Here is a 72,089-nt window from a genome sequence, read left to right as displayed (position 1 = left end):
TGTGGCCAGTGCCAGAATGATGACAGCCTCAAGTGCAAAATCTTTGGCACTTCTCTGTCTGGAGCTACTTTCACATGGCTCTCTAAGCTCCGCCCAGGGTCGGTGGCAAATTGGCTAGCAATGGAAAAGCTCTTCAGAGAGACCGTCGGAGCTATAAAGCCTAAGGTTGATTTGGCTTCCCTTACCCAGATGTCTCAACAGCCTACTGAATCTGAGATTGCTTATCTCCAAAGGTTCTAGATTCAAAAGGCTAAACTGAACATGGTTCTGCCAGAAAGAGAATTGGTTAAGCTGGCAATCAAGGGCTTGGAGCTGCGCCAGCGAAAGAAGCAGCATGGCAGCATGATACAGTCAATGGGCGAGCTCATTACTGAGGTGGGTAGCTTTGAGCATCTCCTTAGAGAAACGGATGCCAGGAAGAATGCGTCCAAAGGAACCTATGTGCCTGGAAAACACCGGACGGTGGCTGCCCTAAATTATCAGCCAGCCTCATATGATCCTTATTACCAGGGTGAAGAGGTTTTCCAGGACGACGATGAAGAAGAGGAGAATGATGTTTCCACTTTTGAGCTGACAGGAAGAAAGAACTCGGCCTTGAAGCAACTGAAAATAACTAAGGAACCAGTCAAGCTCAAGTCCGTAGCCTTCACCAAAACAGAGTTCGCGATGTATACATATGATACCAATAAGGCACATGAGATTCTAGATGAGATGATAGCTGCGAAGATGGTGAAGACAGACTTCGGTCCTTTCCCTAAGTTAGAATAGGTGAAAGGAAAAAAGTACTGTAAATTCCATAATCTGTGGAATCATAACACGACCGACTGTGTTAAACTGAAGGACCAGATTCAGGTATGTCTCAATAATGGTAGTTTGCAAGTGGAGACTCCGGTGATCGCAGCAGCACTGGTTGATTTGAATCATTTCCCTGACACCGGGGTCAATATGGTTGACGTGACTTGGACCAAGAAGGGCTAGAGAAGGCCAGCCCTAGACCTGACTACCAAAGGTCAAGAGGAAAAGAATGATGAGGAACATGTCTCAGCGAAGAAGGCCATGGCTATCAGCGAGGCCTCACCAGTGGTCTTATGCTCGCGATGCAAAGAAGAATGTGGCATCCAAGTATCACATGAAAAGGTCGAGCAGACATTTCGCTTTGGCTCTTTCCCGCCAATTAAGTGGGCCTCACCATCGCGACATTATCAGCCTTCCAGCCCAAGAGCGAAAGATAAGATGGAGTCACCACCATCTCTAAAGGATTCCAACCTATTCAAGAAGTTGAGAGTATCCGTGAATGAACAAAAACAAGACGGGAAAGCTAAAAGCGATGTTTTGACCAAACCTTATATACCGCCTTCTTCAACATCTTCTATCAAGGAGGGTAAGTGGTACACCAGAGAGAAGGGGAAGGCTGTAAAGATTAGTCCTTTGAAGAAAAGGAAGCTGTAGCGTAGGTTCGGAGAAGCCAAGCGAACGCTAGAGGCTCTAGATCAGGGTCTGATCAAGCCTTCGCAATTGTTCAAATCCCTTGAGCATTATCAGAGGGAGATGGAGGTGTTAACGCTAAGCCTTTAGTGGCTCCCCGCAGCCTTCAAAAGCAGGTAAGCTCAGCACCAGGGGCATCCAAGCCAAGTGTTTTCTGCAGGATCACTAAAGAAAAGACACCTTCGCTGGTTAAGAAGGAAAGCTCGTCCACTAGGCGGCCATGTGTATGGTGCAGGTTGTTTCTCGAGGAGCCTAAACCCAAATCCTCAATTTTTGAAAGACTGGGGGGCAAGGGTAACAAGTCAGACACCCTGCAATGGAGGCCCAAGAAAATCCAGAGTGTAGTGGTAGCGGCCCCGGGCGAGGCCCCAGCAACTAAGTAGAAGATAGAGCCGCCGAAACCAGTTTCCAACACATAGGAACACAAGCAAGTGCAGTTGGCGGAGCTTCCTGGGGAATCGTTGGTCGCTTTGGTGGCTAAGAAACTCAATACCGAGATCTCGGTTGATGAACCCAAGCTAGACCTTGAAGATGACATGGACGAGACAAAGATAGTAGATACCTCCTGCAATATGGTTTATGTGCTTCCTGACAAATATGCTTTACCAATCGCTACGCAGGAATGCATAGAAGCTGACTCGACCGGAGAACAACAGTTGCAGATCACTTCGGCCGCGACAACGCCGGTAGAAGAAGCAGTGTTCCTTGAGACTGAAGACGCCAACAGTAAGGGTTTCTTCATGAGCTTGACAAGACCCACACCTGCCATGGTGCAGCACATGCGACCTTTATACATCACAACAGAGATTAATGGGACTAAGGTCAGCAAGATCATGGTGGACACTAGCGCGGCTGTGAACGTGATTACTACAAGGACCATGCAGCTGTTGGGAATCAAGAAGGAAAAGATCCAGTCTACTTCTCTCACGTTGAAGAACTTCGCGGGCACAGTAACCAATACGCTAGGTTTACTGTTCCTAACAATCAAGGTAGGTCCCGTGGAAGGCGTTTATGCGTTCTTCGTTACAGATTGTTATGCAGCCTATAGCGCCATCCTGGGAAGAGATTGGATTAACTGGAGCTATTGTGTTCCGTCAACACTCCACCAGGAACTGATCATGTGGAACAGGGTGACAGATAAGGCTGAAGTGATTAAAGCGGACCCGCGTCCTTTCCTTATTTCCGCAAAATTATGTAGATGTCAGGTATTACTTGGAGCCAATTACTCCATTGCAGGTCAGTGGCATCAACAACAAGGGCTGCCCCACAGGAGTGACGGCCTCTGAGTTGGCACAGTGGGGGCTCAAGCTAGTAAAAGAAGATTTGGCGAGGCCCGGCCACGCGGTGCCCCACCCAATAGATAATTAATGGATTACGACCTTCCAAAGGAAGGGATAGAGGCCTTCCACTCTTTGTATGACAGGATATCCTCATACTTAGTGGAAAAAGTGACCTACGATCGAGTCGTGACATTAGAAGTGGTTGGCGAAGAAATATCTGACAGAGATGAGGAGGAAGAAGAGGAAATCCAGCTCGCGCTAGCGGCGCTGGATGACACTCCTCCAAAGGTTAGTGTGATGCCCCGGAAATTCGTAATTATTTTCTGAGGAATTTCTGGAATCTAATTTATGGTTGTGGGACGGTTTCGTGGCTCGTGGACGGAGAGGAAGTGTTTCGGACGAATTAATTATTTGAAAAGTATGACTTTAGGGGGGTTCAAGGTTGACTTTTTATTCATTGGGATTCTCTAAAAACTTCCTTCATGAAAGTTGTAGAGCGCGTTGATATGAGTTCGTGGACATGTGGAACGCGAGAATCAGAGTTCGTATGAGAAAGTTATGGCCATTGGAAGGAATTTCCATTTTGGTATAAATAGAAGTTTCCCGAAGGAGAAACTTACTATTTTCATTTGTTTCCTTTTCCGGAAACCATTCCTTTCTCTCTCTTCTCTCTCGGCTACACCTTCAGAATCGAAATTATCCGGCTGACCCGACCCGAACCCGGACGATCCGACCCGACTTTTCCGGCGAACTGCGGCGGTCTCCGGCGACGAAACTTTCCAAATCAGTTCGTCTCCTCCGTCTGGTCGTCCCTGTGGTGTCCTCTAGCACCGATTCTCGGTGGTGGCGGCGGTAGAAGACGGTGCAGGTTGGTGTTTTCGAACCCGATCGGAAATCCTTGGTCCGACGTCGGCGAGGCTTCAAGTCTTCTTGGTTGAGCTCAGAGCAGCCTCGTTGATCGATCCTTGGTGGTTGTTGACTTGATACACATTTACGCAAGCGTACGTATCGTGTCAAAATAGGGAAATATTATGCCCAAGTTTATCGTACCACGGGGATTAGTGGCTAACCCACAATCCTTGGGTAATCGGAAATAAAAACACTTAGCAAACAAACGAAAAAGACAGAAAAAGAAAATAAATAAAAATGCTATTCTAAGGCACCAAGTCTTAGCAATGCTCGGCTTTGGTTTTCACCAAAGCCTAATCAAAACTAAGAGTCTAGTGGTGGATATGCACAAATGAGTCGAAATTTGTAGGGGTTTTTGAATTGGGAATCAACTAAATTAAACACAACCGAAAGGAAACTAAACAACTAATTAACGAACTAGAAAATTAAATTTGGGTTTTCAAATTAATGGGAACATGGGAGTGTCGGGTGATTCACACTAACTATCTTGCAAATATCGAAGCCAATTTCACAAATGCATGCATTTCCTTTATGTGTCGAGTCCCGTATCTAGTACCGGTTAAGGCTACTAAACCAATTATCCTTTCGGTGTATTGATTATGCCGGTTAAGGCCATAATCAACTCTCTAATTTGGGCATTACGCCGGTTAAGGCCGCAATATCCAAAATTAGAGGCCTATAGAGCAAGATAAAAGAGACCCAAGCAAGCTTAGCTACAATTAAGCTAGCTAATGGTCACCACACTTAAATCCTAGATGCCACAAGACTAATAAGTTGTCAATTTATCAATCTATTCATCGCAATTGCCCACAACATAATTTCAAAGGTTGACAAAGCCTAGAAACATGCTTCTAAGGACCAATAAATTCGGATTTAAATCATACACAATGAAAATTGCATTTATTAAAATTAAAACATCAATATTTATACAAGATGAGTTAGGGGTTCACAACCCTAACTCCCAAAATTGAACTACTCACTACCCATAATCAAATACATCATCAATAGCAAATAAAATTATGGAATAGATAATAAAGAAGAGAGGGGAGAGTTAACTTGGTCACTTCTAGCTATGAGCTAGTATGAACCAAGCAATTTCTTCACCCAACTACCCAAAATAGAGGTGTGGTACTCTTGATGATGATTCCCTTAAAGCCTTGTGTGAGTCTTTCTAAATTCCCAAAATAAAACTAAAGAAACTAAAGAAAATGAAGAGGGAGTTGGAGAGGATGAGAAAGAGAGCAGCCCAAAGGGGCTGCCTCTGTTTGGTGCGGCTACTGATGGGTTCTAGGGTAGGGAAGAGATGAATATATATATATATATATATAGATGGCTGTGGCTGGTCGTGAGGGAAACCAAGAAGGAAGAAGGGTGATGGGGACATGTGGCACCATGGGATAGGAGAGAGGAGAAAAAAAAAAGGAAAAGAAAAGAAAAAAAAACAAAGAAAGAAGAGGAACAGCACGTGGGAGGGGAGGAAAATATGCTGATGCTGACGTCATGAGCAAAGGCTTATTTATTTATATTTTATTTTTTTTTTCCTTTTTCTTTTCTTTTCTTCTTTTCTTCATTCTTCATTCTTCTTTTTTTTTTCTTTCTTCTCCCTTCTCATTGCATTTCCGCAAATATTATCGGAGGCAATTAGATTTTGTTCCGTTGATGGCATTGACCACAGTTGACCCGTATTGACAATTTCGTCCTTTTGTCGGAAACTCCAATTTCGCACAATTTTCTCACGATTTCCGCAACTCCACTTATTTCCTACACAATAAATAAAATTGGATTCATTACATATTAATTGACATGGAGATTTGCTTATTTATAGTGTTTTAGATATAATTATACACATATAAATGCGTATAATCAGTTGTTTGGATCGATTCACGTGAAACTTCGATCAACTCAGATTGGATTACTGTTCACGGCTTGTGAGGTAGTTTTCGACCCTTTATACTTATTTTCTGACTTCGAGCTAGTTATAAGAATTCACAAGCATGCTTAGATGAAGAACTTTGATGTTGGGAGTTTTGTGAAATATTAAGTTTTGGCCGGCGGCGGTGCGCCACTGATAGGAGCATTTTAATGCGACGTTTTAACTGTTATTTCCCTATATTTTTTGCGTTATTTCCTTAATAAAACTCTGTTTAGGAAAGTTTCCATTCTTCGAATGGGAAAGTTCCTAATTGTAGAAAGTTTCCGTTTTGTAGTTTCTATTTTCCATTTTTAGAAAGTTTCCATTTTAGTTTAAGAAAGTTTCTATTTCTTATTTTAGAAAGCTTCTATTTTCAGGTTTTTGGAATAAATAAGCTGAATTGAGTTCATAAATGGAACGAGAAGCTTCATGAAGATGACATGGCAAGGAGAGAATCAAGGAAGAGTTTTTTAAAAAAAAGGAAAATATATTTTCCTTGGGGATTAAATTTGCCGTGTAATACTTAAGGAAAAACAAGGTGACAACGTGGGAATTAAGGTGATTGATTGAGAATTTCACGTGGAATAAATCAAAGGAGATTTTCTTGGGAGATTTTTATGGAAAGAAATATTGTTGGAGGAGTAAATTGGTGTGATTGCCAACATGAAAATCAGAAATAATCAAGGAGATGACACAAAGAGAGATTCAAGGGAGATATTTATGGAAGGAAAATATGTGTGCACCAAGGAAAAGCTCAAAAGACGTCCAGATTCATCCCTAAATTCCCTAAAGGAATGTTGGCCGAAATTCATGAAGAAAATCAGAATAATTTCAAGGAAATTCGGCAATTAAATATTAGGGAGGTATTTTAGAGAATTATGATTGGTTGGAACACATCACAAGGCTTACTTGGCATTCTATGATTGGTTGGACCACATCACAAAGCTTACTTGGCGAATTCCTATTGGTGGAAGCTATGTGGAAATTTCTGATTGCTTTGTGAACCCTAGCCGTGCTCCTATATATACCCACCTCTTTGACGTTGAGAAGAGTTCCTCTCCATACGTTTTACACTTTAGAAAAAAAATTCAGAAAAGTTCCTTAGCATAGCCGTGAGCATCTCCATCCTCTAGAGCAAGCCACGAAGTTCAAGCAAGGCCAAGGAAGAGAAGAAGAAGCCGTGACCTATTCCTCCACCATCCATCTTTGAAGCTTGCTTTCGAGTTTCAAAGTATTCATCGTTATTCACCCATCATCATCTTCCATCCACGGTGTAATTCAACCTCTACTTTGTAACCTTTGCTTTGAATTTCGTTGGTTATGAACTAGTTGACATATGTGTTTGAACAAATATTAATTTCTGGAATTTTTATGATTAATTGAGAATTTTCAGATTCATATTATTGTTCTTCGAGAGTTGCTTATGTGGGTTTGTTTAATTAAATTTGCGTTATAGATAACTTTTGTATTTTAATCTTATGTGGTTGCAAACACTTAGGGTTTTGATATAATTGGTGCTAGGTTTAAGAACATGAAATCGACTTTTCGTTTTGTGTAAACTTGAATCAAAGTAGTAAAGGTTTTGTACAAAGATCGAATTTAATTAACGAGGATTGCAATTAGGTGGACTTTTCCATACTAAGTTGTACACTTGAGTTGATAGCCTTTCTCTATGTGTAATGCGTTAAACATGACATGATTGACTAGCTTTCTAGGGTTTGATTGCATGTTTGATAGGATTAATCTAGGTGCTTTCGCTTAGGTTAATTAGCATTGAAAAGTAAAAAATGGGAATTCATTTGCTTTCGAATGTTTCACATGATCAACTCCTTTCTCATGACTTAGATGAACAATATTAGGGTTTGAATCGATTTTAATCATATGTTTCGGTTTTTGATCTTTGTTCTCTCATTCCATTTGTATTTTTATGTTTTTGCATTTTAATTGTTTTGTTAACTTAGTTTTATTTTTGAAAAACCCAAAAACAAAATCCCCCTTTTTCGTAAATAATGTTTATACTTGTGAATATCTTTGTGAATATTATACTTTGTTTTAATTTTAATTGTTTAATTGTTTGACAATGACAGGTGTACCCTCAATCCCCGAAATAGAACGATCCCTACTTACTTATACTACTAACGATATTTTCAGGGTTAAATTATGCGCTTGCTTATAGGTGCATCAGCCACCGTCTGTGGCGGCGTTCCGGTGGTGTTCCGGCCATGTATGGGACTGTTTCTGGTATTATATGTTTTCTACTCGTCGATACGAGCTTTTCGATATATAATATGCAAGTTTTGGAGTTCGTTTGGAATTGTTATGATTTTTGCCGTTTCATATCGGTGAATTTATTCAATCCGTGAGGATTCGAGCATCCGATCGACTTGTGGTTTGGTCACATCGATCGTGGACGTATTCCAGAGACTTTGGGAGGTCTCGGATGTGGTTTTTCCTCGATTGGCGCCACTTTGGGGATTTTAGTTCAAAACAGGGGTTTCGGACTTAAATCGTTTGTGAATTATTACTAAGTGGAAGCCGATTTTGATTAGGTACTTGACGAAGTATTTGGACGGCTATTTTGTGGGTTGGCAGCATTGTTCTGTATTGAAGACGCAGCAGGAGTTTCAAGGTGAGTAATCTCACGAAGTTCATTCACGAACGGGTTGACCCTATTGTTTTGAGAGTTATTTAGTTAACTGCAAACTATAGTTGGTATTAGTGGCATTCCTGAGTGAATGATCATGTATATATATATATATATTTATGCGAAATATGTAAATTCTTGTGGGTTGATGAGTGAATTGAAGCAATAGGTATTGATGGGTTTCATTCTATTGTTTTGGGGCTTGACTTTTCGGGAAACATTTTGTGGGAATTGGGAATTTCTATTGTTTTGAAAAGTGTCAAGATTTGGTGTGAGTTGCTTTGATGTGATTTGAATGTTTTGATCTAACGACCGGGGGTCAGAAGATCTGAGAGTCACAGGTTGTGATTTCTCCTTTTGGTTTGAGTTAATGTTTTGATCTGATGACCGAGGAGGTCTGATGATTGGAGGTCACGGGGTGATATCTCATTTTGTGTGAGTTGAGTAACTTTTGGGTCCTGAGTGACCATTTTGAAATGTTTTGATCTGACGACCGGAGAGGTCTGAGGATTTGGGGTTGCTGGGAGTAACCTCAGGCATATATATCGGGACTTCACACCTTTGGCCGGGTTTGTGGATACGATCAGTTAGAGCTCTAGTCTGTTGCCATAGTACATCATGGGGGTAGCGGGGAGCTATCTGATGCTCATGAGTATGTGTTTTTAAAAGGGAGTTTCGGGGATTCTTTCTTTTAAATGTCCTGGGAGGACTTGTTTATCATATTTAATTGTCAGAGTTTCAATTATTATGATTTTGTCACGGGGTGACTTGTGTTGATTTGGGAATGTGTTTTAAAAGGGAGTTTCGGGGAATTCTTTCTTTTAAATGTCCTGGGAGGACTTGTTTATCATATTTAATTGTCAGAGTTTCAATTTATATGGTTTGGTCACGGTGTGACCTTTATTGTGATTTTTGGGAATGCATATTGAATTGTCAGAGTTTTCAATTAATATGACTTTGTCACGGGGTGACTTGTATTGTTTCTTTTGGGAAAAGAATGTGCTGTTTTGGGAAAACAGGGTGTGTGTGTCCCTTTTTTACGAGTTGATGGGTTTCCTTGTTGGGTGAGTTGTGCATGTGTGGTTTTGAGTTACTCATACGGGCTTGCAAAAGCTTACCGGGTTTGTTGTGTGGCAACCCGGTGCACCATTCCAACGGTGTAGGGGTTAATCCTGCAGGTTAGGATAATCGCGCTGAAGCTGAGGTAGCGCCTTTGCAGCTTTACGGTAGGAAGCCAATTTTGTGACTTTACCGTTATTTGGACTTCCGTTGTAGTGAGCTCTGAGGAGCATTTACGTTTTATCTTGTTGTTGACAATTTAATTCCTAAGCTTGTGTAATATATAACTCTTTGGAGAGAGTGTATATTAACTTTGAGGGTTCAGGGCATCAATATGTGTGTAAGTTAAGGGAAAAAGATTTCAGGTATTTTGTATTGATGACTGGACGTTCACGCATATATAATTATGGGGTTATATATATCGATTTTCATGTGTGTAAAATCAGGGGCGTGACAGTTAGAGACCCCATTGAGTAAATCAATCTGGGGACAGCTGATGAGCCTGTGGAGGTGGCTATTAGCACGTACTTAGAGCCTAGCGAGAAACAGAGGCTCATTGACTTATTGCGAGAATAAAAGGATTGCTTTGCGGAAAAATACGAAGACATGCCAGGCCTATCTCCTGACTTGGTCTGCCACCAGCTGCTAACGCTGCCTGACAAGAGGCCCGTGAAGCAAGAGCCGCGAAGGATGAACTCGGAGACCCAAGTTTTGGTCAAAGAGGAAGTAGAAAAGATGCATAAGTCTGGCATTATCAGGGTGGCCAAGTACAATCAGTGGCTATCTAATATAGTGTCTGTCCGCAAGAAGAACGGAAAAATGAGGGTCTACATGGATTACAGAGACCTTAATCTGGCTACTCCTAAAGACGTCTATCCCATGCCGGTGGCGGACATGTTGGTAGACGCGGTGGCGGGACATGAATTGTTGTCCTTCATGGATGGAGCTGCGAGATATCACCAGATTTCGGTGGCGGAAGAGGACAGACACAAAACTGTGTTTCGTTGTCCAAGCTTCGCGGGTGTTTTTGAATATGTGGTCAGGCCCTTTGGTTTGAAAAATGCTGGGACTACCTATCAGCGAGCTATAAACCTGATCTTCCATGACATACTTGGAAAGATCTTAGAGGTTTATATAGATGATGTGGTCGTGAAATCTAAAAAACAAGGGGACCACATTGAGGATCTTAGAAAGGTTTTTTAGCACATGCGGCTGCACAAACTTAAGATGAATCCGGCCAAGTGCGTCTTCGGAGTTCAGGCAGGCGACTTTCTCGGGTTCATTGTTCACCAAAGGGGCATTGAGGTCCCTGAGGATAAGGCAAATCCGGTTATCACGCGTCTCCCCCACGAACGAAAAAAGAGCTCCAGCGGTTGTTGGGCAAGATCAACTTTTTGAGGCGATTCATCTCTAACTCTGTTGGCAAAATCCAGCCTTTTTGCCCACTGTTGAAGTTGCAAGGACAAAACAAGTTTGTGTGGAAACCTAAACATTAAGAGGCCTTTGACAAGATCAAGGCCTACCTAGCAAGCCCGCCAGTACTGGTTTCTCCCAGGCCTGGATTCCTACTCAAATTGTACATTTCAGCAGCTGAGGCTTCTATTGGCAGCCTGTTCACTCAAGATGATGAGGCGGGTGTCGAGCATGATATTTTTTACCTCAGCAGGACACTTACAGATTGCAAAACAAGGTATACTCCAATGGAAAAGCTATGTCTCACCCTATACTTCTCAGCATGCAAGTTGCGGCATTACATGTTATCCTTCACTACTTGCATCATCGCACAGACATATCTGGTTAAATATATACTATCGCGGCCTATCCTGCGAGGCCACATTGGTAAGTGGTTGCTCGCCTTGTCAGAGTTCTAGCTGCGTTATGTCCCACAGAAAGGAGTAAAGGGGCAAGCCATCGCAGACTTTCTGGCCCATCACCCCATGTTGGACGTACCAGGCCGGGGTGCGAGATTTAGAGGTCGCATTCGAAGCGATAGAGCGGCCAGACTTAGCGTGCCTACCAGAGTATGCCGCATTGTACCAGGCCACAATCTCCCTCCAACCATGGGTTCTATATTTTGACGGCTCAAGAACGGATACGCTGACGGGGGCAAGGGTTATTTTGGAGAACCTAGCCGGCGACCGTTTTTCCTAGTCTTTCTAGCTAGAATTCAGGTGCACTAATAACCAAGCGGAGTATGAGGCCCTCATTATAGGCCTAGAGGTTTTGCTAGAACTGGGAGTCAGAGACGCCCAGGTCCGCAGTGATTCTTTACTTGTTATTAATCAGCTTTGCGAGAAGTTCCGGTGTACGAGCGATTTGTTGGCACCATACTTAGATCGCGCACTCGAGCTTTTGGTACAATTTGAGGACGTGGACTTGGAACATATTCCTCGTGAGTGCAACTTTGCTGCTAACGAACTCGTGCAGCTGGATACCGGAATAACTTTAAAATATGGAGTTCGGAAGAGGATTTTAAAGGTGGAACGTCGCTCTCTACCTTCTTGGCTTGCGCGACTTTAACCACCTGACGAGCCAACGGTGGCTGCGTTAGAGCCTATTGATGTGGACTGGCGTGTCCCTTTGATCGCATACCTCAAGCAACCAGATGCCACCACTGATAGAAAGGTTCGCTTCCTCGCTCTCAATTACTTTCTCAGGAATGATGAGTTGCGGCGGCGCGGCGAGGATGGCATCGATTTCCGATGTTTCTATGGCTGTGAAGCGAAGAGACTAATGCGAGAAGCTCATGCTGGTGTATGTGGAGCCCATCAAGCGGGTCCCAAAATGCACTGGCTCATCAGACGACATAGGTATTATTAGCCTAATATTTTGAAGGACTGCATCGCGTTCACGAAAGGTTGCCAAGATTTCCAGGCACATGGGCCAGTCCAGCACATTCCCAATATTCCTATGCAGCCTATCATCAAGCCATGGCCTGCACGAGGTTGGGCTTTGGATCTGATAGGAATGATCCATCCTCACTCGTCTCTCCAGCACAAGTTCATTATTGTCGCTACCGATTTCTTCACCAAATGGGTAGAGGCCGAGCCTTTGAAAGAGGCTTCCGGCGCCATGATATGCCAATTTATTTTCAATAATATTATTTGCAGGTTTGGCATTCCGGAAGTGCTGGTTTCAGACAGGGGGGCAGCATTTATGGGGCGCGATATGGAAGAGCTTGTCTCTGATTTGGGTATCCAGTTTATTCATTCTACAGCTTACTATGCCCAGTCTAATGGCCAAGCGGAGGCCAATAACAAGATTATCATCACTTTGCTGAAGAAGATTGATATAAGAGAAATAATTTCATAAACCCAATCAGGAAGATTGATAAGAGAAAGCATACTTTGGGTTGGTGGAGGTCCAGTTGGAAGGCCGATTCTGCGCCTAGAAGTGTCGTAGTTTCAAGCATCATAGAGGGGGAATGGCACTAACTGGGCCAGGCCGAGTTGGAGAGCGAAATGATTGGGAGCGTAGAGCTCATAACTAATGTCAACTGCCGCGAGCCTAATGTCTGTACAGGAGATCGCGCGGCGGAAAGCCATGCATGCGATCGCTATATTCAGGGTCCCCAGGAAAGAACCCATGTTCGAGTGGAGGCGGGAAAGTTCTACTAAGCACCAAGCCTAGGTCTGGCATCTCATCCAGAAGGTATAAATACGAAAAACATTCAGAGTAGGGTGGTGAAGTGTACCGTTCATCGCGAGAGAGTCATTGACCCAAGAGTGCATCAGTCGGGGGAAGTGGTGGAATGTCATCTCGGCGGAAATGTGGGAAATAGGTTTGAATCCAAAAGTCGAGGATCCAAAAGGGGCCAGAAATGCCAGTCTCAAAAGGGTGCATTGCGGCTTGGTAGAGAGTGCGATACAGCGCGCCCAGTACAGGTTGTCCAAGACCAACGCGGCGGCCATTGTAGAGGGTTGTGCCTAGGGAAGTCTAGGGACCAGTGGGCTTGTTGGAAGAGGTGCAGAAGATGAACTTACAGAGCTAGTACTCCAAGAAAGAGATTCCCCCGGTTGTGTTGTGCGCATTACGATAATAAGTCACCCATCGAGGGTAAGAGCCACTGTGGGCACCGCGACCGGCTTGGACCATCTGTGAAGGGAATTGGACGGAGTCAAATTGACCATGCACGTAGGGCTCGCCGTCAATTGGTAGGCCGGTGATGGTGAGAATATCCAGCAATGTAATGCCCATTTGGCCGAAACGGAAATCGAAGGTATTGCTAGCAATGTTCCAGAAACAAAGAATCGTGGCCATTGGCGAGTGATTACCACCGCGCGGGAGTCGGAAGCATAGATTGATGGAATGGGTAATACACACCGCGTCCTAGCGAGCCATGTCCCTTACTCGGACTTCGCGATACCAGCTGAGCTCCGCCGTGGGGATTGTTGGCCAAAACCCTATCTTGGCTCTGTATCAATGTGCGCCCCAACTGCTGAAATCTCCAGGAGTCCTCCGGAGGACTGGAATGGGGGGCCAATAGGTAGACCGTAGAGAGAGATAGCGTCATCCAAGATAGGATCTCGAGGATGATGACCCAATCCGTCATGAGAATCGAGGAGATTGAGCAGCAAAGGCCTTTGGACAGTGGTTTGGGCAAGGCAACGAGCGCTAATACTGGTTCCCCAGATATGAGCGGCCGCCTCGTTGATTTCTTCCTCTTGATCGATGATGAGTTTCTTGGGTGGAGCCATTTCTGGGTTTCTCTGAGAAAATGGTGTTAAACAAGGAGACTTTTTGGGTTTAAGGGACTGAAGGAGTTTCTGATGTGACAGGTCTGAAGTGGCTGCGAGTTTAAATAAGAGGTTTTTTTAGGGAAACGATGCGACGAAAAGACGTTTCACAATCGAATAGACGCAAGCCTTCATTAATGGTCTCATTTCAGTAATAAGTCACGTCATTTAAGTCCCCTTCGATCAGTTACAATTCTTCGGGCCTGATCTCAGGGCCTGAGGGGCAATATTTGAGCCCAAAAGTAATTTTGGCAAGATCCCTTTAGGGGATTAAGCATAGCGGGCTGATACCTGCGCCCCAAAATTAAGTCTACTTGGGTTTGGGTTCTGGCTTCACCCATTCCGAGATCCACAAGGAAAACGAGCTCTTGTTGGAATCAAGTAGTGGAGATTGAATAGGAAACTTCAATTAATAATCCTTCTATGGCAAGAAACGGTCGAAGCCCTAGGTATAAATACCAGGTTTCAAGGATGGAACAACACACAACTCTCCAATCAATCATACAGATTACCAAAGCCTCTCCGGAGCAAACCTACCTGCAACCTAGTTGCAAACCAGCAAAATAAGGGTAACGCCCTCGCAACCCAGCAAAACTAAAGATACGCTTTAGCAAACCCGTGCTTTCTCCAAACTTCCCGGTGATTGCTCTGCTCAACCTACAACGTTGAGTATCGATTCGGTGACGTGAAGATATCACAACCAAAATCCTTATCCGTAAGGTAAGAAGTCCTTTTCTGAAATGCATAGAAAAGAACCTTGTGACCGGGTTGGTGCTCTCCTCGTCCACATCGTTTGATCACGAAGTCAGGTCAAGGGACTGCCCGACAATTGTACCCCACAGTGTTGGCACGCTTGCGCATGCTTAAAAGAGACTGTTTGCAACCAGACTGGTTTTGAAGCCAAACACCTTCGTCCGTCATCCAATCCCAAATCCAAAATCAATGGTCCTGATCATAATAATGGTGATGATCATGATCACAAGAAGGGTTTGTGGGCAAAGAAACAAGCAAAGGGGAAGAGATGAAACAAGCAAGAAGAAGCATAAAGGGTTTTGCCATCAGTGTCAGGTCAAAATCGAATGCCTTCTTCAACAGCTCAATTCTGCTCGGCAATTGAATCGTCCGCTCCTCGACTCTGGCCACAGCGCACAGTTTCTTTATTGTCGGTGCCTGCTCCGCGCCGGATCTTAGCCTTCTTTCTTCATTTTTGGTTTGGATTCTAGGGCTGGCCTTGGAGTAGAGTGTTCGGGTTTGGATAGCAATTGTGGATTTTCCTTAAGATTTGAGAAGGAAGAAGAGGGCTAGAGGAAGAGAAGGAATTCACTCTCCATTCAGGTAGGCAAAAAAAAAACAAAAAAAAACACACGTTGTTAATGTTCAAGATTCGGCGGTAGCCAAATCTTTACTAACGTGGGTCCGATGGGCGGACCGCTACTTGAAGATATCGTTATCCTCTATCACCTGTCAGATAGCACACAAAGGACGTCAGAGGGGAGACCGCGTCGGGCGGTCTTCTCTTCTCCGATGCCTAAGTTAGTTTATGCATAATGACATAGTAATAGTAGAGGCAGCAATTATTACGTAATTATGAGGAGAGAGGAGAGAGGAGAGAACCTTTTATAGATGGGGAAGGGATGATCTCTTCCATGTTTTCGATGTGGGACTAATGTGCTTCAGTTCCCAGCTTCTGGTGTCATCTTGGCGCGGCGCGTGGCGGCGCGTCCGAGGTGATCTGGGGGTGAGCCAGGGCTCAGGCGGTAGCCCGCCTGGTGGTGTTTCCGTAGGTCACACCGTTGGTGGTTTTTGGCACAGTTGGCGGTTATATGAGCGTGGCCCATTATAGCTAATTATGCTTGGTAAATGCCCATGTAAGTACACACGTGTTGAGCTTTGAGAGAGCCACGATAGCAATGGTTAGGACTAGCTGACTAGCCTTGGTCAGCGAAGTATTATCCTTAAGATAAATAAGCTCCTCTTTAGAGTAAAATACGTTCTCATTTGAGTAACTAAGTCCTAAAATTGGTAATTTAGTATGTTCTCTTAAGTCTTAAAAGTGGTAATTGTATATATGACAGATGTTAACATATTGTATAATTTTCCCTTTGTATCAAACAGTGAGCTGAGATTCGTTCATTCAGTCTTCGACTCAAAATGAGCATGTGGCGATGATTATGGAAGAGATAGGGGTGTTATTTGTAATAAACGTCTCAAATTGTCCCCAATTTTGAATGAGGTCATTTTGTACGGTTCACATGTTATGCTAGCTAGGACATACGGTCATTGGTGAATTCTGTGTTTTAACTTTTTTGGATTGTCGACTTACTATATATATACACTATTATATTCTTGAGAAAATATTTCAAACAGTACCCAAACTTAGGTCAACTCCTAACTTCAGTACCCAACTATGCAAAATTATCACTTTGGTACCCAAACTTTGAAGTCTGACCCAAGAATGGTACACGCCGTCCATCACAGCGTTAAGTCTTTGCTACGTGGCAAACCATGAGGACCCTCAAAATATGCCACGTGGTTAGCTAGTTAACGCCGTGATGGACGGCGTGTACCATTCTTGGGTCGGACTTCAAAGTTGGGGTACCAAAGTGATAGTTTTGCATAGTCGGGTACTGAAGTTAAGAATGAGCCTTAGTTCGGGTACTGTTTGTAACATTTTCTCTTATATAGTGTCTTGTTTCAAAATTGTAACGCTACTAATACTTCTTTCTTTAAAAAAAAAAAAAAAAAGAGTGAAAATTATTCGAAGATAATTAAATAATTTATTGACAAGTATTACAGGATCATGGAGTGCCTTTAACTCCTATCCATCTTCTAACATCGACAATTTCATCCACTAAAGTACCACTAGTACCCCCAAATGCCTCATACGGTCATACCCACAACGTCACATCACCCTCGTGACATCAGTGACCCAATAACCCCAGCAATCAATGTCGTCGGATCACCCAACACCGCCGATATCACAAACTGCACGGCCAACCCAGCCATCTCACAACACTTCTTCACTTTACCTCTGCTCTTATGGTGGTGGCTCTGAAGCATATTCCTGAGGGTAGGAATTCTAGTCATCTCCAGTTTCCTACTAGTTCTACTCTTCCCATGTGAGCCCAAAAACTCATGCCAATTCTCCACAAGCATTTCCTTCACACATGCCACATGCAAATTGTACTTCTTGCATTTCGACCTATAACTCCAGCTCCGCCCTTTGCGCCCACACCTATGGCAGGAGCTGCTCACTTTCCGATACAGGTAGAGCTTGACCTCCCCATCGTCCAGCACCATGGGGAGCTTCGCACAGCATGGGTGGAGGTCGAACCCGCAGGACCTGCAATGGTACACGAACCCAGTTATGTCCTTCTCGCAGGCATTGCAATAGCGCGGGGAGTCCCCAGGTGCTCGGGAGAGGAACTGGAAGGAGCACTTGGTGTAGAAAGGGTGGAAGATAGAAGGAGTGGGTATGGCGCAGTGCATGTGGAGATCGAAGTCGCATGTGGCGCACTTGTAGCACGAGCCTATGCCTACTTCCTTGCAGCCATCGCACTTGAATGGAATTTCTGTGTACTCAAACTTGAGCTTGTGTTGGGGATGGCTGAAGTGGGATATCTCATTGTATTTCATGGCTTTTTGAGTTGGTAGATAGCTCAACTTTTGTGACTTGTAGTAAGGAAATCAAGTCCTTTGGCACAATATATAAAGGGTGAGTTGTGAAGTGCATGATTATGTAAACTATTTTTTATTGTAGCTTGTGGTTGAAGCAATTGAAGGGAATTATGCTTTGGGACGGTGGGTGATGGTAGTGTGTGCTTGAGAATCACCAAGTCATGAAGGGAAAGGGCAGACATAAGGCACAAATTTAGTGTCTTCTCAAATGAGAATATATACGATTTTTTTACTTGATAAATGTAAAATTTTCCTGTCCTCAAATTGTATACCCAAAAAAGTATCGAAATATTAGGATGGACCTTTCTTTATATTATTAATAGGAGCATGTTAACAATTAGTTTTATATTTTCAATACATGTGTTGAAATATGACTACTTTAAATACATACTAATCAACATGCCAGCTTCTTAAATAATTTCTTTCTTTACCAGAAAGAGTGGAATTATCAGCTATATGGGATATGCATGTGAGATTGTGAGGTATAAAATATAGGATTACAGATGATATAGTTTCTAATTATAAGAGCTATGAATCACAGTATCACACACTCATCAGAAACTTTAGAACTCCCTAATAGGATCAATAAGAATTTGGCATCTAAAAAGTTGGTCTTGATTAGATACGACGTGATATTATAGCTAGAATTATATATTTTAAACACGTACATTAAGTCTAAACCTAGTAAACCCTTTTTGCTGAAAGTGCATGCATAAACAAAAATCACCAAATCTAGAACAAATTTTGGATAACTTATTAATGTATATACAAATCCTATATCCATATAAATAAATAAAATTATTCAAATTCTTGTTGTAATGGAAAAAAGAAAATTTCAGATTCTTGTACATATTTTTCCTTTTCATCCAAGAAAGAATGCTTTGTATATGACGTGGGGGAACCAATTCCCATTCTTGGGAAACTTTAGTTAACCTCACAAGTCTCAATTGCTTCTAATTGATAATTGCTTAGCATACATGTCATCCATTAGTACCTTCAACTAGGTGGCCATGACCCAATAATCATAAAGAAGAACTGATTCTCACTCAATCAGTAATCACTATATAATTTTGGCTAGGATCCTATGTTAGAAACAAAGCCAATCATCATCACTCTCATCAATTATTGGTGAAATTGCATCTGAAAACCATGGAAAGAGTAAATGGGGGCTTTTCTTATGGTGTCAAAATGTGATTGCATGGTGGCTGTGGACTATACTCATCCTGCCGTACAGTACTGATATGGACTAACAAGATCAAGAATCAAACGATTCTGGTAACAGATAATTTGAAGCTAGGTAGTTTACTTTGTTTTCTTTCTTGCAGTTTTGTTTTGGTTCTTTTGGTTAGAAAGAAACATCTGGAATATTCCGTGTGTCCGTATCAGTACGTGACTCAAGTATGTGGTAATTATCCAAGAACTTTTTCTTCGTTTTTTTTATGACTAAATCCAAGAAATATATATTACGTAACATATATATCCAGTGGTTTAAGTGCACATGTTGTACTTGCATCGAGAACAATGAATATGAATGTGATTCTGTGTTCTCATTTCATTTTCACGGTATTATCCACCCCATCATGGCTTCATTTTCGAAAGTTAGTTCTCAATGGATTTCACCTTACATTTAAAAAACTGATTTTTCTTTGTCAAAATTTTGCAAGTTTTGAGCATCAGTATGATCGGAGTTAACTACACAAGCAAAAGTTGTATACGGTTCTTTTTTGTTCTGAAACGAGAACTAGCTGGAACCTTGCTAATCGGACATAGAAGGCTCGACCCTCACACAGTGTTTTTTTTTATTTTTTCCGACACCTAAAATAATTAGTGTAGAATTGTTGGAGTATTGAGATTGATCATTTGTACTCAACCGTTAAAATAAAAGGATCTTTGACCCAAAGCACCAAAATAAGCAAAAATTATCTCACTTACCTCAACAACATATTTTTGTTCCCATATACACAATTTCACAGAAAAATACCATTTTGCCCTCAATTCAATTAAAGATTTACAATCAATGCCACTCTGTATCCTCTCTCTCTCTCTCTCTCTCTCTCTCTCTCTCTCTCTCTCTCTCTCTCTCTCTCTCTCTCTCTCTCTCTCTCTCTCTCTCTCTCTCCCTCCCTCTCCCGTCCTTGTCCACGCAGGCGTCGATGCTGCGGTAGAGATCGGCCGGGGGCCTTCGAGATTCAAAATGGAGCCCAGTCGTCGACGAGGAGGATGTGAGCAACGGCGCCGTCGGAGAAGCCGTGGCCCTGGTGTTCGATGGCGCAGATGGCAAAGACGGTTTTGGCGAAGTGGTCTCCGCACCGGATCTCCCCCTCCTCATCGAATGTAGTTTCCCGCTCCCATAAAATCTTCGACGACGTCGTTCAACTTCTCGCCTCACTCTCCGACTGCCCCGTCGAGGCCGAGATCGGCCAGTTTATGAAGCAGATGAGCGCCACCACGAAAGAGGCGAGGAGAAGCATGAGTTGCTGGAGCTGGTGAGTTGCTGGCCTCACTCACCTCACTCTCCGGCCGCAATCGGAACCGGAGTTGTTTTTTTTTTTTTTTTGGCAAATAGTAACTTGGGTGTTTTGAATTTTCATTTCTGATGGCTGCTTTTTTTTTTTTTTTTTTGTCTCCTTTGCTTTTGCTTTTTCTTTTTCTTTAATTATGTATTATATGATTAAGCTGCAACCCGGCCTCTTGCTTTTTTTTTTCTTTTCTTTTTACTTTTTGGTAAAATAGGGGGCAGAAGGTCAAGAAGCAAAGAAAAAAAAAGTTTTATCAGGGACAATAGACGTCTATTAGGAGGCAATAGATGTCTATTGGAGGACAATAAACATCTTGAATTGGTGTAATCTCCTCTCTTTTTTCTTCATTCAAAGGTCTATTTGCCTAATTTTAGGAGAATTAGTTCATATTTCGGTGGCCGAAATGTCTATTGGGGGGCAATACATGTCTATTAGGGGGCAGTACGGGTCTATTGAGAAGGGCAATAAATCTCTCAGGCCCCATATAAGATCTCCGATAACCTCTTTGTGGACTTTCGGTGAGGTTTCATAAGCCTCCATTACCCCCCAATAGAGTTCTGTTGGGGGGCAATATAGTTTTACTACCCTTCTACTAGGGGGCAATACAAGTCTATTTAGGGGCAATAGAGGTTTTTAGAAAAATCCGGTGGGCAGCGGCCGGTGACTGGATTCCGGCAACAGGTGACATGATTCCGGTGAAAGTTAGCCAGAATCCGGCGGCCGGTGATCGGAATCCGGCCACCGGTGACGGGGCTCTGGTGAAGTCCCCCATGGTTTCTCTCTCTTCCACTCTCTCTCTCTCTCTCTCTCTCTCTCTCTCTCTCTCTAAGTAACAAATGTGAGGGTAAAATGGTATTAAAAAAATAAAAATAAAAATAAATAAAAAATTTAATGGGGTATTAGGGAAGACCTCCTTAGAATGTTTTGGGTAAGATGAAATTAAAAAAACTTAATAGGGTAAGTGGCAAAAAAATCTCTAAAAATGGGGTAAATGGACAAAAACCCAAAATAAAAATTTTAATTTTGTTGAGTTACAAAAAATGGCTCTCTCTCTCTCTCTCTCTCTCTCTCTCTCTCTCTCTCTCTCTCTCTCTCTCTCTCTCTCTCTCTCTCTCTCATGTGCTAGCGGCTAATATTCTTAATTGGATAATACTTGGCTGACCATATATGATCAGTCATTCCTAACCAACTATTGGTGACGAAAAATTCGGTAGAGGATTTTGACTCACCAATGAATGCAAACTGCAGCGGGAGCTGACCAGGATTGATCTAGAAGCTTCCTTGGTGCGTTGACTCGAAGTTTGACCGTCGGCTCGAGGAGGAGGGGGGTACTTGTAGAAAGACAAGTCAGTACATTTCTATGTAGTGGAGTAGATAGAGTTGGAATGAGATGAATTACCTTGATGTCGGGCCGCCTTTATATAGGCGATGACTTACTTGGAGGACAAGCCGCCATTATTTCTGCTTTTATGACTGCATTTATTTATGCATTTATGATGACAATTATTACTGCACTAATAACGGTTAATCATTGCGTACTTACGACAGTCATTCATTGCGCACTTATAATTGTAATCATTACGTGTGTATTACCATAATAATCGCCATCTTCATGACCGATATTTACCGCCAAAATAATGACCGAGTTAATTGCCATAATGAGGGATCCAAAAATAGTTTACCACTCCCACACCAACCTCTCTCATTGTGCAACACGTGTACCTTTTCTTTTTACTTAAACATCTGATAAAAGTACTCTTCTTCTCCCTATCAGTTCCACCACTTTCACGATGCAGTTCCACATTCTAATTAAACCAACTTTAGAGAGAGAATTAGAAATAGAAATTGAAGAACCCAGCAATTGAAGCAAAGCAAACCAAAAAAAGCTCTGGGCTCTCGGAAGCAACATTGAAACCAGAACCAATCTCAGACCAAAACTAATCCATTAATTCCTTCGCTTCAGGTTCTATTTCCCGCTTTCAATTCCTTGTTATTTCTTCAATCGAAACTCTCTGATCCACTGTTCTACCAAGGCGATGAGAGCTCTCTGTAGTAAGCAAAGATCAATCCGATAAAAGATTAGGAGACGAGCATGCAGAAAGATGGGTATCAGTCACCGCCGGCGACGAGGAAGAGTTCTCTGCCTTCACCAGCAGTGGGTCATCAGGTAGGTTCTCTAATATTGAAGGATTGAAGGAAAAGAGCCATGGCTTCTGAGAAATTAAAGAATTGGATTTGGAACTGGTCGAGGGGTAAGAACAGGGGAAATTAATCAGATGTTTTAGGGAAAAGAAAAAAACTTAAAGACACGTGCTGAACGGCTGGAATGACACGATAGGGTTGGTTAGGGATGGCTGACCATATATGGTCAACCGTTTTCTTGATTTATGTCTTGCCTATTGTGCGAGCGGTTGGTGAGTTCTTTCTCAATCGTTCAATTTAGGCAAGGATCTCTCCTTGCGACCTGTTTGTGGACATGTTCGGGTGGGATCAACGACCGAGGCTAGCGTTAAAGCTTGGCTAAGGAGGGTTGTGGAGTGTCATAGTGTGTAATGAGGTTTTCCATGCCTAGGTATTGGATTTGTAGGAAGGTCAGTATTTAGCAGCTCAAGTTCCCGGTGGTCATCTATTGTACCTTGATGTATGTCATACTTTTATTTTAATAATTTTTTTTTTTTAAATTTTGGACGACAGTATAACTCCCCAATCCGCAACTTCACCCTGAAGTCAGTAAGATTTGAACCCATAACCTCCACGGTTTTAGTTAGGCTAGCTAACCAACAGACCACGGCTCACCGATTTATTTTAATAAGTTAATATAGTGGAAACTTGTTGAACTGGTTAACAAGTTATCCATTTAAATGTTGACATTTGTCATTTTCAAATATAAAATGTACCATATTAACATACTTTCTTTCTTGGTATGTAACATTTTTCAGAAACATGTAACAAACATTATTATTTTGACAAATTACACCTAGTAGAACTAAAACTACGACTTATAACCACACTTATTGTGGTTGTGGTAATTGAATGGTCAAAGATGTAAATATCATAGTTTGACAACTTTTATCTAATAAATAACCTTGATTATCAAATGGAGAACATCCTTACAATATTGAGTATTTATATATCTTTTGGTCTAATTTTAATTTTACCATATTCACAACACAAATGTTGTCGGAATTATAAAATGGTTGACAATCTTAAAAATGATGTCATATATGAAGTAATTACTACAAGTAGAACAAAAATACATCAATTGTTATGGGTTGTAGTAAAATGCGTAGTCATTGTAGTAATCATTTTATTAATAATAAAACCATAAAGATTTACCATGTTGACAACAAATTTGACGTCTCACTTACTAAATTTTTCATAAACTAGTACATCAGTTTAGGTCGAGTAATTACTATAAATAGAACAAAAATTACCCTTTTTACCTCAATTGTTGTAGATTGTGATAAAATGCATAGTTATTGAAGTAGTCATTTCATTAATGATAAAAACATAAAGATATACTACTCTGACAACAAATTTGTTCTCACACTTGTTAAATTGTCCATAAACTAGTACATTGGTTGTTATTGTAATAATTACTATAAATAGAATAAAAATTATCGTTTTTACATCAATTGTTGTAGGTTCTGGTAAATCATGTCAACTGAAAGTAATTACAACTTCAATTATATAAATTATATAAGAGTGTGTTTGGATAAGGGAAAAAATGATGGAATCTAATTGAAAGTGACATTTCATAATTCCTAAAAGCCAATTCCTTTGTTTTGCATTAGAGTGTTTCTATTTGGACCTCCAAATCTACTCAATTGACCTCACTCTATTATGAATTATTAAATGACATATATAATCTCTTATAAAATGACTATTAAGGACAATAATTATACCCCAAAAAATATTATATTTAATTTCTCTAAACTTTCCAATTCAATAATATTATATTGCATTCTTTATTATTTTCTTTATCTATTTTCATTTTTCCTACATACTCATTAAAGCATTTATATATATTTAATAAGAATTAAAACTATAATCAAGATCATGTGACATAAAAATTCCTATCATCATATATGTTGAATGCATATTGGTGAGGGATAACAAAAGAAATCATTTATGACCTAAATCACAGTCTATTCATTATATTTACAAAAAAAAAAAAAGAGCTAGTAGTAAAAAAAATCTTAAAAAAACTATTAAATAATTAATCATAAGGTACAGAAAATAGAGAAAATAATTAAACATTAAGAAAAATTACTCTTCATTTTTTTTTGCACATATACAAGAGAGAAAAAAGTAAAAAAAAACAATTATTTTTTATTAGAAATTAATTTTTAAAGCCCAATACCTTTTTTGAAATAGAAGGTTCATTGCATTAGATGACCAGCTAAAAAGCCAGAGTCTACATACCCTTACAGACAGAAAAATGGCGGGGTAATAACCAAAATCCTATCTAAGTACTGTAACTCATTACAAGTCAAAAGGAGCCCACTTTTTAAGCGGACTCATATACAAAGAACAACTCCGTGTCTTCTGAGGCAAAATCATCTTCTAGCCAACCATCCGCAAATCACGCAATTGTGGTACGAAATAGAAAGCTACTTCCCAGCAAACAAATAGGAGTCTATTCCTCATCCATAAGCCGCTTTCTCCAGTCCAACTCGAGATAATTACCAATTCCATAGAACCATGATCTGAATTGCGACTGGCATTTTACAGACCGTAAAGGCCCTACATCACCCAAGGAGGTCAACTCTTGGGCCAGGCCAGCCCAAAACACTAAGTAATGAATGAGGGTGGCAAGACACCCTCCAACCTGGCCCAACTCCAAATTGAAGCAGACCCACTCAACTGGGCCCAAGGGAGACTGAGCTCAAATGACCCAAGCCCAGACCAAAAACCCAAGACCCAGGCAACGAGGCTAGCCCGAGACATGTGCCCTCGCTGCCAACCTGCCACCGCCGCCACCACCATCTCCGGTGGCCGACCTCGATCAGTATCAAGCGCAATCATGGTGAAGTGAGTTGAACCCAAAGCTGCCCACCACCAATCGCAATCAACACAATCCAAAACTGCAACCCGAGAGCCGCCGCTCCCCTGTACAAAACCACCCAGGCTCCCAATCTACAGGAAAGTAGAAGGCACGCAGACTGCCGAATCCGATCCGTTAAACCACCGTCCCGCTACCAACACCACTGCACTGAGATCCGCCTTCCCACCTAGACCCCAGCCACGCCGGTATCAACCGCCCAGGAAACGCCTTTGATCCGCCTCGATCCAACAGCGCCAAAACTCGCCACCAAGATCCTAGAACCGGATCTGTCCGACCCTCTGGCACCACCAAACAGACACTGAGGTCTGCAACTCGCGACCTACGACGAAGGACCGCCTGTGAAGCTTGCCGCGCCGCCGCCACACTGCTCAGAAACCCTAGGGCTCTGCTGTTTCTAAACTTTGTGCTTGGCTCACATCAAACACTTGGTATAAATCGGCTGGAATAGCTTGAGTATTGACTCTTCCTATCGTGCCTTTAATTGGATAAGTCGTTCTTTTAATTGGATAAGTCGTTAATGAAAATTTAAAGCCCAATACCTTGTGTTTGAGTTTCTTTTTTATTAGATAAGAGATTTATGTAATCTGGTTAAAGAATGAATATGTAATTAATAGTTTGTCTGCAAATTATATGAGTGAGGTTATTTCAGGAACTTGAGTGAGGTTTAGTGAGTAAATTTAGCATTTGAAAATTTAATATGAGGTGTAAAAAGCAATGAGGTCAAGTGAGTAAATTTGGAGGTTCTAATAGAAAAACTCTTTGCATTATTAGATTGGAAATTTTAAATTTCTCTGTGGAAAAAAATGAAGAAATTCATTATTTAAATTCCCCACTTCAATTTCCACCAAAATAGGTGTTATTTACAAATTCCTCTGCAGTTTGTAATTTTGATTTTTAACCTTTTAACTCTAGGAAAACAACATATCTGTTTTTTTCGACAACATACACCACCAAGCACTCCTTTGTAAAAACCCTAAGGCGCCGCCCTAGCCTTCTCCGTGCGCTGCCATCAAACTGCTGTTCTTTTCCGTCAGCAACCAATCTGCAATATGCTCCAAGGCAACATCTTGCTTTGGAACTGCTGCGGAATAGTAAACAATGAAACACAACGAGCCTTGGTGGATATCGTGCTCGCTAAGAAACCAACTCTAATTTTCCTCTCTGAAACCCTAGCACAGAAGAGTACTATAGAGTCGCTCACTCGTAGATTGGGATTCAAAGACTGTTTTTGTGTCCCACATGAACAGAACTCCCAAGGACTAGCCATCATCTGGACAGAGGATACTCATGTTGAAGTACGAAGTCACTCTCCAATTCATATTGATGCCGCAATTGGGAAACCGGGTACTGACCTGTGGAGATTTACAGGAATCTATGGAGTTGCTACTAGAGGAGGGAGAGACCATACTTGGGATTTAATCAAAACCCTAGCTACTCAAACATATCTCCTGGCATGGTTGATGGCTGGAGATTTTAATGAAGTTATGACACGAAGAGGAAGTCTGGAGGCCCTCCACGAGCCCTAGCAATAATGACAAAATTTAGAAGAACTATGACCTCTTGTGGACTCAGTGACATGGGTTTTGTTGGCAGTAGATTCACTTGGCTAAGTAAACACACCAGGAAAAGGTTGGACAGGGGTTTTCAATGTGTGCAATGGCGCAGTAGGTTCCCATTTAGTCGTGTCATTACTCTCAATCCATCGGAATCCGATCATTGCCCTCTTCTCATTGAAGCTTTTTGTGAACGTCAAGTGAGAAAGCGAATTAACAAGCCTTTTCGCTTTGAGGAATGTTGGTATGGCAGGGAGGAGTGTTTGAATATAATTCAGCAACAATGGTCCACGCCTACTACTGGCAATGCACTACAACAAATAGAAAACAAAACAAAGGCAGTGGGAGACAAATTAAGGCTTTGGCATCGCATGGATTTTAATCAGCAGCAAACGGAGATGCGAATTGTTAAGGAAAAGCTTAATGACCTCATGAGGCAACAGCATTCTGTACAACTGTATGAGGAGCAAAGATTGCTTCATGTGCATTATAGTCAATTATTGTCATTCCAAGAAACATATTGGAGGCAAAGATCTAGAGCCTTGTGGTTGAAGGAGGGTGATAGAAACACAACTTTCTTTCATCGAAAAGCAAGTAACAGAAGGAGTCGCAACCTCATTAAGGGACTGTTGGATGATCATGGTATATGGCAAACTGAACCACAAGAAATACAAGCAATTCTTTTGCAATACTTCCAAACTATCTTCTCAGCTGAACAAGTGGATGAGGAGGCTATTGTTGTTGTCACTGCTGCAACCCCTTGCCGTGTAACACTACAAATGAATGACGCACTACTTGCTCCATATACTAATGAGGAGATAAAGATGGCTCTTTTCCAGATGCACCCATCAAAAAGCCCTGGACCTGATGGTATGTCTCCTTTCTTCTATCAAAAATATTGGACTGTAGTGTGTGAAGATGTTTGCTTAGCAGTTAAAAATTTGCTTGAACTTGTAGATATGTGGCCGAACTCCAACCATACTTATCTATGTTTGATCTCGAAGATCCAAGACCCCAAAGAAGCAATGCATTTTCGACCTATAGCTCTATGTAATGTCATCTGCAGGATTAGTTCCAAAGTTGTACCAAATAGACTCAAGATGTGGCTTCCTGACATCGTCTCTCCCTTGCAAAGTGCTTATGTCCCAAGTAGACTGATCTCTGATAATACTCTAGTGGCAAATGAAGCTGCACACTTCATGCACAAACTCAGGTATCAGGAAGAGGGTTTCTTCTCTTTAAAACTGGATATTAGTAAAGCATATGACAGACTTGAGTGGTCGTTTATTTCTGCTATGTTAACAAAGCTAGGTTTTGATCCTAGTTGGATTTAGATCATTATGAAGTGTGTTAGATTGGTTGCTTATTCTATCCTGCTTTATGGGGAGCCATCTCCCAGGATTGCACCTAGTCGTGGTATCAGACAGAGTGATCCACTTTCACCTTATCTGTTTATTTTATGTAGTGAAGGACTGTCAGCACTTATTTCACATGCAGTGCAGCATCAGGTCATTCAAGGACTTAAAATGTGCCCTCAGGCCCCTACCCTTCACCATCTTTTCTTTGCAGATGACAGTGTACTCTTTGGCTCTGCTACTATGGAAGAGTGTATGCATTACAAAAGAATCCTTGATATCTATGAAAAAGCTTCAGGCCAAAAAGTAAATTTTCAGAAAAGCAGTGTGGTGTTTAGCAACAATGTCAATGAAGTAACGCAACAAGAATTGGTGGCTATTTTAAATATCCAATGTTTAAAGGAGCATGATAAGTATCTGGGACTACCTATGAAAGTAGGAAGGTCCAAGTCTGCTATTTTTGCGTACATCAAGGAGAAGCTCGCAAAGAAACTAGTGAATTGGAAGGCAAAAATCCTAAGTGCAGCTGGAAAGGAAATCCTCATTAAAGCAGTGGCCCAAACCATGCCATTGTATGCTATGAACTGCTACCTGTTACCGAAGAGTCTCTGTGATGACATCCACCAATTATGTGCTTCATTCTTTTGGGGAGACACATATGATAAGAAGAAAATTCATTGGCGTAGTTGGGAGAGATTATGCCTAACAAAAGATGAAGGAGGAATGGGTTTTAAAAATATGTTTGCGTACAACCTGGCCATGCTAGCTAAACAAGGGTGGAGGCTGCTTTCTAACCCAAACTCATTGATTGCACGACTTTATAAAGCCAGGTACTATCCAAATAATTCCTTTTGGGAGGCAGAGTTGGGTGATTCACCATCGTTTTCGTGGAGAAGCATTCTCCAAGGAAGGCCGGTACTAAAAGCAGGAGTTCAATGGTGTATTGGTGATGGGACACAAGTTAACATTTGGAACGATCGTTGGATTCTAGACTGTCAACAATACTTGATTCACAAACCATCTGATTGTGTCTTTGAACTTGTTTCAGACTTGATTGATCATGGCACAAGAACATGGATGTCGGCTGCAGTTTACACTATATTCCCACCTGGCATTGCTCAGAAGGTTGTTTGCATCCCTTTGGGTAGTCGTAATATGGTTGACAAACTCTGTTGGCGTCCAGAAAAGAAAGGTTTTTTCTCCGTCAAAACAGCATATTGGATTGCCAGAACTAATGTGTTAGCAAATAGTCTCGCTTCCACCTCTCATGGGAATACTTATCATGCTTTGTGGAAACGTATGTGGAAAGCCAATGTTCTGGGAAAAGTTAAAATATGCATATGGAGAGCTTGCTCTGATTTACTACCCACAAGAGCCAAGCTTTTTACGAAGGGGTATAGGGGTGACCTTCGTTGTCTTCTATGTTCCCATTTTGTTGAAGATATAGCTCATGTGTTGTGTAAATGTCCGACTACGGTCGAAATCCTCACTGCCACACCTTTCCACTTAGAGAGTAGTTTGCTCCCTAACATTGATTTTAAGGAATTGATGCTCGACCATGCTTTGCATCTAAAGCAGGAGGTTTTTGACAAGCTTCTGATGGTTCTATGGGCTTTATGGTAGAACAGGAATAAGATGCTTTGGGAGGAAAAAAGTAAACCGGCCAAAGACCTGTTACTAGCGTCATTAGCATGGCTAGAAGAGTTTGGTAAAGCTACAAAACCTGAACAAATGTCTACATCAAAACAGAAGCAACGGTGGACGGTGGAAACCAACACATGCGGGTAAGCTTAAACTAAATGTTGATGGTAGTTTTTTGCCTCAAATAACACATGGTGGAACCGGAGGAATACTGAGAGATGATACAGGAAACTTTCGAGCTGCTTTTGCAGTCCCTATACAGTCAGTTGCCTCAGCCTAACATGTAGAGTTATGTGCCATTGAGGAGGGAATTCAGATGTTGAAGCAGCTGCATATCAGCAGCGCTGTCATTGAGACAGACTGCTTTGAAGCTATTCAAGACATTGTTGAATCACACTTTACTCATGTAGCTACCGAAGGACTTCTTGACAATATTAGAAGTGAGTTACTTTCCCGGTCAAACATCACATTGCAGCATGCTCCTCGGAGTTGTAACAAAGTAGCACATTGTTTAGCTAATTATGCCTATGAGGCTCGAGCTAGCTCTATCTGGCTTGATCATCCTCTAGCCCTCATTCTGGACCTGGTCAAGTTTGATTGTAACCGTATGGGATAATTTCCCCTATCAATACATCTTATTTATTGATTAAAAAAAATGTAATTTTGATTTCCAAAACAAGACTTTTTTCAACTTTAAAAAAAAAAAAAAAAACTTTCGTAATTTATTACAGATTTCAAATCCTAAATAGATACAACCAAACAATAGAAATTGCAATTAATGGAATTTTAAATAGATGGAGTTAAAGATTCCATCATTTATAACTGCTTCGTACGGATTTTATAATTTTCTCATCCAAACCACTACTAGAATTATGGCCCCAGACATCAGCCAAAAACCGATGAGAAACAAAAACCCGACCGATGTCTTTGTGGGTGATGAGAAAGATCCGGAAAATGCAGACATCGGTTTTTAGCCGATGTCGAGTATTCGTGTAGACATCGGTTCCTAAATATAAATCGATGTAAATAGGTTTAAATGATAACAAACTTACATGTTTTACTATTGTTAAACCCACATTTTATTGTATTTAATACTTAAAGAAATATAGATTACACAACACAAGTTTGCGTTTTAACATCGTTATTGATTTAAGAACCGATGACTGATACTGTTACAGACATCGATTCCCATTTTGGAACTAATGTCTGGTACTCAGTAACATATCGTTTTCGACAAAAAATCGATGTCTGTATATTTTAGTAACATCGATTTCCATTTTGGAACTGTTGTCTGGTACTCAGTAACATATCGTTTTCGACAAAAAATCGATGTCTGTATATTTCAGTAACATCGATTTTCATTTTGGAACTGATGTATCTGTATTACTAGACATCAGTTTTTATGGTTAAAACTGATTTCAACTTTATATCCAGACATCATACTAGAAAGTACGTCCGAGCGATGCTGCGGGTTTAGGCGATAAGAGTAGTAATCACAATCTTATAATGTTTGCCGAATATGCTATCGTTTTACATATCATAAAAGCTGGTTCACAAACTTTTTCACTAACTCTTACAAACTCTCTCTTATTCTTCCATTATCAAATCTATACATTCCTCCATTTCTGCCTTACAGATCACCAGCCTCTTCCACATTGTAAGTTGAATTAGATGCAAGAGAATACTTCTGTGTGGCTGAAAATTCCAGCATGACCAACCTATATATAATCTCCTCCATTTTGGCTACAAGGGACAAATATGCCACAGCCAACAATTCCATAGTCAAAGCTTTGTTTTCTTTTCTTCTTTCACGTTTGCTCCTCTTCGTGAAAAGTATCTACACAACTGCAAAATTCAAAAATCAATGATCAATGATCAATTCATGACAAAACAAACATAACAAAAATCAATCACTGTATATTACTAAAAATACAATCTTCCAATTACAAAAACACCTCCAATAATCCCTTGTTAAAGTCACCCCTGAGAAGAAGAGGATCTGATTAAAAAATAAGAAGTGTTAAAACACATATCGTATCCAATAATACATAAAACAAACATAAATGCACAGGAAGAAGATAACTTAGCAAGAAGAGTAGATGTAAAATACACTCACATTTCCCATTGCAAGTAATCCCTTGTCAAAGAAAAAAACCATTCCCAAGAATGAGAAAACTACGTCAAATCCTGTCAATCCCAGTCCGATCTCTGTCTCATTTCAAAATTGCATGAATTAGAGGTGACACCAAAAGTTCAAATACATCAAATACAGCTCAACTGGCAATCAATCCAACCTTTCTCAATGAAATTTGACACCCAGTAAGAAGTGGCAGGACAAGCAATGCAGTATAAAACATACTGGAAAAATAAGTTCCTATAATAGCTTCTTTTGTATTAGAAATAATTCCAAGTGGTACACAATTTTCACCACAACAATCACAACACATAACATGTGTTGCAATCCACTGCAGATCAATTCACACCACACTGGTCACCAGAACCAAATTCTAAGCACAGCAGCTTCGGTCACACTACACTCAACTATAGTGCCAGATTTTAATGAATTACCATACTAGTAACCACAACCAAATTCTAAGCATAGCAACTTCAGTCACACTAGACTCAACTATAGTGCTAGATTTACTGAATCAATAAACAATATTACCCATAACAAGTTCACACAATTAAGATGCATATAGCTTAAATCAAGAAAGTAATTAAAGACTCCAAATCTATTGGGAAACTATGAGAATAGCAAAGATTAGTAATAAAACTCGTCTTACTTTTCCGATCATTCATCTCGAAGGAAACCATTTTTGCCGACGACTTACTGCAAACAATAAACACAGAAAATGGGAAGAGAATTCTTGGTGTACTGGTTTAATATAAGAAACCAAACAAGATGTACCTTCTCTGCGTACTCCTTGGTGTACTGTTTGAATTTGTTGTAAATAAGCTTTCTATTCTCAGCATTCTTCTTCTTGGCAGCTTCAAGCCCCCTGCTTCTTTGCCAAGACTCCGGAACCACTACCTTGACTGCTTCACCCATCTCTACAAATGTGGATCGCAGATAAATGAATGAACTTTCAAAACAAGCCTAATTCAATCCGATACAAAGTCCTCATGAAGTTCCCTAAGAACAACAAATGAACAAAGTGACAAACAGAGCACAATATATTAAATAAACAGATACATAATCGGAATGGCAGAGCACAATATTCATACCATCCAAAAGACCAAAACTGGCAGTGCACAACAGAGCCTACCTCTTTTTTCAAATATTCCAAAACTGGCAGTGGCAACCGCAACAATCGCAAAAGAGATACAAAACAGATGCAATTCGAACCCAGATCACATATCCAATTTTCATCTCATATCAGTCATATGTATAGCATATAGCAAAAGAAACAGATGCAATTCGAACCGAGAAATCGAAGCAAGAAAGATGGCAGCAACTTACCAAGCTTGAAGTTTCCGAAATCGAGTCGAAAACTGAAATTGAAGCTGCTTCACCTAGTAGAGTTCGAGCCAAACCCAGACTTGAAGATTGAAAATTGAATACCCAGAAGCAGAAATTAAGAGGAAGCCATAAATCAATTAAAGAGTGAAGACCCAGAAGCAGAAATTAAGAGAAATAGAAACCCAGACTCACCGCGCACCGTCAGTCCATCACGGCGTCATCGTCGAAGAAAGAAAAGGCGTCGTGCGGCCGCGCCGGAGAGAGAGAGAGAGAGAGAGAGAGAGAGGCGAGCTTTAGAACCATGCTGGCATTTGGTGCTCGAAGTCGCACCAATAGAGGAGGATAAACTCCTTGGAGGCAGGTTGGACCAGTTGGGGTCGGATCTCAGAGCAACGACGTGGTGGCGTTGGAAGAGAAGCACCGGCAGAGGCGATGGCGCCGGTGAGGGGACGGAGGCAGTAGTTTAATGAGGGAGAGACAGTAGCCGTGGAAAGAGAGCAGGAGAGGGAGGAGAGCGCTAGGGTTTCAGAGAAGAGCGAGAGAGAAAGAGCTGAACGCAGAGAACGAGCTCAGGTTGGAGAAGGAGCTCAGGTCGGGGACGCGAAGGAGGTAGTCAGAGACTCAGAGTGAGAGTCTATTGATTAGGGTTCGAAAGTTTTTAGATAAAGTGACTAAGTGTTAGGGGGAATTAAAATTTTAGACCCCGCATTTCTCAAACTTTTAAACTTAGTCCCTCCGCGTTTTTGTAAATTTTTCGTACGAAACTTTTCTCATCGGTTTCTTTGGTGACTGATGTCCATAATAACAATAGAAATCGGTTTCTTCACAAACTGATGTTAACATAATTTTTAACATCAGGTGCAATCCTGACCGATTTAATAGTGGTGATGTCTAATGACATTATTCTAGTAGTGAACACACCCTTGTTTAAGTAAATCCAAATTGTGTCTGGGCCAAACTCTATGTTACTTGACCTAGTGGTAATAGGGTTTTAATTAGAGATAATCTTAGAGAATATCTTAGAGATATCCATTCAATGTATGATTATCTTTCCTTGTACAATTCAAATTCTTTGCATTGTAATCCTCTATATAAAGAGGCCCCTATTGTCAATGAGAATACACAGCAATTTTCTCTCAGTTCCCGATCCTCTAAAACACGTTATCAGCACGAGCCCTAACCACAAAAACCAAAAACCAAAAACCTGAAAATCTTCGTCGTTACCGCAAGCACCTAGCCCACGCTAGCCGCCTCCCCACCATTGAGACTCACCGCCACTGCTCTCTTGCAGCCTTGCCACACGTCTGCTGCCCCTGAAGCACCGCCGCACGTCCGCTGCCCCTACAGCACAGCTGCATGCCCATAGCATCCTTCTCCTCCTAGTTTCTCCTCTTGTTCCTGTGCATATCAGTCAGTTTGTGAGCCCCGAAACATCTAGTTAGAAACGTCTAGTTAGAAACTTCAGATCAAAATTCTTCCTTCATCTAAGTTGTTCGCCTCTGTCTCTTCTATTTGACCTCCAAATTTCAACCCTATTGGAGTCGTTTTGAGACCTGTACACCCATCGGAGTGAGAGCTGTTCAGAAGTGAATCTGCTCCAAATTTCAACAAGTTTGATTCGTCTAGGACTGAAGCTTGTCTGCAATCCTACAATGAGGATCGAATACGCTCTGCAATCCTAAGAGGTATGGTTTACTAAAAGTTCCCGCTTTTGAATTTTTTTCATTCTTTTTCGCTTCTTTTTCTCAGGGACTTGCAACCTCCCTTCTTCTACCCCCCTTTCTTCATCATATGGAAGACCAAATTAAGCCGAATTGTGGAGGTTCGTGCTCACTCCAAGCATGGAGCTTGTAGAGTCCTCCAAACTTAGAGTTTGTTGAGAAGTTATGATCGACCACAAACACATCATTGTTTCGATCTAATCCAACCCCTCTTGGAATCGAATTTCTTGGAAGCAACTACGCTCGGAAATTCCTAATTTCATGAAAGCGATTATGCTCAGAAATTCATAATTTCTTGGGAGCGACTACGCTCAGAAATTTTATATGTTTTCGTGGTAGCCTTTTACGCTCCGAAACTAACCCTAATTTATTGTTCTCTTTCAGGATGAGTAACCTAAACAAATTGGACTTTTGCTCCATTGGGAACAACTGGCTTTGGATATCACAGGTGGGTTCATGATGCCCGCCAGCATCTCAAGGCCGATGGAATCCTGGATACGATTCTTGAGCCTAGCCAGGACGTGCTAACTGTTGAGCAAGCTCAAGCTTTGGAAGCAAATAGAGCAGCCTTAGAGGAAAATAAGGCGAAAGACATCATCCTAATGACTCGTCATATGGATGATTCGCTCCAATACGAGTGTATGAATGAAGAAGACCCCAGAAGGCTGTGAGCCTCACTCGAAGAAAGATTTGGCAACTTCCGTGACTCCCTGCTTCCTGACCTAGAAGTGAGATGGCATAGCCTCCGCTTCTGTGATTTCAAGTCAATTATTGACTACAACTTGGAAGCACTTCGCATTAAATCCTTAATGGAATTCTGTGGTAAAGAGATCACAAATGCGATGTTGATTGAGAAGACTCTCTTTACCTTCCCCGACTCTGCATCGATGGTTGCTACGAACTATCGAATTGATGTTACTGCAGGACGGATCACAAGGTTTCATGAGCTCATTGGAGCTATGAATGTCACTGAAAAGCTTGACAACATCCTTATGAAGAACTATAATTCGAGATCCGTGAAAATAGAGCATATTCTGGAATCCAATTATAGTCGCACCCCTAAGAGATGGCGCCAAGAGCGAAACTCTAATCTTAGGGATACTTCTAGACGTTCTGGTCCATATAATCGCTCTACTTTGGAAGGTAATCTCCAAAATAGGCGAACACGGAACCGAGGAGGTCAACGTGGAAAGAGAGAGGGAGGCAACGCCTTTGGCCATGTTGGTAGTGCCACCAACATTAAGAGCCATCTAAATGACGCTTTCAAAGCGCCTCAATCAATGAAGTTTGAGCAAAGAGATGTATGTTTGATAGGAGCATAAAATGCGACGTTTATAATGTTTAAACCCTATATTTTGCTAAGTTATTGCCTTTAACTTGATCAATTTAACTTAGTTAGTGTTTTTCAGGTAAAATGGAGTCTCAAGGTCCGAAAATGACTAAGGAATGCACATGTGGCGCAGAAATGGAAAGAAATGAAGAAATGGAAGTTCTCCCAGTTTGACTAGGAAAAGGAATCCTAGTTGGAGTAGGAATCAGAAGTTGACTTGGATTCAAACTCTTAAGTCGCGGAAATTAGAAGTTCTACTTGGACAAGGAAACTCAATTCTACTCAGATAAGGAATCCTAATGTGACAAGGAGTCCCTGTTGGATAAGGATTACTCAAGAAGGTTCCGGAAGAGTGTAGAAGAATCGCAGAAAATAAGTTCGTATTCGACTAGGAAACCTACTTGCATATGGAGTTCTACTCATACTAGGAGACCTGTGAAAGCTAGGAGAAGTCTATGGAACGTACAAGAAGCATCTAGAAGTCTCAAGAAGGTCATATGCCGTGCACATGGAAGAGGAAGCAACAACGGATTCGAATTACAAAGCAATGTGGAATTTGGACTTCTTGTTGAGTAAGGATTGAAATTGCCGTGATAATCTTGAAGGTTCTAGGGAGTTCTTGACATTTCTACTTCAGAATAGGCGTGGAAGACATGTGAGAGGCATGTGATGCAAAGGAAAACCGAATTGGACTCAACTTGTGCCTCAAAAGTCGAAACCAATACAGATTTCAGAAATCTGCCTGTGCAGATCAGTCAACTTCAACGGAGTGTCAAAAATTTCTCAGAGCTCAGAAAATTATGATCTTTATATGGTTGGAAATCTACGGATGTCTAGTTTCCATAGATTTTTACAGATCATCAATACCTATTTTCTAGAGGAATTTATGGCCGTTTTAGTAGACTGAGGTCAATCCTGCCGGAAATCTGTTTTGTGCCAAAGGAGTCCTAAATCAACACGAACTAAGAGAAACCAAGTAGAAACGAATTGGGAGTGCCTTGGGACATTCTTCTATAAATACCTTGTGTATTAGACGTTCAGGGGTTACACATTATTCTCCACAATTTTGTTTCTCACCGGTTTGCTCTTAAGTTTCAGGTTTTCGCTTCTACAAGTTCCTAGCCGTGCCATCCTCCATCTTCGCCGTGATCTTCACTTTGTGCCGCCGCCTTGGATCTGCGTTGGACCTTGGGACGTAACTAAGGGTTGTTCATGCCACCTTTCATATGTATTCTTCTCGGTTTTGTAACTTGTTAGATAGAAATTTCTGTTTTGATTTGTAAAACCGAAACCATGAGTTAACTTTCTAATTTTTGGATGCAATTTTGATGTTCTTTTTTATGATTGATGTGTTTGTGTGTCTTGGATGCTTGCTGGTTGCCGAATTCATGGATTAATAATCTGATTTTGTTTTATAGATAACTTTTGCATGTTTTTTGTTCTTTGAGTGCAAGCTTAGGATAATTGCATGTAATTGGAGCTAGTAATTAGGTTCATGCGTTGTGACCCTAATTCAATATGGTAGTAAAGGCTTTGGACAAAGGTCGAGATCAGATTATGCATGTAATGAAAAGAGTTGCGTTGAGTACTTGAATTTGCATGTTTATTGACTAAACTTTCACTTGCTCTTAATGATTCGAATGCATGAGATTATGAGTCGCTTCAATTCAATTGTGTGATGCCTGCATTTGAAATATGTTGGATTAAGTGAGTTGTTTGATCAACTGTGTAAAGGGAAGTCATATAAGGGACATTGGGCACTTGTAACTTTGTTTCTTGGTTGATATCGTTCCATGGTAATTAACAAGATTAAGGGATGCATGAATGGATTGATCTTGAATTGTTCTTGATAAATTGTTTTCCAAAAGTTCTTCTTTTCCCACCTTTGTATAGAAACGATTTTTATTCTTTTATTTGTTTTCTGAAAATTTATACTTTGATCTTTAAAACCCCCCTATGTTTTATGTTTTGTGTTCTTGTATATTTGTAAATAAATAAAATCGATTTAGGTTTTTAGTATGCATGTAAATTGTGAATAACTTGTTAATAATCTGAAAATATAATTTAATTCCGTGAATAGTGTTTTTGTGAATAGTAATATGTGTTTGTGTTATACATGGATTTGTGTAGTTAGAGTTTAGTTAGGATTTGTTGTTTGTATTTGTGTTGTATATGGATTTCTAATTTAATTCTAACTTAACTTGTATATGTTCTTATAATTTTCGTGTGAATTTGTATATTCTTTCTTTTAATTTGTTTCTCACATGTAAGCACCCTCAATCCCCGGCTTGAACGATCCCTGCTTATCTTATACTAACGCTCGACATTTTCAGGGTTTAAATTGGCGATTGCTTTTGCACGTATCAATGTTCTCGATGTGGAGCGTCTGATCATTAGGCACACATTTGTAGAGCTTGTGAAGAAATAGTCACCGCCTACAAAGCATATTGTGAAGCAAGAAAAGCTCACTATGTGGAACAAGAAGATCAAGAAGATGATCTAGAGTGAAGGGTTAAAGACTACAAATCTGGCTGGGATCAATAGATCGCCAATTCTGTTTAAGTCTTTATTTTTCCAAGAGATGTAAGAGGCAATTGCCATATACTTTGTAGTAGATGCCAATGGTTTAGTCTTTCTTCAAAGTAGGCTCACCCAAAGTAAGTGTGATGTCTAGGAAGGTTCTAAGATTAGTGGTACTTAAGTGAGCATTGCTCCACCGACATCTCTCTACTCACCTGGTTACATTTATTTTGGAATTACCAATAGAAGATAGACGACTACCATTGTTTTGCATTAGCTAGCATTTTGGATTAGATTTCCTTTAGTCAAAGAGACAATGATGTAACTCTGTTGGCTTATGAATAAAATTTCGAGTTCTTTTCATTATAACTCAATTTTGATTCTGTGCATATTACTTAGTGACTACGATGGCTAGGCCATCAATATTAATTCAAGGACATGGAATAGCCCAAGTTCCCTTTGCCAAAAGGCACCTTGATTACTGTAGCAAAACTCTCTACGCTCCTAGGGCAAATCGCACCTATGAATAGCCAACAGATTTCATGCGAAAACGCATGTAGAGAACGGAAATGAGTTCCTTTGCAATGCCTCTAACGATTGCGAACAAAGGCGCATCTTAGAGAAGTTTATGTGTCTCTGTAGTGGACTTTATTCAAGTTATTAAATCCAATAAAGTTATGAGAGAAGATCTCTTAGATTTAGACACATATTGGCTTTGTTACAACAGGATAAGTCATCCTAGTCATGATATGATGATCCGTCTACTAAAGACTTCACATGGACATCCTTTCTCTCTCGAGCGAAACAAAGCATGAATCAAAAGTTGATTCCTAGACTAATTATGACCGCCGCCGTCAACCACCAGTCTAGGGATGGTACAGTCCTTATCCATGACGCCATGGATAGCGTACATCATGGTGATGACGCACCAGGTGATGTTGCAATCACCAACTTTGCTTCAAATAGCATTTCAGATGCTTAGGCCCAACCAAAATCCTCATTGGTTGATCCTAAGGCCTTTCGTTAGTTTTACAAAGCCCGTTCCTAAGGGAAGTTAGGACTGAGACCGTCCTATGCAAAGGATATGAAAATACTCATTTTGTTCTTACATAAAATTCGTGGGGATTCTGTGGACTGATTCAACCAACTTGCGGACGTTTAAATATCTCATGATGCTGGTAGACACGCAAACACGCTGGTCACGTGTTGTGCCATTGTCCACTTGTAAATGCTGCTTATACTACACTCCTAGCACATACCATATAACAATGGGCTCACTCCCCGGATCATCCTATTCAGTCAATTGGAATTGACAATGCTAGGGAGTTTACATCAAAGACTTTCGATGGATATTACAATGGGACTGATGTTGGACATCATATCCTCATATATACACCCAAAAGGTCTCGCGGAAATGACTACGATGGTAGTCCAGACATTGGTAATGTGCACCAATCTCCTTATATCCGCTTAGGGTGATGCAATATCGTATGCAACTATGCTAATTAATCTACGACCTACCGCCACTCAATCTACCTCTGCGTTACAGCTAGTGACTGGGTACGAGTATTGTACTTATGCACATTTGAGTGAGCCATTTATGTGTCAATTGCGCCGCCACAACGCACTATGACAGTTCCTTACAGACGAATGGGCAACTACGTTGGATTTGAGATTTCAACAATCGTCCGCTACTTAATGCCTTTGCTAAGCGATCTCCTTACCGCTAGATTTGCTAGTTGTCACTTTGATGAGACAATCTTCTCGTCATTAGGGGGAGATAAGAACACAGATGTTCAGCAGGAATGACAGAAATTGTCGTGGTCTGTCCCCACTATGTCTCATCTCGATCCCTGTTAAAGTGACGAGATCACACAAATATGTTGCAAATAAGCCTACAATGAAGGACGTCCCTACAAGAGGACATAGCGCCACCCTACACGGAGGTAGGCATGGCGCCAAGGCCAAAGAGAGTGGCACTCTGGCGTTACAGGCCATGGCCCCAGCTAGGATGCGTGAGAGGCCCGTGGGTTCAAAGGATACTTTGGCACATTCCAATCATTTGATCATCGACACTCAAAATCCGTCTCATGAGAATCTTCTGGATTAAGGTTACCATTGGGGGACGCCTCAAAGTCAGAACCTAGTCCTGAGAATATAGAGCTCTTTGAAAATTACACTAGTGTACATGAGACGTCGGATAGAAACTCCATCATAATTGATGATGTAGTTGCGCATTTCGTTGCACATGATTTTGTTGAGTCTGATGACATCGAACCACACTCCATTGATGAATGAATGCCAACGTAGAGAAATTTGGCCTAAACAGAAAGATGCGATCCAGGTTAAGATGGATTCTCTAACGAAGAGGAAGGTTTTTTAGCCAGTGAAGCCAACACCTCCTAACATAAAACTTATTGACTAATGGGTCTTCGTTAGAAAGTGTGGTGAGAAAAACATATGGCAATCTCTCCTTATGGCACAAGGCTTCTCACAAAACGCCCTGAAATCGACTACGATGAGATATATTCTCTCGTAATGGATGTCATTGCACTCCACTACCTTGTCAGTTTGGTAGTTTCCGAATAACTAAACATGCAGCTTACAAAAGTGGTCACTACATATCTGTATGGGGATCTACATATGAAATATACATGAAGGTTCATGGTGAACTTCATTTACCCAAGTCAAGTGGCTCTAGACCACGGAGCGCATTTATAAAGAGATTGAAATGCTCGCTAAAATGACTACTTGATTGGAATGGGATATGCCCACGCGTTTCCATAACAAGTTTCATATTTTATCGCGGTTCATGTTGGACATGATCTTCATTGAAAACCCTTAAAGAGTTAAGGGAAACCGTTGAACACTTGAAATCCGAGTATGAGATGGAGGATTTTGGGAGAACACGATTATGTCTTGGTTTGGAACTTGAGCATCGTGTTGATAGATGCTTAGGCATTTTGACAAGGTCAAAACTGCAAGCACCCCCATGATCGTCTGTAATCTTGATCCTGAAAAGGATCCTCTTCGTCTGAAGGATGATGACGAAGATGTTCTAGAGGCAGAAATGCCTTACTTGAGTATAATAGGCGCATTATTGTACTTAGCTCAATGCACAAGACTGAACATCTCATTTACAGTGAACTTGTTAGCTAAGGTATAGCTCTGCGCCAACGCGACACCATTGGATCGGTGTAAAAGATATCCTTCGGTACTTGAGATGTACGATTAATATGGGCTTGTTTAATCCCTACAAAGAGATGATGGATTCGGACCCATCACACACCAGGACCGCCAACACTGGCTTGCGTCCACTATCCCCATCCCAAAACGACATGTGTTTTGGAAGGTTTGGTTGATATTGGGTATCTCTCTGACCCATACAAACGTCATTCCCAAACTGGTTAAGTGTTTACCATGTGTAAAGACTGTGATATCATGGAGGTCTACAGAATAGACCCTAGTCGCTATATCTTTGAACAATGCAGAGATTCTTGCTCTTCACGAAGTGATTTGTGAATGTATATGGATTGGATCCATAATTACGCATGTTCGAACAATTGTGGTTTGAAGTCTACCACAGATGAGCCTACGAGCATTTAGGATAATGCTGCTTGTTTTGAACAAATAAAGCAAGGCTACATCAAAAGCAACAACAACAAGCATAATCAGCAACAACAGACTCTCCTCAAGATCAATTTGAACTAGATTCAATCTGAGAACAGTGTGGCAGGCTTGCTTACTAAGTCAGTGCCTAAATTTCACTTCCGAGAAATGTGTTGGTAGCATCGTTTACGGAAGTTATCCGATCTCCATGACCGTAGTCATCAGGGGGAGATGTCTACACGTATGGTCTCGAAACGTGAAGGGTGTGTTGTGCTCTTTTTCCCCTTCGACCGAGGTTATTTTTGTCCCACAGGGTTTTTGTTACTCGGTAAAGTTTTTAATGAGTCAACGAGAGGAGCACCACGTTTGGGCGACACAAGGGGGAGTGTTTAAGTAAATCCAAATTGTGTCTGGCCCAAACTCTAGGTTACTTGACCTAGTGGTAATAGGATTTTAATTAGAGATAATCTCGGAGAATATCTTAGAGATATCCATCCAATGTATGATTATCTTTCCTTGTACAATTCAAATTCTATGCATTGTAATCCTCTATATAAAGAGGCCCCTATTGTCAATGAGAATACACAGCAATTTTCTCTCAATTCCCGTTCCTCTAAAACAACCCTAATATAATACTTTAATTTCTCAAGGGAGAGCTTCATTACACCAATGAGAACATATGTGTTTTTACTTTTGAGTCAAAATATAACGGTTTACCTATATGATAACATATTGTGGTAATATTTATAAATTGGTTTAAAAAGCAGTAATAACTAGTTGTACGTGAAATTGTTACTACATCTAAAACAAAGATTATTTATTTTTACATTAATTATTCTGATTGTCGTAAAATGATGTAAAAAGTATTATATTTGGTTAAGGAACCTACTAATGATAATAATTAATTAGTAACGCACCAATGAAAATCATTGGGAAGTTTTCTAACTTTGATCAGATATATATATATATATATATAAAGAATGCGACGCAACCTGTTCCGAATTCTAGTAAACCCTAACCACCATGGCTGGGGATCTCAGCAATGCCGGTCGACGCCACCACCAAGCGGAATCTTCTTCGCCTCTCGCTGACTCCTCGTTGTGACCCAACGTCGATCTCATTCGACATGCTCCCAACAAGACCTCTCCACAATTTATGGGGAGAAGGATGGTTTTGCAACCGCCGGACTCTCATGCTGGACAAAATTAACCAAGAGGGTTTTCAGTCGGGATTCTGGTCAAATCCAACCAAATAGAGCACGGCTCAAGGCCATTGATAGGCTGCCAAGGTTGGTGAGGATTGGGTTACCCTGGACAGGAGCGATGCTGTTGCAAAAAGTTCAATCATGCAAAGGCGAAGGCTCAGATCCAAATGGTCGATAGTGTCAGCTTCACGACAATGATGGCAGTGGCGCAATGCTACGTACAACAAGAAGTGGTGGTTGGGGTGACTAAAGTGCTCCAAACCTGAGGAGGAGACTCTTCGCCTGAAGCTTCGAAGACATGGTGGCTGGCATCCCTTACGTGAAGCGGCGGTTTCGACCATGAAAGTGACCGGAGCAGCAGAGGGATGACCGATTGTGGGTTGGGTGGCCAAATCACTTTTGGGGCCCAACTTATCTTATTGGCCCAAATCAATTTGGGTCCTAAGGTCAACTGGGCTTTGTTTGCCCAAAACAGATGCTTTTTGGACTTGAGACTTTTATGGACCAAACTGATGAACTTGGTTTCTATTAGGTTTCGTATTTGGGATCCATGAGGAATGACTCAGCCAACCAGCATTATGATGTTTAACCAAAATACGGTTTTTTGTCTGCAGATTATGATGTTTCTTTTACATCTTAATAATGGAAACTTGTGGCGCACCACAACTGAACGCATTGGCAAAAGAAGTTTTTACACAAAATTATCTCTTTGTAGGGTAATGTTATAGTTTGCTAGGCTCCTTAATTAAGTGAGTTTCAATGTCTTAAGTGAATAATGTATGATTCTCTTTTTCTGAGAAATTTTTAAGTGTCGTTCTGGCATGCAATTATCAATGACATCTTCATTTACTCAAAAAAAAAATGATATAATTAATTAGTAATAAAGACTAAAAAAAAACTAATAGTAATTCGGTTGGCCTAGGTTAGATATTTTTTTATTAAAAAGTTAAAAACATAATTGTCAATTAATAATCTAACATTAATTGGCTAATAATATAATCGATTAGTAATAAAAACTATTTACCTAATAGTATGAAGAGGTTAATTAAGAGGTAAATCGGTTACCAAATTTTAAATATTTTAAATTATTGGATATATTATTAATTCAATGGTCCAAAATATTTAATAAAATGACTATATGCCAAATACCAGATCCTATCCAGAGCGGAGCTCCGCTTTGAAATTAACGTCTGAAGTTCAAGTTTTGGGTCACTTTTCGGTCGCATATCCACATTTCGACCGTTCAGTTTGTAGGTACTAGTGTATAGATCATCTCTGCAAATATTCAGCCAAATTGATGATTGTTAAGGTATCTAACTCACTTAAACCAATGGATGGACTGAATCTGTCAACCTGAACCGTACTAGCTTTAAGGCAGTTATCAATGCCTTAATGATCATCATTTTGGCTGAAAATTTTTGGAGATGATCTATACACTAGTACCTAAAAACTGAACAGTCGATCGAGATGTGGATATGCGACCGAAAAATGACCAAAAACTCGAACTTCACACGTTAATTTTCAAAGCGGAGCTCCGCTCTGGATAAAATCTATGCCAAATACTATTCAAATACTTAAGAAAATCTCTGAGTTCCAGATCATCGCAAGCTAGGTGTTCTAACCATGCGACTGCTAACCGGGAGGCTTAGTTTGTGCATGTGATGAACTTCGGCCGGATTTTCTAACAGGGATGATTGGGTAGATCCTCTGGCGGCACCTTTGGTGTGGAAATTTCTGCAGCACAGAGTTATTGCACAAGTCTCAGTACGTTGCTTCTATTTGAGAATAGCTTAGCATGCAGGTTATCCATTTGTACCTTCAACTAGGTGGCCATAACCCCATATGCCGTGATCATCATCAACATCAAAAGAACTGATTCTGACTCGAGAATCAAAATATAACTTATATAGTGATCCGATATTAGAAAGGAACATTGGTCTCTCATCAATTATTGATGAAAATTGCATCTAATATAAAAGACTAAAACCAATGCAAAATTAAAACATGAGCAAATAAGAGTACGTAACTGGGTTTTTTTTATCTTATATATAGTAGTGTCAAAATATGATTGGTGCCTGAGGACTACTCATATATCCAGTCGAACCAGTCGTATGGTACTGATCGAATATCGGCTAACAAGACCAATTTGAAACTAGGTTAGTCACTTTCTTTTCTTTCTTACAGTTTAATTTGTTTTTGGTTCTTTTGGCTAGAAAGAAACGTCTGGAATATTTCAAATATTTGTATTAGTACGCGACTCAAGAATGTAATCATATTATCCAGGAAAAATATATACATATGTAATACATATATCCAGGGTATTTACTATATAAACACACGTAGAGAGAGAAGGATATTATATATATATATATATATATTATTCAGAGCGGAGCTCCGTTTTGAAATTAATGTGTGAAGTTCGAGTTTTTGGTTACTTTTCTGTCGCATACCCACATCTCGACCGTTCATTTTTTAGGTACTAGTATATAGATCATCTCTGCAAATTTTCAGCCAAATTGATGATAGTTAAGGCATTGTTAACTGCCTTAAAGGTAGCACGGTTCAGGTTGACAGATTCAGTCCGTCCATTGGTTTAAGCGAGTTAGATACCTTAACGATCATCAATTTGGCTAAAAATTTGCAGAGATGATCTATACACTAGCATCTAAAAACTGAACGGTCAAGATGTGGATGTGCAACCGAAAAGTGACCAAAAACTCGAACTTCACACATTAATTTCAAAACGGAGCTGCGCTCTGGATATGATATATTTATATATATATATATATATATATATATATCCAGTATTTTAAGTGCACATGTTGTACTTGCATGGAGAACAATGAATGTGATGTGAATATGAATGTGATTCTTTCATCTACTTTCATTTTCGTCGCTTCATGTAAATCATCCACCCCATCATGGTTTCAATTTCATTTTCATTTTCAGTTTCAAAAGTTAGTTGTCAATATATTTCACCCTAAATTGATATATAAGAAATTATTAGTTTGCATGTTGTCACAGTTTTGCAAATTAGGAGCATCATTAGGAACAGAGTTACATATTTTTTATTAATTTCAGGAAATGTTATACTTGTATTATTTTATTTATATTATTATTTTTTTTATTTTTTTTTTAAATTAGCATTAGAACCTTTCTAAAATCAGCTAGAGTGCTCGACCCTCTAAAACAAAAAGGTGGAGTAGCTTAAAATCAGATCCTAGCCTCTTAAACTGTTGACACCACTTAGAGCAAGTTCAGCGGAGCGACTGGTGCCCGGGCACCACGTCAAACGGTGACTGAAGTCACCAAATTTCCACTGTTGTTCCTTCCACCGGGGCTAGGGCAAGAGAGCAGTGGGTGACCCAAGTCCAGAGCTCGGGCAGCATGGTGACTGAGTTGATGACCCAGGCCTCCACCGTGGTGACTGAGGATAGACGCACCTGGCAATGGAGGTGAGCTGCAGTTTCTTGTCGTGTAGCGGAAAGGAGGCGAGCAGCTCGTGGAAGCCCAGAAGCTGTCGGCTGGAGATGTGACGTGGCAATTAGCCATTGGGTGCTTGCAATTTAAATGCAACGGTCCACAGATCTAGACCGTTGGTTCTAATTATATGAGGGATCCTATGGTATATAATTAAGGAGATATTTATTTGCTGCGGTGATTTTAAAAAAAAAATTTATTAACGGTTACATTTACAACGGTAACAAAAAAAATATAACCAAAATTTCCTATAAATACCTCACCTCCTATTTTACTTCTCACACCAAAAAAAATCATCTTTCTTCCTCAAAAAAAAAGAGTGTCGGTGGACATATAATTTGTCTACCAATAAAATTTTCTTTAGTTGCATTTTCAAATTGTTTATCAATACTATTTATTTACATTATACATTTCTCATTTTCCAAAAAAAATAATAAAATATTTGATGAAGAGTAACTGATTGGTTACCCTGACCCAACGGGTGGAAGCCAAGATCCAGTGGCAGTGAATAGTTTCCTGCCCTGGTGACCTAGTGACCGTGACCTGGTGACCCAACGGGTGAACTTGCTCTTAGCTCGTTTTGGACTCGGGGGTCACAAAGGTTTCATCACAAAACAGTAGGGCTGGATTCGGTAAGAAACCAACCAACAATTCCGTCAACCGGCTACCGACCGATTTTGGTCGGTTTACTAAATCTGTAACTGAAGTCGAACCGCCGCCGTCGGTTACTGACATATCGGAATACCGAAAATTCGGCTTGAATTTCGGTTACAACCGGAGATTATGGACCTGGAAATCGATGATGATGCTGATGGAGATGAGGAAGATCTGATTATGCTAATTTGATGATTTGATGACGGAAGATCTGGAAACCAAACTGGATCACTAATAGCTATTCGTGGATTGATATTCATTTCCTGCTTCATGTCCATTCATGCATTCATGGTGTCCCAATCAATGAATCATACCCTTCACTCCTCCGCTCTACTATGCCTTCATGGTCCCATCACAAAGTTACAATCTTTGTAAAAGAATTCTGAGAAAACAAAACCCAATCATTAAATTACTTTAATTGTTGAACCACCCAATCGTTCTTATCAACAATTTGAAAGAAAACCCAAATAAATCTAGAGCTAAAAACTGAGACAAACCTTTACAAAGTTGAGCTAAAATGGGGGCTCTTCATTCTGTTATTCTACCCGAAATCCCAAAGAACTAGAGCCAAATTGGGGTTTTACAGAATCTTCTAAACATTAAGACTAAGGCTGAGAAACTATTAGAAGATGTATATGAGAAATGGGAACCCCTTTTCGGGTGTGGATTTCATGAATATATAGGGGCATGGATCTGGGATTGGTGATTTTGAGGAAGGAGGCGCGAGAGAGGAGACTGGAAATGAAGATGAGGTTCAATTGGGAAATGCTGAATCCCTATCTCACTTATTGGTTTTGTCCTAATCTGATAGTAAGAAGTAAGATGGAATAAATATAAAATTTGTATATAATATAGTAAGAGCTATTCGTGCTCAGGTGGTTGGGAGCCGAGATTGTGTGTGAGAGGTTTAAGGTTATCCGGATGTACGGTCGGTACGGTATATCGACGGTATGCGAATATTCATACCGTAGCCGAGCCGAGTATACATATTCGGTACGGCTCAGCCGAGCCGAAGTGGAGGTAAACCGGTTTTTCGGCCCATTCCGGTTCGGGCCGGTTCGAAAGTTGGTTGGTCCGGTTGCTTCGGCCCAAATTGCCAGCCCTACAAAACAGTCAGGCTCTTTATTACTGAGATGTAGTGATCCGGGCAAGTTAGGCTAAAGTAAATCCAAATGGGCCAACAACTCAAACCGCTGTCAACCTATATGGTCCAACCAAGAAAAATCTAGATCAGATATCTTTGGTGAGATTGCCATCAACACAATCGAAGAGTGTCCTTCCATAATGTTATCACCCACACTGACCCAAATGAGAAGTATGGTAGATGACCACATCCTTGGTTGCCTTTGCTGAACGTACACATGGAATCAACTTCTAACAACTCTGGAGAAAATTTAACTAGGGCATATTAAACAACAATTCTGTCTACAGGAGCTTTATCTTGTTCTTCCGATTGCACATTAGTAATTAGTTGAAGAGAGTTTCTATTGGGACCTCCAAATCTGCTCACTTGACCTCACTTTATTATGAATTATTAAATGACATATATAACCTACTATAAAATGACTATTAAGGACAATAATTATACAACAAAAAAATGGTTATATTTATTTTCTCTAGACTTTCCAATTCAATAATATTAGATTGCATTCTTTATTATTTTCCCTATTTATTTTCATTTTCCAATTTCACTACATACTCATTAAAGCATTCATATGTATGTATATATATATATATATATATATATATATTAAGAAATAAAACTATGATTAAGATAAAAATGTATGATATGTATATTGAATGCATATTGGTTAGGGAGAACAAAATAAATTGTATTATGCCCTAAATCTAAATCTATCCATTATATTTGTAAAAAGAAGAAGAAAAAAAAAAGAGCTAGCAAATAAAAATAAATAAAAAATATTTAAATAATTAATCATGAGGTACAGAAAATAGAGAAACATTAAGAAAAAATGATTAATCTTTATTTTTTTTGAACAGCCAAAAAAGAAAAAGTAAATAAAAAAAATCACATAATAGTTCATGTTATTTTATTTTTATTAATTTTTAAAACTCAATACCTTGTGTTTGATTATTTTATTTTTATTGGATAAGAGATTTATGTTGTCTGATTAAGAAATGGAAATGTAATTAAGATTTATAGAGTAATTAAATCATTGAAATGACTAAGTTTTTTATTATAAAGATCTTAGTTTGTTTGTAAATTAATTATATGAGTGAGGTTATTTGAGGAACTTTAGTGAGGTTTAATGAGTAAATTTAGTATTTGAAAATTTGATAGGAGGTGTAGAAAGTATAGAGGTCAAGTGAGCAAATTTGGAGGTTCCAATAGAAAAACTCTTAGTTGAAGTGATCTATGAATAGACGCTTGTTAGAAAAATACGCTTGTTAGAAAAATATGACAAATGATTAATGCTTAGTTTAGATGACATAGAATGTGGAAGAATATCTAATCTAGTGACCTAATGAAGTTGTGTACCTCTTCATTGAGGATAGTGATAGCACCAATTTGGCCTGCATAATAAGAGGTTTTGGTCCCTAACCTGTTTTCACTACAGCGGAAAGCATAAAGTTGTACCCATATCAGAAGTCTAAAGTTAGTGAAGAACAGAAATTTTACCTGTTCAAATTTGAAGGATGCTTGAGATTTCACAACAATGGTTTCGGTTAAATTCTTCTCTGATTTACAGTGCTTTTGGTGGAAAAATGTGCTTTCAACTTTGATATCACATGTCCATCTGTAGAATCAGCCAGGCTACGAGGTCGGAATTCTCTTCCTCATATTTGGAAATTGAGATCTAGCAGCCGAACTGGAAGAGGGATCCTTAGTTGGATGTCTAGAGCTCGTAGCGCGGAGCCACATATGGGTTCAATTTTTGTGCTTGCGGGCATTGGTTCAGCTATTCTAAAGATTTTTTGAAATCGAATTCTAAAATGTGTGACCATGTATCAATGGAAATAACAAACAAAGGAAATCTAATCCAAATATTAAAAATGGAAACAATGATAGTCACTCAACTTCTTTCGATAACTCCAAAATAAATACGACCAGGTAAGAAAGAAGAAATGTTGGTGGAGCAATGCTCACTTAAGTACACTTACCTTAACTCGTTCATAACCACTTTGGATGAACCTATTTGAAGAAAAGTTAAGACCAAAGGCCACTAATAAAACTATGGCAAATGTCATTATAATAATTGTTATGCCCCTTACCTAAACTTACTTACTGGTCATTAGGATGGTACTTACTTTTTTACCTTCATTTCGACTATTTAGCATACCAAGAGTTGACTTTTTCTTCAGCTCAGTATTCAAGGAAACTTACTTCTGAAATGTTGTAGAAGACGTTAAACCGAGTTCTTAGACACGTGGCATGGTAAAATCGGAGTTCTTACACAAAAGTTATGATCTAAAAACCTCGATTTACTTTTTCAAAAAATTAATATAAATAGCAAGTGAGAAAGGGGAAACTTTCTATTTTTGGATAAAACCCTAGTAGAACTCTCTCTCTCATTAACCTGGATTTTCAACCCAACCCGAATGCAAACCTGGAATGATCTCCGCCGTCCGGCCACCTGACGGCGCGCCACCTGTTAGGTTTAGAGCCTTTTCCTCCTCTTGAGGCCTATGGCGGCGATTTGGCTCAATTTGCACCAGAGAAGAAGTTTCAAAGCAGTTTCAACTCGACAACTCGAATAGGCCAACCTAGCCAGAACTTCCAATTCCAGCTACCTCCGGCTACGCCACCACCTGGGTTTTGAAGCCTATGCTCAGCTGATCATCCCAATACAAGCCTTATAATTGGATTTGATCGGAGAAGCAAGAATCAAAGCATTTAAGAAATCAGACCCCGTTTGCTTTTGAGGTAAATTTTGGCCAAATAGTTTCAATTCTGCCTTTGTTGCAGTTTTAAGAATGGTTGGGGTCCTTGTAATGAACAAATTGGCATAGGTATTGTGACCCAATTCAGGGTCAGAGGTGGCGGTGCGTAAAGTGCACGCGCAGCCGCTTGTTAAGCTTGGGTAAGTATGTGTCTTGTTAAGATTGCAATGGATGGTAAAGAAAGATGGATAAAAATAAGAAAATAAAATGACAATTTGTTAAAATTTACATTGCACAAGCTCTCAAGAATCTGTATTAGCATCTAGGACGTTTTGGGTTTTGTTTGTTAGGAATTGATGAGAATTGAATCAAGAAAGGTAAGTTCTAGTTAGACTTGGTTGAACTTTCTAATTGAACATGATTTATGTTGGAGTTTATTCATTTCAAGAATATAATATTTTCTCTTGAGAATGTTTGGTTTTTTTATGAATAAATAATTCGTAATGGGTGCTATTTAAGTATGGTGTTTTGGCATGATTGCTGTGCCTTTACTGATGCACTATACATTCAGACTCTTTCCTCTATATATATATATTTTTTTGGTTACAAGACTCTTTCTTATATTTATTGTTTTTCAATAGTTATTCAAAATTGCACCAGACACTAGGCGCTATTATTGAGCAAGGTGAGACAGGAGGCACTCTAGCCATTGACCCCGGTCTGTACCTTCAGATCGCCACATTTTTTCTTAAAATTGATAGTATGATAAAATGATAACAGACGGTGCGGAAGATATGACCCTGCCAACAATTTTGAGTTCTAAAAAGCAGTCCAAGCAAGTTTTAGGTATTGGGAAATGCCAAGACAGCAAACTAATTTCTAGATTGGGATGTGTTAGATGCTGTATTAGAAACTGAGGAGTCAGCACCAAAACAGAAAAGTCGTCTCAGTTGGAAACTTCGAGCTCATAACTAGTTTAACCATGAGCTAGGCACATAAATTGAACTTCGGATATGTGAAGTCTGATTCAGTTCATAGTAAATCAACCTGAGCTACTTTCAAACTGTTTATAAAGACAAAAGGATGTAGAAAACATCAACCAAAGTATCAACCTGTACAGTATCAAATCGCACAGTATTAATATTAATGAAATTACTTGGCATGTGTAGAGGTTCATACAATGGTTAACATTGAGCAATAGTAAACATTTTTCAAATACTCAAATGCATATTAAAGTTTTTAAGTTGTCACAAGCTAGCTAGCGTTTGCTCTTTGTGTGAAAAATGAAACTGAAGATCATCAAAAGGGTCCAGCTTTCTTAAAGGATAGAAACTTTATTTACAATTATCTGTTTATGATTTGAACACTGCAGAAGTACAAACCTACATTTTCCAAAAGACTGAATACTTTCAAATGGATTACAGTTTCTGCCTTAAACCAATACGAGAATGAGCTGTGTGCATATAAGAATCACAAGGAGGGAAGTAACCAGAGATTGAAAAGAGATGAAGCCAACGAGAGAAACCATGTCATGAAAGCCATTGCAGCAGATATCTTGTACCTGCTACAAAACTTTGGAGGGCAATATGGACCACCTGCGTGGAGCAGGACGTCCACAACACTAGCTGTTGAGCATGCTGCACCCAGAGTAAGAATTGATAGGATCTGTGAAGAAATATGTTGAATCAATGACACAAGTAGTTATCATGAATTGGTTTACATGGATGTATGTACCTATATCAGAATGGTGTTTATTCTTACCCAATCTCCTACAACAATGATCAGTAGTATTCCAGGCTGACGAAGGGGGCATTTAACAAGAACAGAGTAACCATCAACCATTGCCAATGTGAAACTCCATGGTATAACCAGACCCATGACTGTGACCAGGTAGCTGTCATGTGAAAATAGTATGGGGAATATTCAACACAGCACGAGGGCAACAAAACAACAGATCATATCCCACATTCTTATTAGTTTGCATTAAAGGAACCTAGTCACTACTGAAGGTTGTATATTGCTTTACATTGTCTAAATAAAAACTGAAATTGAGTTGAACAATGTTTGACAGTTATTGACCAATTTTGGTTGTCCTGCATTGTTTCTGATTGTAGAAATTCTCCAACCAGACTTGATAGTTCAATCTATTTCTCGATTTTTAATTTTCCAGCATTAGCCAGTTAATACACTAAATTGATGTTCACTAAATTATTACTTGTCTATATACGAAAACAACTATTGGACTACGGGAATATTCATGTTGGACATGAAATCCTAACACAAGCAAGATTGATCAAACAAGAACTAGGAAAAGAAGCAGTTCCAAACTACAGCTCCCCATTGCAGTCAGTTTGAACCTAAATATTGTAGCTTTAATACGAATACACTATAGCTGAACAAGAATCAATCTATTTGCCGCGGTTAAATCCATAGAATTAAGTTTCATTATTGTCCCACAACTGTAAGCAACTTTGATTCTGCATTCATGAGAAAACTTTAACCAACCCAAATGAAAGAATACAACCAGTTTGCTTTAACTATTAAATCCAGTCAGGGTTTACTGACTAAAGGAGCAAAGGGAATTCAATCTATACCTATCTAATTTCCAGTTTGAATTATAAAACCAAGTTAGACCGCAGAATAAATAACTTCAATGTCACATTAATAGAACAAAATCAATCATTCAAAGCTCCAGAGATCTACAGCTTTTGGCTCCACCATTTCCAACCAAACCCCAAATCTAAAACTCCAACAAGTAGAAACCCAATACAGAATGAGGCAAGTCAGTATGAGATAATTTAAAAAAAAAATACCAGAAAGCAGTGTAGCTGTAGAACTCAACCCCCAAAGACATGAAGAGAAGTGAAGCAGAGGAAAAAATAGCCTGACCCAATCTCAAAGAGAAGCTGGCACTGGTTCCCACTGAGCCAGGTACCTCATGATCCATGGCTCTGTTGCATCTCTTCTACAACTTCCACTCTTTCTGAGTTTGCCTTTTCCCTTTTGAAGGTTCATCTTAACCCTTCAGTTCTCAACAATCTCATCCCCAAACTTGTCATCAACAATAGTTTTTTTGAACTATACACAACTCTATCACCAATTACAGATGGAACCCACAATTCTTAAGATCTGTGTAACTGTGTTTCTATCTGAATCCTCGAGAAAAGGAAAGAGAAGATTGTTTAGGGGGGGTCTTGGGAAACTTGGGGGTTGGCCTTCATGCAATTTGGAGTCGTGAAAAGCGCTTGCTTGGTATTAAAGGCTGATTTGGAAAATGATGATGTTGCTTTAATTATGATGGGATTTGACACTTGGCCTATGCTTTGTTTTTGCTGGCAAGGTGTCAATGGATGAAACTGATTGGAGACACAGTTGGGGCTACACAGATTAAGCACTCTGCTTCTAACCTCCTTTTATACCCTGTAGGTTTTGTCCATTACTGTTATAAGAAATTGATTATTATGAAGGCTTACATGTAAAGGAACAGACACTGTTTATCTAAATTACTGTAGGACATTGATAATTCAAGTCTGGCTGCCATGTAAAGCTTTTTCAGGAAATTGACCCCCATGGATCATTGTAAGTGTGATATCATGATTCATGAGATCTGCATTTCCACTAAACACTAAAAGAGGGTGTTTTGATATTGACATCTTAGCTCATACATAAATACTCAACTTTCATATCTATAGTTGAGCATGAATTTCTCAATTTAACCATTTGAACCATTTGAGTTATATAATTGGTACGAGATTTAAAAAAAAAAAATCAATATTAGTGGTATGGTCTAATTTTTACGATATCCGACAATAAATGTAAGATTACCAAATAAAAAAGTAGAGATGAAAGGTATGAATTTTTCTCATCTCATATCCATTGTGATATATCCATTATAATGTTTAGCTGCAACTATTTAGCTAGTTTTATATGAATTTTTTTTTTTTATTAAAAGATGATCAAAGAATTTTACTCTTAGTCTCTTACTCCTATAATAACTCGAATTTAAAATTTAAATTTTAAATAGTAAGTGCTCTTATCACTAAACTAGTTTTATATAAATACTCAATACTTAGTAGTCGTTTTAGGTTCATTAATAATTTCGGTTTTTTCTTAATCTTTTGAGTGGGGGCAACGTGAGGGTGGGGCTGCTGGATTGGCTTTATCAAGTACACTTTACAGAAGAGATTAGACGTGAAACAAACCATTTATATTTTTTGACCAAAAAATACAAACCATTTATATTTGTAAAAATACATAATGCATAAATGACCACAAGAAGAGAACAAAGGTAAGCCATTGCTTTACAAGGAGGGTTCTGGGTTTGACACGTGTCATACCCTTAGATAGTCCCTAGTTAGTGGGAATTAACAGGTGGTGAAACCAGAAATGTCCAATGACTTGGTTTGGGTGTTGAACTATTGCATGCGAATTTCTGAGGATGATGTTGAGGATGCATAATCCTATCCTGTGTTAAGATGCTTAGGGCATCTTCAATTGCAAGTTGATTAGTAAAAGTAGGAACATTTTAGTCGTCGTATATAGTCTCTTTGATTAGTAACAGTGACAACTGAGGTTGTATTACTATTTTCCAAGACCAGCCTCATACCCTGATACCCTTGCAATGCATGTCTTGTTATCGAAAAATGAACTTTTCAATTTTTTCATATATATATATATTTTTTTCTGCTTTTTATTTTTATTTTTCCATTACACCCCTTTGGATAATTTTATTTTAAGTTCTTATCATCTTACTTAAAATGACATTTTACACTAAAAAAGTGAATTCATTTATAGTAGTAGAGCTAGAATATTTTATTGCACTCTTCCATGGGAAATGGCTTAAACCACAACCGTATATTGAAATTCAGAGCACCAACATGCATTTACGCCAACATGAATAGACGGCTGAATAACATCAAGTACACTTTTTTATTTAAGAAAATATTGACTACAAACATTAAATGTTAAAATCACCTAATAAATGTTCGCCCAATTGTACTAGTAGTGCAAAGAAGAATTTTCCATCCTCCATTTGAAGAAATCATATTAATGGTGAATGAGATGTTTAACTAACGAGTAACGACCAAGTGGAGAAAGAAGGGCTCAACCTATTTTTAGGGCGGAGTGACCCCAAATAATAATGGTGGCCTTTGTTGAAAACCAGCCCCTTGTTTTACCGTAGGCTTCATCCTTTGCCCAACATTGTTCTCAATTTGGTCCTCTTATCAATTACGGCACTCACTGTAATCAGATATTTGGTAAGAGTGGTTTTTCCCCAGTACCTCTGACCTTGGGTATGGAGTGAAAGAAGCAACACTCACAACACTATTAAGTTATCATATACAGCACATTCCTACTGCAATTTCAAAGCTCCATCCACCACGCAGGAACGGTTGCTGCCCTCTGGAAACCAGAGAACAAGCACTCATTCACCTGACTGAACCCCTTCTAGGCAGGTAATAAACTTATATTCATTCACCAAAACAAACACAACAGATATTAGGCAGATTTGGATGTTTACATGCCACACGTAACGATGAAGCATGATAGTTCATTTCATTTCCAGTCGTAACCAGAAGCCAAATTGGCTTTTGGCTGCAGAATCCTCAAACCACAAACGAAATCAAGATTATCAAAATAAATGGGCACCATCCACCATATAAATTGTATGTCACCCTTGCATTAAAGTTGACCAAGCCAAAAGTATATTAAACATCATACAATAAACAAGTATCTCCCATAATATGAAAAGCTATAGCAACATAACCTAATACTGGTCTCATAAATTTTCCAGGACAAAAAGTCAAAAAGAAACTAAGTTGAAGTTCTGAACAATTCATCTTCCTCTGAAGTCAGTTCCTCTACTCCCATACTCGCACTGCACTATCAAAAGAGAAAAGCATGAGGAATGTATTACAGATAAGAGATAAATCAACAATTAGTTAAAGATGGGATATCATAACACGCTATTTCATCAAGTGAGTCTCGTATCGAGATTGAAATTGTTGTGATCGTCATTAAATAATGAACAAACAGAAATTAGTAATTCGCTCTTCTTGAAAGAAGATTGACAAAAACAACCACTTGTACAGGCATACAACCAAACTTGAACAAAGCCAACTTAATTTCTCAAGAACTAGTTTAGAGTAGCATCACTTTTTCTTAAAAATAGCACGCCCATACCACTTGTACAGGCATACAGCCACCATCACCATTATTAATCTTACATCTATAAAAAGTAGCCAGAGAAAAGTCAATGCAAAGATAAATTGCACACTCATGCTTCATGTCATGCAATTATGATCAGCCAGGTGATTCAGATCAGGAAAAGGATTAACCAAGTTACAACCGTAATGTCGGTGTATTGGATGATTTAACCAATATACAATGAAAAGTTGAAAAACTCTGAAGGCGTGTGCAAGTTCATTACCATCATATCAAATCTGATACTAACTACAAAAATCCAATCCCAACATCTGACATAGTTACACTTCCAATCCTGATCTGTCTATAAACTCTTGGCTCCAATCCAAGCTGCCCTCTTTGGCAATCCTAATCTTCTTCTTGAAGGAGAGACTTGGTAAACACCAGGCTTAATTTCTTTGAAATGAATGAGAAAACAAATGCACAAACAAAGAAAAAAGACAACACAACTCAAAATATGTCAAAAAGCATCTAATTTAGTAATAAAAACCAATCCAACCAAATGAATAAATAAATAAAAAAAGATTGTCAAGTTTATTTGTTCATGAGAAACAATTCTCCCATGAAGGGGAAAGCCAGTGTGCTAAAAACAAGTTACTACTTCTGCAGCAAGTGATACAAGATCTTAATCAATAAAATAAGTAATAACCCAAGATAGTTTTTTATGAAATTGACATCCATTCACCATTTGTCTATCACCAAAAGCAAAGAGTCTCAAAAGTTCAAATTCTGAATCCATAATGAATATGCAATTATGAATCACGTGAATTTAGGAACCATTACAGTATATATCTGCAAACTAAAACTTATATAATATGAATTTAAGCGGCAATATGTGTCAAAGCATTGAAGGCAAAAATTAGCCTTCTTATCAAACCAACCACCATAGCCCTCTCCCTCTCTATTTTAAAAGTTTAGACAGTGTTCTCATCTTCATAATTTAAGATCATTTCTAATCCGACTTCAGAACATATGCATATGCCTATACTGACTCATCCGAAAAAGAACTCTACAAATCAGAACAAAATAAACAAAACAAAACCTACCCAATTCTTTACATCCTAGGAAAAAAAAATATATTCAACGCTGGCAGATAAACCACTTCACCATCTGAACCTCAATAATAAAAAAACTTCTGCTTCTCTCACCCCAAGTAACCAAAACAACCAGTAAAAACAATCTGATACAACAAGAACCTATCTATCCATAGACAATGTCCCAAGTACAGTGAACTAGTTTCAATGATAAACACAACCAATTACCAAAAAGAGTAAAAGTCCCACTCTGCCAGGTTCAAGCATCATCAAAGCACCGTTATTCCTTTCACTATCTTCTCTTTAGTACCATATCAACATACCCAATAAAAGCCCCTAAACAATTTAATCTTCCAAACACGCCTTTCATCTTAAAAACTAAACAACCTTGAATTTCAATTACCCATCAAATTCACCAATTTCTAAGCCCTAACATCAATACAACATCCACCAAATAGAAATTAACAGAGCAAAGTAAATAAGAGTAAATAAGATCTGGTTAATTATTACCTCACAGTAAGAACGAGGAAGCGGATCAAATCGCGAGCTTGAGCTCCTCCTTCTCGCCATAAAGAGCGTGAAGAAGGTAAGGAGTGACTCGGATCGCGACTACCCAAGCCCCGAACAAGCCGACGTGGACCTTGAGCTGCTTCAAGGCCTCCTTCTTGTCGGGCTTCTTCATAAACATGCCTGGAAACATTTTGATTGCTCTGAAAGTTGTTGATCGGAAAGTGACGATGGGAACCCAAAAACCCTAGTGCTGTTGCTCCGCCAATTTGTATTGGGGTTTATCGGTTTGGAGGAGGAGTTAATAGGGTACCGGGACACGTGCGGTCAGTGCAACTCTACACGTTTGAGGATACATTATTATTTTCATTTATTTATAGAATCTTTTTTATTTTTAAACAAAATACTTCTCAATAACAAAAAATGACAGTTCCATAACCATAATTTTTATTGTTAATCAAGATAATCAATGTACAGACAAGCTGTCTATCGTTTTTAGTAGAAGTAGGTCAACCATTTTTATTTAATATTAAAAAAAGTAATATTACGTAGTGACTCACCCTAATAAGATTGTCAGGAAGAGATACCGCTAAACGCAATACCACTCTACCTATTAAGTGAAGCTTGGGGGGAGTAAACTAATCAGAAACTGACAATAAAATTTTTCCTTAGAATCTGTTAGTAGACTCGCTAACAATCTTAAACCAATAATCCTTACAGTTCCTGGCATGTATTGATTCCAAAAAAATATACAAAGGTAGATACCAAAACGAAAGCAGTCCCGGATCTCAAATAGGTGTCTTAGTAAGCCTCCACTATATATCAAACATCTATTATCTTTATTATAACTTTCTCAATATTTCTTTCACTCATATTTTTTAGGGGTAATTCCCGCATGCCCAAAAATCCTTGGTATTTTTTCCAACTGCCCAACACTTTGGTATTTCACTATTGACAAAAGACAAAGACACACATAGATAGTTTTAACAAACAAATGCCATCTGTATCCTATGTTGACCTTAGATTCTTCTACCGTTCTATTCAGTCAAAAGGAAACAATAAAAAACATTAAAACAAAAACAAGACTAGCCTTCAACATGCCACATTTCGCCTAACGACTTCCTGTCTAAACGGCTACTCACAGGGCGGAATCACTGCTGCTTGTCCTAATTTTCCTGTTTTAAAACTGATTCTTTTGGCTGAACAGTAAAGCTTTAGAACTTTTAGCTTTCCATGGGATGCATGCATTCGAATATTAAACTTTGACATCGTAGCTTATGCATGATGAATACGAAATGTAAAGATAATGACATAAACATTTTATAAATTAAAGAAGTGGGTGAACATCCATCTGAATTTATTTATTCAAATATACATATAAAACTTTTAGACAATCAGAGCCTCATTCTCAGGTAAACAGCAAAAGCTGTTTAGCTATCCATAAGAATGAGAACAGTTACTTACTTGTAATGGAAGCACACTACTTCACACCTAGATAGGAAGGGAAGCACACTGCTATATTCCTATTTTTATTATCAGAGGAGTTTTTCTGATCTAAACTTCGAATGCCTTCTAAGAGAAGCTGAAGCTCCTTATATAGGGAGCGGAACTCAAACTAGAATTCAAAATACAAAAATGTACAGGACAACTCCGTGACTTCTGCTTTTCGTAGTGCTCCTGCTGGTGGAGGTCGGTCAGGGAAAAGCAAAAGGAGAAAGTGAAATGTTTTTCACTTAACCTTTTCTTTTTGAAAAGGAAAAAGCAAAAGTAGCTTTAGAAAAGTCTAAAGTTCTACAGTTGCTATTTTGGTGCTGATTCTTCACCTGTAGCTTCACATGTTCTCGTCCGTTTCAGAATGGTGGCCAAAGACAAAGGAGTTGTTGTCTGTCTGGGCCATGCGAGTTGTTGTTGCATTATCCTCGACGTCTGTATCAACATACATCTTGTAGTGGTTGTCATTTTCAAGCTTTTCCACCCAACGCATGCATGCCATTGTCGAGTCTATCTCTTTTCTGGTTAGAGATAGGAATATATCGCTGCTGACTACGTCAGGATGATCGTAAGCAGTGATAATTGTCTTTTCTCCTGCTGCCAGGAATGTGTTGTTGATGTCTTCAGAGATGATCTTTTTGATGTAGTCAAGAGCCATGGCCTTCATCCAGGGAATGCTAGAATTTGGTTGGCCGTTGTATGCTACACAGGCTGGTTGAAGATATCTTCTTTGAATAATTCTCACATAATGATATGGAGGAATATATTCAACTTCACCATCTGTCTTCTGGATCCATTCAGGAGGTGTGGATCTGAACTTCAAACGAAGCATACAGTTGTCTTTTCTGATGTTCTTGACCGTGTTGACAATAATAGGCGGCAAGCCTCTTAGATCATCATTAGTTTTAGTCCATAAATTATGGACAAAACCATTTTCAACAAGCCATAGCTTGTGTTCTTGAGGATGTTCACTCTGAACATTTACCAGGTATCTTCCAACATATGGTCCTGAGACAATAAAGAGGGTTGGAGGAACTAGGTTTTCAGGATTGTGCCTTCCTATCAGATTATGGAATTCATACCAATCTGATTCATTGAGTGCTATGATAGGGACCCTAGCACTTTCTGGACTTTCAAGGAAGGATAATTTTTCTTTCCTTACAGCACTCTGTTGTGTATGAAGCTCTTCACCTTGTGGTCTACCATTCTCGTAGAGTTCTTCAGCTAATGCAAACAGAGCTGGGAACATTAATCCACTGCTTCTTTCTTGAAAGGCAAATAAGAGATTATCCAGGATTGCCTTCTGGTGATATGCTAGTCTCCTGCCAGTTCTGAACACAGGAGTATCAAAAGTTCTTAATTCGTAATTAAAAACATTTATAACTCCACTAGGAGTTGGTCTGCTTTTTGGCAAAGCAGCAGCCGTCAACGGTCTTGATGTGCCTTTACCGTCTGCCGTTTGAGACGGGCTAGCCAATCCTTTACCCTGGGATTGATCAGTTGAGGCCAAGCCTTTTGAGCTTAGCAGAAACCTTTTAAGGATTTTCTCCTTGGTTTCTTTTGGATCTTCTTCAGATTCCTGTTCTTTCCCAGTCCTTCTGCTTCTGGGATTACGACCTTCGTCGTCTTCTCTTTGGCTGAACATTGCCAGTTCTCTGGTCAATGCGTCTGGAAGATAGTTCTTGTTTCCTGCAATTAATTCAACAGTATAATCGTATTGGTTAAGAAACAATTGCCAGTTGGCTAATCTTCCTCTATCAGCAGCTTTGTCAAGTTTAAAATTTTTAAAATTTTTAAAATTCTTTACTCTAGCACAATCGGTGCGGACAGTAAAGGTTTTTCCCAGATAAGCTGGAGAATTTAAAATTGTTTTCTTGACAGCTAAAATTTCTTTTTCCCCTGTGGGATAATTCAGTTCTGCAGGGCTGAACTTGCCACTACAAAATTTGCAGATCTTTTCAATGTTAGTTCCAGGCGCTCTCGCCAGAACAACACCGGACCAGTAATTATCACTCGCATCTGTCTGGAGGATAATTTCATCATTCTCTTCTGGTTGTTGAAGAGGAGGGAGGTTCTTGCAGAGGTTTTTTATCTGCTTCACGATCTTTTCATCATCTTCTGTGAAGTTCCATTTCCTTTTGGAACTTGTCTTGGGAAATAACATTGCTGTTAACCCTGAGATTCTAGGGATGAAATCTCTCCCATAATTTATGACACCAAGGAATCTCTCTAGACTCTTAGCATCAGGAATTTTGTCTGGGAACTTCCAGATCTTTTCAAGGATGTGAGGTTGGAGCTTTATGACTCCATTCTTGATGTTTATTCCTAGGAAATCAACTTCATCGAGGATAAAGAAGATTTTCTTCTCACCTAGGATAATTCCATGCTGGACTATCAGCTTTGCTACCTCGTGGAGGTGCTTCATGTGTTCTTCTCTGTTTTTGGAGAAGACCAGGATGTCATCTATGTAGACGACGCAGAACTCCGCTACATGCTTGAAGATGTTGTCCATCTTTCTTTGAAAGATTGAGGGAGCTTGTTTGAGACCAAAAGGCATTACTAGCCACTCGTAATGACCTTGTGGTGTTCCAAATGCAGTGAGAGGTACACTCTCAGGATGCATCTTGACCTGCCAGAAACCCGACTTTGCATCGAATTTCGAAAAGACTTTAGCTCCTCTGAGCTGGTTGATCAGGACTCTGACTTGAGCGATCTGATATCCGTCTTTGACAGTCTTCTTATTGACATCTCTATAGTCAATAACCATTCTAGCTTTTCCTCTTAGATTCTCTGCATGATTTCTCACGTAGAATGCTGGAGCATGATGAGGGCTAGTGGAAGGTTGAATTAATCTCTTTTTCAGGAGATCTTCAATATCACTTCTGAATTCTTTCTGATCTTCCTCTTTGTATTGAGGAATGGCTTTGACATGGCAGATAGCATTCATGTCATGCAATCTCAATTCACAGACCACTGGGTCTTTTTCCCAAAACTTCTGAGGATTTGTATCCACATTCTGCTCGAGTAGTTTCTTGATTTTGTCAAGAGTGGGAGTTTGTTGAGACTCAAGCTTGTTCTGAAAGTGCTTGAGGTTGTGCTCGTGGATGAAACTAGCTTCTTCATCTTCACTAGCTTCTTCTTCTTCTTCTGAAGATTCTTCAACAAGCAGTTCTTCTTGTTGTTTGATTTGGAGTATGGGTTGAAATTTGGGGTTGTAGGGGGTAAGATCACCACTATTCTGTTGCGATCTCTGATACTGAGTAGTAAAACCGGGACCGGCCACACTGAATGCCTGTGTGAGGCGGTCAGCCCAGAACACCCGTTCTCCTTTTCTGAAGCCTATTGCTTCTTCATCCTGAATGAATCGTTGTTGGAGAATAAAATCATTGCCCAACAAGAAATCAGATCCTTGGCCTTCAGATTGCCAAACATTCTGGATGATAAATGTTCCTCCACCAATGGTGATATGAACATTTTTTGCTACTTTCTTCATGGTGAGATGGCTTCCATCGAATGTAACACCAGTAGCTGACTTTTTCTTGTCTTCGTTCCAGAGTTCTTCTGGAATTGCAAATCTCTTTGCAACAGTAAAGCCTGATCCATTATCTACAAAAGCATGTAGATGATATTTCCTGTGATCAGGGAATTTGAGTCCGATCTCTATGTAGTTGCTGTATCTACTTGTAGAGACGGCTTTCGATTGGTGAAGCTCATTTTCTTGAGCTTGTTCCGTTGGAATGAATGGTTTACATTCTTTTGGAACATTTTCCTGAGTGGGAGATTTGTCATCATCATCCCAATCTGTAGGAGTTATCTTCTTGCTGTCTGGATTACTGAACCAGGGGGGAGGATCATATCTGACTTTGTAGTCAAACTTGCCGGAAGGTTGGCCAAGTAGATCCCATGTATCAGTAACCGCAGCTATCTCTTGTCTTTCTAAGAGATGGACATTTTCTGGTATTTCCACCAGTTCAATATCTTCATCGATTGCTTCTTCACCGATGATTTCTTCCTTTATTTCTGAGGAAGAAGGTTGTTCAATAGTCGTTTCCTGGACTACAGTTGCTGCAACATTCTTTGTTTGTTCCATGGTTTCCTGGAACAGAGTTTCAACTTCTTTCGCTTTTTTCTTAGCGAAATACTCTTCATATTCTTGCTCAACCCATTGGCTGACAAGACCATTCTTGGTTTTTCTTCTTGCTTCAGCTATGAAGCATTCTTTGTGATAAGTCTTCTTAGACTCTTCGCAGAACATAGGGAGACCATTCTTCTCGTGACATAAGCAGTAGTCACAGACGAATGAACCAGGGTTGACCTGATAAGAAGACATGAAGGATTCTGTCTTGCTTTCTTCCCAGTTTTTGACTTTCAAAACGTTCATTTGTCTGGATTCGAAGTACTCTACTTCAGAATCTATCTCAGACTTTTCTGATGAACTTTCTTCTTCTTCGGACCAGGCAGAATAGACTGACCTGTCGTCATCTTCATCATCAGAATAGGCTATTTCGTAGCCTTTCATATTTGCTACCTCTACTATTTGCTCATATTCTTCAAAGAGAGCTTTAGTAGATCTGTTACCCTTTTCTGGGCATTCATTGGCATAGTGCCCTTCAGCTTTACACAACCAACATCTGCAAGCTTTCTTGCTAGGTTGTTTATGCTGCTGAGTATTCTTCTTTTTCTTGAAGAATTTCTTTTTTGGATCTTCATCCTGTTGCTTCTTGTAATTGGAGCTTTTCTTGAATCTCCAATTCTTTCTCTGATTACTCTTTTTGAATTTTTTCGAGTAATATTTTTCTTTTTTCTTCTTTCTGTGGAATTTGGATTCATGACATCCCCAGTTAGTGGGCATATCCAGTATTCCGTAACAGAAATTTTCAACTCCTTTGAGTTGCTTCTTGGCCATCTTAGCTCTAAGATTGGCTTTGCATTGCTCCTTCAGTAGTTGCCGGATTCTGTCGGCAATTCCTCCAACTGAAAATCGTTCAATTGGTTTTTCAGCTATGCTTTCTCTCACAGCTGTTCTCCATGGTTCAGGGAGCTTTCTGTGCAACAGATTAACTAGATCAGTATTCTCTAGTTCACCAATTGTACAGTAATATTCCTGAAATTCATTCAGGTATTCTTCGAAATATCTCATGTCACAGATCTTGAGAGCATAGATATTCGACTTTGCCGTTTCTTTGGCTTTCTCACTCAGATTTGAGAGATCTCCACAGAATTGATCGTACAGGGGTACTGCAAAATCATACGGAGACTTTGAATTTTTTATCTCTTCAAGCCAGTCTCTTCCTCTGGTAGTTTCCTTGAAAGATAGGTAGTACTTTTTTGCTACTCCAGTGAGAGTAGTTTCATAGTACACCTGCAAATCTGGTGCTTCAAATTTTCCAAGGGTCAGTGCAGAAGCCATCATCAGGCTATCTACCCATTGGTCAATAGTTTTTCTTTTGTCTAGACTCTTGTCTAGATTCAACCAGATGCCATAGTTCGTGATCGGAACTCTTGGCAGATTGTCCTCGGGGACGAATCTTTGAGAATTTCTTTCTCCTTTTTTACCCGTGGGGGCTTTCTGAACTGGGAGTTTTATTTCCCTTGTTTCTTTTTTTATGAAAGTTCTGGAGCTTCCTCCTTCTTCCATTTCAACATCTTGGTAAGGAAAGACTTTTCTTGTCTTTCTGCATTTGAATTCTTTCATTTCCTCGATTAGTTTTTCTAATCGTTCAGGACTTTCACAATTCTCAGCTTCTTTGTAAAGATCATAGAGCTTCTCAGCTCTGAGCATATGGACTGGTCTGCATAGATCAGCTTCTAGATCTTCTTCTGATATTGGCTCTTCTATAGTGGGTTTTGTACCACTGATACTTGCTTCTCTGGTGCTGTAGCTTCTTCTCAGAAGATTGCTGTTCATCCTGAGGTTCTCAGGACAGACATCACTTTTTCTGTGATTGTCGAAGTTGAGGCTGATTTCTCCAGTTTTTCTACTCTCGTAGATTTTTGCTTTTGCTCTTTCCGGTTGCTTTTTTGGACCGGATAATTTCCATTCAAGAGGAAATGTTACTTCATTCCAAGCAACTTTGTGGATCTGCTGTGAATGGTTCTTCTGATTGGTGAGGAATCCAGTAGTAAGACCTGGGATATTTGTAATCCGTGTCTTAGGGGCTACTGTAGTACTCATCAGTTTATAGTATATCCTGTATACTATTGCTAGTTCTTGCATATCTTCTTTCATGGATATGCCATCTGTCTTGACTCTCAGTCTGAGACAATGAGCTGCATCTTTCAAGCTGGTGGTGAAGTTGGGGAAGCAGTTGAAATATGCCACTTGGTCACATAAAGATGCTTCGAGTGTTCCCAACAGACTAGCTTGGAAGTCTGTTAACCTGTTGTCCTGTAGCACACAGAGGACTGAACAGTTTATACCTTCTCGAGCGAGCAGATTTATGCCTACTTGGACTGCTCCAATATGCATAAATTGATATTTTTTTGCTTGTGCTCTGGCAACTTCTGCTAGAGTGATCAGTAGAAGATCAGTCTCTCCACCGGCGGTTGCTGGGGTTGTAATCTCCAGTAGTTTAAAATAATGGCTGTCCATTAGATCAAACTTTCCTCTTTTGTAGATCTGTTTGAAATCTAACTTTGGGATTGAGGAATTTTTTATTTCTTGTTCAATCTCATTGAACTCAAATTCTTCGGCATTTAAAAGTTGAACTCCTTTCTTTTTTCCAAAGATGCTTAACATATTCATTTCTCTTTTTTCCGGGTTTTCATACCGGATACTAGTCTGACTAGTAGATGGTTCCAGAAAAATCATGTTTGGAACACGATTTGTGTCTGGTTTTTCTAATGGTTTGAATCCATTAGTCTTCTTTTTTACTGTAGGCAATTTCTTGTCCTTCAGTATAGAATCCAGCGTTTTTTGCTGTTCTTTGATTTTTCTACTAACACTTGTTAGTTTTTCTTCTTCCGTTTTTGGAAGCTCTTTGATATAATCCAGTTTGTTTTCCAATCTTTCCAATTGGTGGATTATAGCAGGTATTGTTTCTAGTGTCGACTGACATCTAGATATTTCTAGTAACATCTTCTGATATTTCTCATCAGAAGCTTTTAGTAACAATTCGGACATTGTCCCCATTAAGGAGGGGTTCTCCTTTGAGCCTTTTACAAGCTCTGATACCAGTGATGTGCGGATCTAACCAATGCTCAGATAATTCAGAGGTTTTTGTTCCTCTTCCAGAACATATAGGAGATTCTCTATCAAGGCTGTCCCGATAGGTTTTTAATTTTCTCAGTTTTTCTCTCTCTTTCTGCAGTTCTTTAGTAGTATGTTTGCATATAGCAACAAGCTCAAGTCTGTCTACAATTGAAATTATGAATAGTAAATTGTACTGTTTACCTTTCGAATTAGAGGATGACTGTCAGCTTCATACATATATTCAAATGAAACAAACTCTGATGGGCCCACCACGTTTCTAAAACAACATATATAAATTTATGAAAGAGACATATGCAGATGCAGACTCTAACAGACCAAAACAACAAAGGGGTACTAATGGTAGAGATTTTAAAAAGACGGGTAGGTAGGAAAGAAAGTGAGAAAAAGTTGTGTAAAAAGGGAACAAAAATAATACACTGGGGTGTATGAGAAGTATTTTCCCAAATTTGGGGTGTATGAGCATTAACCCTTGTATTTTTTATGAGGCAAATATGGTTGTTTTGACCATTTTGCAAGTCTAGGTCATTGTCTCAGAATAGTACTTGGTGTAATTAGTTTTCTTCTTTTGTCATTTTCGTTGTTATACTTTGATCGAGGTATGTTGATCATTCTCAAGAAAATCTGCTTTTTGATGTGATTTGCTTTTCAAAAAGAAAATTAAGAATACCTTTTTTTATATATATGTTTTATGTTGCTAATCAACCCACCTAGTCGGCTAGTACTTTTCTTCAAAATGGTACATGAGAAGCTTGATTTTAGTTAATAAATTTGACAGTTTATGTAATAAAGGTTGGGCTCGAAACTTCTCGGCTACAAAAAAGAGACTTAAGCAATCGGACCAAATTCTACTTTAGGAGGTGTAATAGTTATGTTGAAATTTATTTTTTGAATTGTAAGAAACTAAACTCATACCCTAGTGGTACAATTTATAATGTTTACATTCCATGAGTTGGAGTTGAAACCGCTCACTAACAACAGTAAAACTTATGCAATTAGACCAAATTTCGGTGGATGGGTAATATGGATGTTGAAATTTCTTTATCAAATTGTAACAAACTATACCCTAATGGTACAATATGTCATGTTTTTATCATTTAGGGGAAATGATCACTTACCTAATTTTAGATTAAAAATTACCAACTTACCCAAACACTTTAAGAGATTATTTCCTTATTACCCAATTAAGTTTTTTTTTATTCTTTTTTATTTATTTTTGGGACAATTTTGCCCCCTCCTTCTTTGTCACTTAAAGAGAGAAGTGATAGGAGACCTTGTCGAACTCCAGTGACCAATGGCCTGCCGAGGACTCCAGTGATGGAATCCGGCAACCGGTGACCGGAATCTCAAATCTGGCTACCGGACCGGTGACCGGATTCCGGCGTCTGATTTTATTACCCCCTCCCCCCCCCCCCAATAATACCCAGTAATCATATTATTGCTCCCCAATAAACATATTATTGCTCCTCAATAACAAGTTTATTGGGGATCAATAATTAGTGAAAAATGAAGATGTTTTTAATTTTGAATGTTTTAGTAGGTTTATCCAAATAAATAATCTTATTATTGTTCCCCAATAAAAACATTATTGTCCCCTAATAATATGATTATTGTCACCCAATAATGTGATTATTGCCCCAGTAGAAACATTATTGCCTCTCAATTAAGCATGCAAATACCAACAAAAAGCAAACCTCGTTGATCCAAACACTAACACCACTTCAAATTTATTCACAGATCATCCAATAAAACCTCATTACAATCCACTTCAAAAAACTCAGAGCTAGAAGCCAAAATCAAAAATCAACTCTTCTTCATCTTCCTCACATCACATTCTCTCAAACTCCCACAAAGAGAATGCATCATCCCATAGAGAGAATCCATTCTCTCATCCATGATGCAAAAGTTTGTTTTTCTTTCTTTCTGGGCTATCTGCCCTCATTTCACCAAAAAAAAATGAAGACCAATAATGGGGAGGCCCAATAGTTATGCATCGTGGTAGGTTCCAACGTTCATCACTTTTCTCAGTTTGACTCTTAGTCTTCGCTACCTCACTGCCTCATCGATTCCTAAATCTCTTCATCATTAAGCTTTCAGTAAAAACAAAACCACTTCCTTTATCAGCACCTCTCTTATCAAAACTGGCTCCATACAGAGTCAGCGACAACTTGCTTCGACTTGGACTTGGCCGAGTCGCGAAACCGAGTTAGGACGGCACACCGAGCAAAGAACTGATGACCGGAAATTTTCGATCCAGAATTCCAGATCCGTAGACATGGAGAGAGGGAGAGAGAGGGAGAGAGAGCGAGAGAGAGAGAGAGAGAGAGAGAGAGAGAGAGAGAGAGAACTCGGTTCAGGACGCCGAGCACAGAGACAAAGATAGAACCAGTTTTTCGATTTGTTTTTGGCGAGGAGCCCGATCTCCATCGCCGCTTGCTTCTGCTATTCAATCTAACCAAACTCTAGCACGTCGATTTTCGAGGCTAACGGTGGTCACTGAGTTGACTCAGCCGGGAAGGAAGAGAGAGAGAGAGAGAGAGAGAGAGAGAGAGAGAGAGAGAGTCTGAGACGTGTTGAGAGAAAGAGAGAGAAATTGGTGAGGGGGAGGAGAGAGAGAATAGATCGAAGAGGGGAGGGGAGAGAGAGAGAGTCTGAGAGAGATATGAGTGTAATTTATTAATTAAAGTTAGGGAAATACTATCAATAGATGTTAGATTGGGTAAATGGGAGTAAAAAACTCTTGCTGGAGAGAGATATGAGTGTAATTTATTAATTAAAGTGAGGGCAATACTGTCAATAGATGTTAGATTGGGTAAATGAGAGTAAAAAACTCTTGCTGGAGTAAGTAGGCAATTTTTAGGCTAAAATTGGGTAAGTGGTCACGACCCTTATCATTTATTTAATTTGTTGCGGATCTCTTAGACAGCAACAGTTTACGATTTTCAATGGGGCCTTATGTGAATCAAAAAATGGTAAATTGCTATGTTAAGTGATGATATTATTTTCTTAACTCGATGTTGAGGGTTATTCAGTGAAGGAAAATATCACAAAGCCCTTCTTTAACCACTATTAGAATTATGTTAATAGACATCACATAATTTAAATCAGTCAGACTTGCACATGATGTAAAAAATCAAGCTAACATCGTTTTCGAAAGAAACCTATTTAAATGTATATCATTAACATCGGTTCCTAAAAAAGAACTCTCTCTCGGAAACCCAAAAATCACACACTGTTATGAGAGCTATGACACGCGCTACACGCGCCTCTCCTTTGACTCCTAGAGCTCTGCTAGGGTTTTTTTGTTTTAGATTCAAAGCCGCCGGGGAGATCGGATGGTGGCCTCCATGGCCAGGCTTCTGTACCACGACTTGGTTGCTCTCCCAACCCAAATCTCTTCCAAATGTCCAACAGTCCCTGTTTTTACAACTTTATACCATAAGTTTTCTTGAGCCGCTTCCTCCCTTCCTACACCCCAACCTTGGAAATATTAGCTATCCCACAAACCAAATCTCTAAATCTGCAACCTTCTCACTGACCATCTCCCCACGCTTAAAAATCTCATTTATGAGCTATAGATTTCGAATAGAATCCAACAACGGCTCAGTGGCAGCACATAATCATTTCTACTTGGAACTTGCAGGAATCAGCCGTAATGACAAGGTACGCATCTCCAAGCTCGATTCTGCATTAATTTTCAATAATAATTGTTCCTGCTTTTTCCTGGGTAGCACCCTGTTCTAACACCTCAATTTCCCTCTGCAACTTTTCCTATTCCTTTTAGCCCCAATTATGGCTATACCCAAAACCAAAATAACCATTACCATAGTCTCTAGTTCCGTGGTTGGGCGTTTGCGTTCTCAAGACCACGCTTGCTCAGTCATGGGTGACAATCTAGGCATTTCAATTTTAGATTTTACCCAAATGAACACTATATATGAGGGTACTTCAATCTCTCTGAGCACCACACCCTTCTTAGAGAG

The 72,089-nt window shown here is 39.6% G+C and overlaps 4 protein-coding genes and 1 long non-coding RNA gene across 6 annotated transcripts; 1 reads left to right on the top strand and 4 right to left on the bottom strand.

Moving 5' to 3' along the window:
• Nucleotides 1–16,779: 16,779 nt before the first annotated feature.
• On the bottom strand, nt 16,780–17,715 carry LOC112173511. The gene has a single exon (XM_024311150.2). The coding sequence runs from the start codon at nt 17,659–17,661 to the stop codon at nt 16,933–16,935; it is 729 nt and encodes a 242-aa protein (XP_024166918.1). The 5' UTR covers nt 17,662–17,715; the 3' UTR covers nt 16,780–16,932.
• A 2,253-nt stretch (nt 17,716–19,968) lies between these two features.
• LOC112170934 lies at nt 19,969–29,821 on the top strand. The gene is made up of 3 exons (XM_024308199.1): nt 19,969–20,189; nt 26,773–28,056; nt 28,309–29,821. The coding sequence occupies exons 1-3, from the start codon at nt 19,969–19,971 to the stop codon at nt 29,819–29,821; spliced, it is 3,018 nt and encodes a 1,005-aa protein (XP_024163967.1).
• A 1,771-nt stretch (nt 29,822–31,592) lies between these two features.
• LOC112168895 lies at nt 31,593–32,816 on the bottom strand. Its single transcript, XR_005800994.1, has 4 exons — nt 32,748–32,816; nt 32,623–32,669; nt 31,795–31,838; nt 31,593–31,684 (listed from the first exon to the last, which is right to left on the bottom strand). It is a non-coding gene; the product is annotated as an uncharacterized LOC112168895 (long non-coding RNA).
• A 20,134-nt stretch (nt 32,817–52,950) lies between these two features.
• LOC112169241 (CASP-like protein 5C1) lies at nt 52,951–55,102 on the bottom strand. Its single transcript, XM_024306250.2, has 3 exons — nt 54,474–55,102; nt 53,422–53,554; nt 52,951–53,325 (listed from the first exon to the last, which is right to left on the bottom strand). The coding sequence occupies exons 1-3, from the start codon at nt 54,605–54,607 to the stop codon at nt 53,131–53,133; spliced, it is 462 nt and encodes a 153-aa protein (XP_024162018.1). The 5' UTR covers nt 54,608–55,102; the 3' UTR covers nt 52,951–53,130.
• Nucleotides 55,103–57,316: 2,214 nt separating this feature from the next.
• Nucleotides 57,317–59,690, bottom strand: LOC121049669 (mitochondrial import receptor subunit TOM6 homolog). Of its 2 annotated transcripts, none has more exons than XM_040507575.1 (2): nt 59,409–59,690; nt 57,317–57,543 (listed from the first exon to the last, which is right to left on the bottom strand). In XM_040507575.1, exon 1 carries the CDS (start codon nt 59,596–59,598, stop codon nt 59,434–59,436), a length of 165 nt encoding a protein of 54 aa, XP_040363509.1. In that variant the 5' UTR covers nt 59,599–59,690; the 3' UTR covers nt 57,317–57,543; nt 59,409–59,433. The 2 variants fall into 2 exon arrangements, with proteins under 2 accessions (XP_040363509.1, XP_040363508.1); XM_040507574.1 differs by having other exon boundaries at nt 57,317–57,538; nt 59,409–59,687.
• Between the last annotated feature and the right edge of the window lie 12,399 nt (nt 59,691–72,089).

The sequence above is a fragment of the Rosa chinensis genome, chromosome 6 (assembly GCF_002994745.2).
Source record: "Rosa chinensis cultivar Old Blush chromosome 6, RchiOBHm-V2, whole genome shotgun sequence".
NCBI lineage: Eukaryota > Viridiplantae > Streptophyta > Magnoliopsida > Rosales > Rosaceae > Rosa > Rosa chinensis.
Note: the sequence above shows the minus strand (reverse complement) of the source record. Positions and strands in the feature narration are given on the sequence as shown.

What these genes read in the sequence shown, in the direction of transcription:
- LOC112173511 (XM_024311150.2), bottom strand. Translation starts at nt 17,661, where the DNA reads ATGAAATACAATGAGATATCCCACTTCAGCCATCCCCAACACAAGCTC.
- LOC112170934 (XM_024308199.1), top strand. Translation starts at nt 19,969, where the DNA reads ATGGCGCAGATGGCAAAGACGGTTTTGGCGAAGTGGTCTCCGCACCGG. An exon ending in AGCATGAGTTGCTGGAGCTG is followed by an intron (nt 20,190 to 26,772) that starts GTGAGTTGCTGG and finishes ATTTTAATGAAG; the next exon opens with TTATGACACGAAGAGGAAGT. An exon ending in CACTTCATGCACAAACTCAG is followed by an intron (nt 28,057 to 28,308) that starts GTATCAGGAAGA and finishes TATTTTATGTAG; the next exon opens with TGAAGGACTGTCAGCACTTA.
- LOC112169241 (XM_024306250.2), bottom strand. Translation starts at nt 54,607, where the DNA reads ATGGATCATGAGGTACCTGGCTCAGTGGGAACCAGTGCCAGCTTCTCT. An exon ending in TACAGCTACACTGCTTTCTG is followed by an intron (nt 53,555 to 54,473) that starts GTATTTTTTTTT and finishes TTCACATGACAG; the next exon opens with CTACCTGGTCACAGTCATGG. An exon ending in TCATTGTTGTAGGAGATTGG is followed by an intron (nt 53,326 to 53,421) that starts GTAAGAATAAAC and finishes ATTTCTTCACAG; the next exon opens with ATCCTATCAATTCTTACTCT.
- LOC121049669 (XM_040507575.1), bottom strand. Translation starts at nt 59,598, where the DNA reads ATGTTTCCAGGCATGTTTATGAAGAAGCCCGACAAGAAGGAGGCCTTG.